We start from the raw sequence: 72,089 nt of genomic DNA, 5'->3' as shown, positions 1-72,089 counted from the left end.
AAATGTGGATTACCTCACTCACAGGATAGAGAAGAATTGAAAACAGACACTTCTCTCAGTTACCCCATTGAATTTCAGGACAGAGGGAGCAATGTATCTAGGTAAAGAATTGTACCTAATCCTATGCACACAAATGGAAGCATTCTTCATACATGACCATCCTCTCTTGTGGGCATTGGTACCAGACAGAATCTTGAGATACCTTGGCCTAGATTTTAAGATAACAGACCCATGCTTACATGCCAAGCAGCTAACCTGATCATGCAGAGTGCTGGGGTTTGAATTTACAGATCTGACGGTGTTATTTAGATGTATTTTGACAGCTCCCAGGAACTCTGAACAGATTGTGCTTCATCTGGTGGAGTCCGTCATAATTGCAAATGGAAGTTTTCAGGGCTCCGATCACCACAGGCTGCGGTTGCTCAAGAAGAGATTCATACTTTACCCAGGAACTGGAGTGAGACCCCTCACACTGGGACTGAGCCCCATGGTGAGAAGCAGGTGTTTGGAGGGTGCCTGCTTTGTGTCAGGCATTGCTCTATGTGCTGTTAAGATCTTTGTATCCTAAAGCGTATTTCAGTGGGATGTGATAAACAACATGCAATAAGTATAATAAAAGGGAATTTGTGCTGTGGTAAAAAAGGAATAGCATAAGGGTGAGGGTCTGGGAGCAGTTTACAGTGCTGAATTGTGGGCAGGCTTCAAATAGAAAGTTACGTTCATACAATGATCAAAGGAACCAGGGGTTTAGCCTTTGAGGGAGGTCTTGTTCAGTGTGAGCCTTCAAGACATATGTGATTAGGATGTTAGAGAAACACAAGAAGCCACTGCCACAGGATCAGAGTGAGGCAGGGAGGCACAGGAGAAAATGAGATCAGAAAGATATTGAGAAATATTATACACAACTTTAAGATTTCTTAAATTTCGTTTTAATAACATGGGGGAAAAAGAGGGATCTGAGTGAAGGGATGACACGTTTTGACTTATTTTATTGATAAGTCATATTTTTACACATTTAAAGAGTACAATGTTATGATGTTTGAAGTCTAACAAATTCATGAACTCATCCTCTAAAAGGTGCTATATGCCTCATTGCTGAATATCACTATAGTCACATTTGAAGCACTCCCCTTGGGGGGAGCTATGCACTAATACCATCACCTCGTCCCTGCTTCAAAGCACTTTGGAACTCTTTTTCTGGATTGACCATGAGAACTATTGTTGTACTAGGTCAGACAACTAAGTTTGAGAACCTGACACTGTGCACTTTTGTTGGCAGCACTGTACAAACAACTCAGTAAGGATTCATAACCTTGGTATATCGGCTTCTCACAGCTGTGTTCATGTGGATGTATGGCAGTGTCTTGCTGAGTGGCGTTCATTACTTTGCATACATTTGTGTGCCATACAATGAGAGTGGTGATGGTCATTCGAGATAAAGAGCTCCAAAAATGCTTTGAAGGGTGGACTAGGTGCTGGTGTTGATGCATAGCTTCCCAAGGGGAGCACTTCAAAGGTGACTATAGTGGTATGCAACAAAGAGTATGTACTACTTTTTCTAGAAGGAGTTCTGTAACTTGTCAGACCCCATATGTATGCAATGTATATGATTAAATCAAGCTAATTAACATACCAATCACCCGGCTTATGTATCTTTTTTTTTTTATGGTGAGACATTTGAAAATTTGAAATTTACTTTCTTAGTTATTTTGCAATATGTAATACATTACTATTAACTATAGTCACTCTGGTGTGCAATAAATCTCAAAATTTAGCTTTCCTTTCTGTCTGAAACTTTGTACTTTTTGACTAACAACTTCTTCAAAATAAAACTATCATGTAGGCCTATAGTGTTAATGTACCAGTTTCAACTTAGTTTTGAGTTTGGGTGTATGGCACACTTCCTGGGTGAAGGAACTAAGACTAAAACTTCACTTAAAATTCCAAATAATATGACCTAATTGTATGTGCACTCTTATTAACCCCAAATTAAAATGAATAAAACTATCACATGACTCAGTAATCCCACTACTGGGTATATATCCAAAGAAATTAAATCAATATTTTAAGGGATATCTGAATGCCATGGTCATTGCAGCTTATTTACAACAGCCAAGGTATGGAAACAAACTGTATGTCCATCAACAGATGAGTGGGTAAAGAAAATGTGGGAATTACACACAGTGGAAAACTATTCAGTTTTAAGAAAAGGGAGACATTCTCTCATTTGCAATAACATGGATTAATCTGGAAGGTAATATTCTAAGTGGAATAAGCCAGGAACAAAAAGACAAATACTGCATGATTCCACTTATATGTGGGATCTACCAATGTTGAACTCATAGAAGTAGAGAGTAGTGTGGTAGTAACCAGAGCCTAGAGTGGGTGACGGTGGGCAGGGGGTGGATGGGTAGCTGCTGGTCAAAGCTTAAATATCTTTTAAAAGAATAATTTTTGAGTTTGTGTGCAGAGTAGACAACAGGGAAGCAACGGGGTAGAAGGATCTATCTAGCGTAATAGCTGCGGGGATGGGGAGAAGTGGCTGGGTTTTGGATATGATGCGCATTGTGAGAAAAAGTCTGGAATGCAGGGTTTTTGTGTGAGCAACTAGAAGGGAGAAATAATCATTGACCTGGGTGGGGAAGGACGTGGGTACAGCAGGTATGGAGTAGGAGAAGGTCAAGAATTCAGGTGTGTAGATGTTACTTATGAGATGCTTTTCCCATTTCCAACATTTACTTATATTTGTGGGAACTGAGCAAAAAAAATTCATTTTATTGGAAATTAATTTCTACATAAGAACAAGAGAGCAATTAGAAAAAGGGGGAGGGTTTGTTGTATCCTAAGATGAGGGACCTTTGGCATATTTTATAGAAATATTGTTGTATTGTTCAGATTATGGTATCACCTCATAGGTACCTAGCTTAAAAAACTTGATCTGATCAAAACCCGAGGTAGAAATTAACAAAGGAAACTTGGTTTTGAAGATCAGGAAGAGCAGGGAGAGCTTGAGAAGCAGATTAAGCATTTTCTTTTAAGAAATATGTCTAAAAATTTTGGGGACTGAACTTTTTATCTTCTTTGTCACAGGAATGGTGGGGGTAATTAGAACAGCAACCTTGCGCAATGCTGAAAAAGTTTTCATCATGTGATGCCCATCTTTGACCCTTTAAAACCATTCAGCTGAGTAAAAAGTGCAAGTGACAGAGGCGTGTCCATGGCACAGTCTGAACCAGGTTTTAAAGACCAAGACTCTTCTTTCGTTGTACTTCTCCAATAAAAACATACAAAAACTAAAATCTTGGTTATAATACAAATGAGTGGAGCTTTCTATCGGATCAGAAAAGCTAGTATGATCCCTGACATCAGGTTGAAATGTCTTTCTGGTGACTGACATACTTGCTCTTGAACTCCTGGGCACTTGATATGACACAATGTCCTGGATTTCCTCCTACTGGGAGAAGTTCAGCAGGTAGCAAAGAATGACACCGGCAAAAGGAGGCCGTGGCCAGCTGTGGTTTAGGGAGGTTCATCTCCACATCTTCTCTTCCTGCCAAAATGCAGGCTGAGGAATCAGACCTAAGTACCGTCCAGCCTTAATCACTTGGTGCGTTGTTCAGATCCTAGTCCTACGTCTGCTTTCATAGGTACTCTAAGGATGAATTGATATACCTTTAGTATTAGTCTGAATTTCCAGAAATGTAATAGGATAAAGGATTAAAAATCTATATGCATTAAGAAAATAATTTATTGTATTCAAATTGCATATTGTAGAATGTATAAGTATGTTAATCTATCTGTTTTTAAGAGAATGGATGTACCCTTGGACCCCAAACACATACCCTTGGACCCCAAACACATCGTCTCAGATTAGCTATACTGTAACAAAAGCCCCTTCAATTTTAAAGCAGATATAATCTCTTATTAAGCATGTAGTGGTCAGTATGTTTCTTCTTGAACATTTTTATCTGCTTTTTTTCTCACATTATCATCTTGAAGACAATAACACACATAACTCTAGCTATAGGACTCTTGCTATCAAGTTTTAAAGGGGCACAGTTTAAAAAAATTATATAGATTTGATGTCCTAATATTAAATATATTTGAGGGCTACATAAGCAGTTACCCATAGATAGTTAAATATGGTTCACTTGGTGACTATTGCTATATTTTAAACTATTGGGGAGACTCAAAGTCTACTGTTTTTAAAAGTAGGATGATTTACATTTCAAAAACCAAAGCTTCATGGAGGACCCCACAGGTAGTGTGTCACCCACTAGTTTGCACACGTGACTCTGTAAAAATAACTTTCTGAGAGTAAAAAATCAATGGCTTTCCTTAAGGGAGGACATAGGACTCAATAACTAATTAGCTTATGTCTCTGTTCCTGTAATTAACAACCATGCTGGAATCAACTTTCCGAAAGTGTGAAATAGCTATTACGGTACACGGCTTGTTTCTATTGCCACACTCTATTTTTATACTTGGGATGTTTCTTTTCTATGGACCTAGTTCAGCCAGAAATTTACATAAGAATTCTCTCTCATGTCCAAAATATAAATATAACATCTTTCTTTAGGGTGAAATTAACATTTTTAAGAGGAATACCAGGAAAATGTTTAGGTTAATAAGCTGGATGTTAGAAGTCAAAAGCTCTAGACTCTTCTTTTTATCTTCAAAACCAACCTTCTGCCAATTTTTATTCTGGCATAGGCATCTCATTGTTTTTTTGACCTCAAAATGTGGCACAATGCGATAGACATCTATATGCTTTATCAAGTCGAGCTTCTTGTAAGGATTCATGTGAGCAATTGGTCTGGGGATTGAGCCTGTTGTTACTGTAACATTTGCAAATGGACATCTGAGTAGAAAGTGATAGAGTGACATAAAGATAGACTTGTGTTTTCACAAAAATTTATAACAACTAGTTGAAAAATGAAAGAAAATAAAATTATTTGATCTATTCAATTCAAAATATTTTTCAATAAATTGACCAATTGCATTGCTTATAGCAACAAAAGCATCGTCTTCCCCTGGCATATTCACTATTGGCTGGCAGTGTATAAAAGTGAGCTCAAATTTGGTTTGTAGTTATCACCCTAGAATCTTTTAGACTTATAGCGATTTGTGATAACTCCACCTAGATAACTCTATCTCATTCTTAAGTCTTACCGATCCTACCCTCAGAAAGGTCTTTGTTGACATCACCCTAAGAAAGTCCTCTCTCTAAGTGCTTTCTCTTTTACACACACTTTGTTTAATTACTTTAGAACACTTATCTCTTTTTTTTTTTTTTTTTTTTGTAGAGACAGAGTTTCACTTTATGGCCCTTGGTAGAGTGCCGTGGCGTCACACAGCTCACAGCAACCTCCAACTCCTGGGCTTAAGCAATTCTCTTGCCTCAGCCTCCCTGGTAGCTGGGACTACAGGCGCCCGCCACAACACCCGGCTATTTTTTTTTTGTTGTTGTTGCAGTTCGGCCGGGGCTGGGTTTGAACCCGCCACCCTCGGTATATGGGGCCGGCGCCCTACCCACTGAGCCACAGGTGCCGCTCTAGAACACTTATCTTAACTTTTAACTATCTTGTTTATTAAGTGATCTTGGGATTACTGTCTAGTTTTCTTTGCCAGACTGGAAATCCTTTGAAGGCAGGGGCCTTGCTTACCTGATCTGTCAAAACCCATCTCAATGTTAGGTACATAGAAAACAGTAAATACTTGCTAAGTGTGTGGATTAATAAGAGGAGAAGACAGAGCAAATTCATCAATATTGTCAATAATTAATTATATGCTGATGTGATAGGCGAATATTATCTTTTTTTTAAGTATTAGAGATTAGGCATTTAAAGCACAGTTGGCTGTACAAATGCCATCCTATAAACTAGAGATACAAGAAAAATAACTTCATCATACTAAACATAATTTCTATTTCGAACATTAATTTAGCTTGTAGAAACTTAAAGTAATTTGATGTCATCCCTACTGAGTTATGATTTCAGGTGGCTGACATACTGACAAAGTGTCAGTAGTTACATTTGTATAATGGTCGTTATTTAGGTACAATGGCCCCACTGAGATGTCCACCTTCCATTATTAGACCCATCTGGTCTGGATAAAACATCCTTTATGTTTGCCCTACAGCTTTTCTTCAATGCTATCCTTGTCCACATAATTGAACCTTGAGCAACAGTACCACACCCTTAATTTTACTCACAGGAATAAAGAAAGATGGAGTGGAGGCCAAACATATTCAATGGCTTAAAACAACAATTATTTATTTGCCTTCAATTCTGCAGGTCAGCCATTTGGTAAAGGCTCAGTGGGGATGATTCACTGTTCCATGTGGTGTTAGCCTGACTCAGTTATGTGTTTGTGGACATCTATCAGGTAGGCAGGCCCTGGCTTGCTCTGCACAGCCTCACTCTTGTCCAGCAGGTATTTGGTGCTATCGGCCAGGGAACCTCAATTGTTCTTCATGTGTTTTCTCTACTTGAAGGCAAATCCCAGTGCACAATCCATTATGACGATTGTTTGTCTTGTGGTTCCTAATGTGTTATTGGCCAAAGAAAGTCACACAGCCAATCCTGAAATCATTGAGGGAGGGAATTACACAAAGGTGTGGACAAAGGGAATGGGGAGTCATTTAAGGGAATAAGCTAGATGATAATTGTAGTCAACAGTAGACCAGAAGCTATATCTTTAACAAAACCATTGTTATGTTCTCAAATGTGTTTAAGAAAAACCAGCCTAGAGATCACATAATTAGAATGAAGAGATACAAGGAGTCCTGGTTTTCTGCCAATGCTTTCATGTCTGAGTTAGCATTTTCGGATAATTCATTGTTAGATGCATCAGTATGAAATCGAAGGCAGAGTTAAAAGGCTTGTTAAGTAACTATGAAAAAGTGAAGCTAACAAATATTGAAAAAAACCTCATATGCATTCTGAGGAACAAAAAAGAACACATCAGGAATTAAAGAAGCGTTGTGGCTACTAAGAAAATCATTAGCTTAGCAAATCTTTCTTATGTAATTGGTATTTGAGGCAGCTTAGTGGAAAGAGATGTTATTTTGCTTTTATTAATCATCAAATATTTAATGCTTTCATATAATACATTTTGAGGAAAATCACCCTTATCTAAAAGCCAATCTCAACTGTGCCGTGCCATCAAACTTTATTGCTCATTTTGTAGTCATGAGGAAGAGTTCATAGTTCTAATGAAAAAGGAAATATTTTGATTAGCATAGCAATTTTTATTGAAACATTCAGGGTATTTGGAAATGATTAAGCGACAATAATTAGTGCCATGTTCATTTATTATTGTAAAGCAAAGATGGTTATCATCATGCAGTCCGAGAGAAAATAGGTCGTTTTATTTAGAATCAAGTCACGAAGTAGAACTTACAGATTGTACCGAGCCTCCCTGGCTCATCGTCAGCGTCCCAGTGTTATCTGGGAGTGTAAACATCATAATATAAAGCCCAGGTGTTTCCTATATGGTACTGGAGGTCTTGGAGGAGACTAAGTTGTTAAATAGCAAAATGAGACAAGCCTTCAGAGGCAGAACGTGTCAACAGCTTGCTGAGTACATCCATACCTCAGTGACTCCAGTGAAACAGGGTTAGATACCAATACAACCCTCAATTATAGCCATCTAAGAGTCATTATTTCAGCACTATCTTAGAGTAAGAAAGAAAAGAGAAAAAATGTTTAAGGTGAATATTTGCCAGGGAGGTGGTCTGATTTCATCGTGTGCAGTATTTCCATTAGACATAGGAAGAGTCCATGTCTGCCAATTGATCCATATTATCTTGATTAGCTGATAACAAGTTCTTGGAATCGCTCTGTTGTGCTATATGTTGAAAAGAAAGCAAAAAGAGGAAAATAAATGGAAAATGAATGTTCATGGTCTTTTCTCCTAGAGCCCATTACTATTATTTATTAACATATTACTGGATTGTTTTTTCAATGAACCTGTCTGCTAGGTAACTATATTCACATAAGCAGGCCATATGATGAAATAGTACTTCACATTTTCATTTTGCTTCTTTATCATCAAATCACTTATATTTAAAAAAATGCATGCAGGGGTGTCTAAGCTTCTTTTTCTTCTGCTACACATTGAAAAACTAAGAGTTGTCTTGGGCCTCACATTAAATACACAAATGCTAAGGAAAACTGATGAGCAATAAAAAGGTCCATGCATACTTTTCATGATGCCCAACACCACAGACAAGCAAAAAACAGTCCTCACAAAACCAGCCTGTGCCCATGGGCCTTAGGTAGGAAACCCGTGATATAGCTTCATCACAGATTTCATTGTGAACTCTGCCATATCCTTGGCTAATGGACATTTGGATGGTTTCCAATTTGGGGATTTTGTAACAGTGCTTCTCTGAATATTCTAGTGTGTGTTTTTGGAAGAGTAGACATTTTGGTTGAACATATGCTGGATCAGAAGATGTACAGATGATCAGCTTTGGTACATCAAATAGTTTTCTAAAGTGGTTGCGCCAACTATATTTCCATCACTATGTAAGAGTATTCAGATTGCTTAACATCCTCAAATACATTGATGATATTTTCCTCTTTTTCATTTTAGCAATTCTTCTGTTCATGCAATGGCAACGTATTATGTTTTTAATTTCCCCTTCCCTTGTGGCCAATGCAGCAATCACTTCTTCATACTTTTTATTGGTCATTTGTCCATACCCGGTTGGAATTTATAAAAAGCACTTTGCTTTGGGTGGCACCTGTGGCTCAGTGAGTAGGGCACCGGCCCCATATACTGAGGGTGGCAGGTTCAAACCCAGCCCCAGCTGAACTGCAACCAAAAACTAGCTGGGCATTGTGGCCGGCGCCTGTAGTCCCAGCTGCTCGGGAGGCTAGGCAGGAGAATTGCGGAAGCCCAAGAAATGGAGGTTGCTGTGAGTCCTGTGACATCATGGCACTCTACCGAGGGCTGTAAAGTGAGACTCTGTCTCTACCAAAAAAAAAAATAAAGCACTTTGCTTTGCATAAAGAACGGTATTTGGAAGAACAATAATGTTTCCTGGCAGCCTTAGCTAGAAAAACAAACAAACCCAGGGAGTATCTTTCTTGGTCTAGCCTGGCAATTTGTCTATATTTGGCAAATTTACTTGTCCAGAAGGATTAGGTCCTGTGATTGGCCAGTCTGGTTCACCCCCACTCTGCTGTGACTGGCAGCTCCCACCAGAGCAATCAGATTGCAGAGGGGAAAGACTAGTTGTTTGAAGTACATGGTGTAATGTACAGTAGTATCTGCTGCACTTAGGAAAGGGTCTGAGTGCCTCTTTTAGTAACACAGATAGAAAATTATACCCATTACCTTGAGTTAAATGCTGTAATAGGATCTTTTATGGCCTAATAAAAGATGAGATGTGCCACTTCCAACCTATTGGTATGCTGAGCTGGTCACTGGCTCAATGTCATTAGAACTTCTCAGATGAATTGAATTGTCCCAATTGAGTTTTAGCAGGAAATAACTCCAAGAGCCCCAAAGGGAAGTAAAGGCATATGGATTAGCAAGAACATTATGACAATAGTGAGAAAGGCTGTGTCTGAATTGGCAGTGTCACTTTTTAGTAGACATACGCTATCTCAACTAAAAAGCAATAGGAACCCAAACCAGGACTTGCTATTGAACTAATCCCTCTCCAGTATTCCATTTACAAAGTGTTTATAATGAAATTGTCTATCTTTTTTTATAAGGTAAGATTGTACCATATGCATTTTTCTAAAACTTTTTCCATGACAATAATATAAATCTATTTAATTCTATTTAATGATTAAATAGTACTCAAAGTATTTCATGTCATAGAATTTGTCTAAACAATTCCTCCTTGATGAATGTTAAAGTTATTTCCATTTTTCTACTAACATAAAAAAATGCTTCTATTATTATCATTGCAAACTTGTTTGTTCCCTGTGAATAAATACCTCAAAGTCACTGTTGTCAAAAATCATGCACATTTAAGTACTGACCAGATGTCCTCCAAGCATGGTACCAGTATAACAAACTAAAGAATCCCTCACTTTAATGATGCTGCCAAGACCATTCTTAAAGACATATCTCTGAATATATATGAATATTTCTAAAGGAAATATTTCTAGAAATGTAATTGCTTGATCATATGTATGCATATTTTAAAATTTGAATTAATAATACTGAATAGTTCTCCAAAAATCTTATCTATCCAAGTGTTCACCCTCTCCAAATGTTAATGCCTGATTTCCCATAAAATTTTCAACAGTAATTATTGTCTATCTTTATAATTTTTACAGTGAAAAATTCCATCTTGTTTTGTTTCACTTTTGCCTGATTGCCAGTAAGATTGAGAATTCTTTCATACTTTTATCATCCAATTGCGTATATTCTGTAAATTGCCTATGCAAATCACTTAGTTGGACTGTTCTTTCCCTCAGTAAAATAATTGTACATTAACTTTACAGTTATAAAAATATAGTTTTACATTTCTTCTGAGAATATTTCTTTTTTTTTAAATTCTACATATAGTACAGGTGACCTAGATGGTGATATTTTTGCTTCTCTAACTCTTGTTTATGTTAACATTTACAGGCTACCTTACAGTTGCTTTGTAAATGAATACATTAGTTTTTAGATCATTGAGATAAATTTTGGCAGGAATTTGTTTTGTGGTCACTACCTTCTCCAGGGCTTATGCCATTTAAGGAGCCTCCTTTTTCTGAGAGACAAACAAAAAATACATTTCACCAAATTTATTGAAACAATACTGCATATTCTTATTTTGCTTTCTAAGATTGATATTAACTGTTTCGGCAAAAGTCTTTCACAAAACATGGCATGGAATCACATTTCTGAATTCTAGGTTTGTATAAATAATATAAATATTTTTATTCACTTTAAAAGAGATACTACATGAATGGATTAGTAAAATGTGACACATGCATACCATGGGGTAGTACTCAGCCATTAAAAAAAAATGGCATGGCTCGGTGCCCATAGTGTGGTGGTTACAGCGCTGGCCAGATACACTGAGGCTGGTGGGTTTGAGTCCGGCCTGGGCCTGCTAAACAACAATGATAACTGCAACAAAAAAGAGCCGGGCATTGTGGCAGATGCGTGCAGTGGGGGAAGCTGTGGCAAGAGAATTGCTTAAGCCCAAGAGTTTGAGGTTTCTGTGAGCTGTGATGCCACAGCACTCTACTGAGGGTGACATAGTGAGACTCTCAAAAAAAAAAAAAATGGGGATCTGGTATCTTTCATGACACCCTGGATGCAACTGGAAGCCATTCTTTTAAGTGAAACTTCACAAGAATGGAGAAACAGACACATGTACTCAATACAGATTGGAACTAATTGATCAACATGTAAGTGCACATGTGGAAGGAAATCTGAGGGGAAGTCAACCTGGAGGGAGAGAAAAGGAGGGGCTGGATAAAGTCACACCTATTGGGTGCAGTGCACCCTAACTGGGCGAAGGACACACAGGTAACTGTGACTATATCTGTACAAAAACAAAATATGTATACAAAACATGTGTATCCCCCTCATATTCTGAAATTTAAAAACTGAAAAAAAGCAATAAAATAGAGATTGCAATTCTTAAGGCTAAAAAGAAAAAATAAAATCACATTTCTGAGGCTGTGATATTACTTTAACTGTTAGAGTCCTAGAACATTTATAGAGAAGGAAAATAGCATAAAGTATTGGCAATAGTGATGTGCTTGTTTAGGTCTTTCACTGAAAACTCTGACACCAAAAATGCTACCTAAAAACATTTCAGATCTGAGAAATAAATGAATAAGCTTTTATAAACAAACACAAACCAAAAGAGAGACAGAGAGAGAGATAAAAAAGAAACCATTAAATTATTAAAGAAGGGATACACTGAAAACTTTAAAGAAATTGTTGTTATATGAGGGTGTGAATGTGAAAAAGAAGATGTGGGTACCGGCATAGGAGAGAATCAGGACACCTGGGTGTGGCCCCTGTCCTGGCACTAACTAGTGATGAGTCTGCTTCCTTGTCTTGCAATGTGTGGGGGTTGTGTATGGTAGTTTCTACGGTTCCTTTCGTATTTTACCTTCTATGCTACACAAGACAATTTTATACCCTGTACTTTCTGGCAATATTGGTTTGAAGTCATTGAAAGCGTGGTCAGTTGTCCTCATGAAAGGTCAAGGGGACGAGAATACAGAGGGAAATTTGAAGTATTATCATCATCATTACCAACCATATGACATTTTTTTTATTTTCTGCTCAAAACAGCATTTTTTCATAGAATTGAAGTATATATCAAACATTCCAACTGGCAGTCAGATTTATAGAAAATTTAAAGTTTAATTCAGCCGTGAAATTTGTCAGTCACAATGACTGACATCCTAATAACTCCAAACCTACATCTTAATTCGTCCTGTGAAGACCAACCATCCCTTGTCAGTTTTTAACTGACTGGATATAAACTTTTAAAAGTCAAAAAAAATGTAAAAATATAAATATTTAAAGAAGGGCTCTCTTCTGAAATTAGTAACTCAGATTTAAAAATGTGTCTTAAGGGCGGCGCCTGTGGCTCAGTGAGTAGGGCGCCGGCCCCATGTGCCGAGGGTGGCGGGTTCGAACCCAGCCCCAGCCAAACTGCAACAGAAAAGTAGCTGGGCGTTGTGGCGCGCACCTGTAGTCCCAGCTGCTCGGGAGGCTGAGGCAAGGGAATCGTGTAAGCCCAAGAGTTAGAGGTTCTGTGAGCCGTGTGACGCCACGGCACTCTACCTGAGGGTGGTACAGTGAGACTCTGTCTCTACAAAAAAAAAAAAAAATGAGTCTTAAACCCTTCAAAAGAAGGACTCATCCCGTTGACAGTCGAACATTTCTCATCTTACGATCTCTAACCACATTCACTATAGCAAAGTAGAACGTATACATCAACGGCCTGCGCGAAATAACCAGACCTATAGATGAGTGTCTTAACCAGTAGGCCACAAAAAGTTCAATTTTAAACAATTAGAAAAAACTCTACTTCTGCAGTTTACTTCACTAAAATTCTTGTTTTCATGATTGAGGCTAATTCAATAAAGAGGAACAGAAGATGCCCCTAAGTGTATAACTTAATGTGTATAACTTAAGTGTATAACTTAAACACAGCAGGCTACATACTAGTGTTTATAAAAACCCTATGTTGCTCAAAGACATATATATCACACATTTTTACATATTACCCCGAACACTTATGAGTTTCCCATATCTACCAAATCTTTGTGGAATAAACAAGAACCCTAAAACCTGAATATGTCTCTTTAATAATCTATATCATAAGTCCTTTGAAGAAAGGTGACAACCTTTCAGGAAAGGAGGATTAATGCTATAATAATAAGCTCACCAATTGTGTGTGAGAGGAAGTCATTGTGAATGAATAGATATGTCAACATTTGACATCTTTTAAAGGAAATACATTGTACTTTGCACGAAGAGAGACGGCATAGTGTAGGTCAAAAGGATCTGACAGATCATTGGGAGATATAAATTCTGGCGCTGTCACCTTAAAAAAGTAATCTTTGTGGGCCGAGCTTTTCTTATTTGTCAGGCATTGGGTGATTCAAATCCCTTCTGTCTCTAATATTCTGACTCCAAGAGTCACATTCGTAGTGAGAAATTCTCCAGTGTACGAAGTACTGGCTTGAAGTAGTTGAAGTGCTTTGGGGAGCAACTATGATATTCCCTCCCATTCATTTATTCATCAAATATTATTAATTATTTAATGTATTCCTGGTACACTCTGGGCATTGGGAATAGAAGATGAATAAAATACAGTCCCTAGTCCCAGGAAACGTATACTAGTCTGTTAGGAGGCAGCCCCATAACAAAAATGTGCTGTAAAGTGTTAACCAATACCGAAGTCTGTCAGCATACAAAGCACAGGGACACACAGGGGCAAGAAATCAGTGCTTCTATTTGGTGAGCTGAAGGGAAAGTCTTTGCAGAGAAATTATTGAATAATCTCTTAAAATACCAGTTCACTAGAGAGATGGTAGATGGTTAGGAGTGGGTGAGGGTGGGGAACTGACGACTTCCTGAACCAAGAGGATTATTTACTTACAATGTATTAGAGTTTTAGGCCCAAGGGAAACATAAGCATTTGATGAATTAAATTCCACTTTGTATATCAACACCAGGGAATTATTATTACCAATTAATGTGCTGATCACCTCCTAGGGGAAGGAAGGCATTCAGAAAAAAAGCAGGACTTTGTTCATTTGGGGGAATCTAAAGGCTTTACAATTTATAGTAAATGGCTTTTATTTTTTTCTTCTCTTGTGCATGGAACAGATCAAAATGTAAAACAGATTGGATATATTTTTGAAAATTGAGGAATGAGGAAAATAGATTGCTTATTGCTGAGCTGCACCTTTGTACCTAATTACTCATACACCAAAAAAGTATGCTTTCTCCGTGTACTACAACACCAAGAAAACAGATTATAACTAGCAGGTTAATGTTCGTTATTTAACAACCCAAAGTAAAAAGTGTGTACTAAAGCTACAGTCAGCTGGTCATTAACCAGTGTAATTTCTTTGGGTTGCTGGTATTATATCAGGCACAGCTCCCATGGCTTAGCAGCTTTACATGCTGGTACATTGTATTTGTCTCACCTACCGCTCACACAGATGTCCCTTGTACACATGCAGGGACCGTGCTTTCACAGAAAATATTATTATATTACTCTTTGTTACTTGTGTCAATTATTATGCCAAGGGGTTATTTGGATGTGACAGGGACTCTAATGCCAGGGCTCCTGTGTACCCTTTGCTTTGCTCATTTCTCAACTCTGCATGATGCAAACATATCTTGTCTAGACCAGATTGTAAGTTGCTATGAGAGGAATGACCTTGTTTCACTGATTCTTTCTTTGTTGACTTTTGCCCTCTTTCTTACCTCAGAATTTGATGGAAGTTTTCAGATACACACAATACTCTAGTCTTAGCTAAAGTAATAGCATGAATAAGGAACATGGAATACCTCTGTGTGACATGAATAAGTATTTCCTATTTTTGTCATGGGGGCATGCATTTTATTAACTAGCATGTTATCTTAAATTTAGTCAACCCTGCATTTGAATCTGTCTCTTCCCTGGGAGGGTGGTAAAGTAGAGCTCTGGTTTGTTGAGGGCCCTGTTTTTTGTCCATGTACCGTATTCCAAAAACTTTGTGTATTGAGTCCTTATGAAAATCATGACCGTTATGCCCAATATTTCCTTTTACAGGTTGGAGAAGTAAGGCCCCACCATGTTAATTCCCCAGGTTCCCATAGAGGTACAGCTGGGGTTCAGACGTAGACGTTTTCCAAAGCTTGTACACTGCTCCTTTCCCGTAAGCTGCAATTCCTATGTGCCCCCGCATAATGTGCTGATCACCTCCTATGGGAAGGAAGGCATTCAGAAAAAAGCAGGACTTTGTTCATTTGGGGGAATCTAAAGGCTTTGCAATTTATAGTAAATGGCTTCAATTTTCTGGTTTCTAAAAATGAGGGTAAGATGGTTAATTTTATGTGTCAACTTTGATAGGCCATGGTGCCCAGTTGTTTAGTCAAATTTCAGTAAGATGTTGAAGGAATGGTGAGGGCGTGGTGGGCATCCAGGGGTCCTCAAATTTTTTAAACAGGGCACCAGTTCACTGTCCCTCAGATCGTTGGAGGGCTGGACTATAGTTTTAAAAAAAAACTATGAACAAATTCCTATGCACACTGCACATATCTTATTTTGAAGTAAAAAAACAAAACGGGAACAATTATAATCAAACCGCCTCATGTGGCCTGCAGGCTGTAGTTTGAGGACCCATGCGAGACCTTGAGTAAAGCAAATTATCCTCCACAATGTGGGTGTGGCTCATTCAATCTGTTGAGATCTCGAGAAATGACCAAGATCTTGAGAAAAGAAAGAAATTTTGTCTCCTGACTGCAACATAAAAATTCTGCCTGATTTTACAGCCTTCAGACTTGAGACACCACATCAGCTTCTGCTATTATTTCCGGCCTGCCCACCTGTCCTCAACATTTCATACTTGCCAGTCCTCACAATTGCATGAGCCAGTTCCTTAAAATAAATCTCTCTGTCTTTCTCTCTGTCCGTGTGAGTCTCTCTCTCACTCTGTATATATACATACACACAGGCGCACACACATTCGATTGATTCTGCTTTTTCTGGAGTGCACTGACTAATAACACAGAAGTTATTTCATGGGTATAAAAATTAATGTGATAATTCATGTAGAAACAGCCAACATTACCAACCACTCTGTAGAATTTTATTATGTTTCTCTCCTACCTTTTTTTCTCTTTCTCTACCATCCTCTTTAATTTTGTTTTGATGTTTTTCTCTCTTTTTACCCTTTTCTTTGCAATAAAACAAGTTCTTTAGTGCGCACGAATAACATCTTCTCCAATTTGCTAACTATATCAGCACAAATATTCTATTAAAGTAGAGCGGTATTGCCTGACTGGTAGTGGCCACAGTGACATTTACACATTTACTTTCACAAGTGAGTAATGATAATTCACACGCACCACGTGGCCAAGAGTAATTGCTCCCTTCTGCAGATAAAGGTTAGAATGGGCTGTAGTCATCATAAGTTATTCGCCGGGTGTGTACGATTTCAAAATATATTTCCCACAATGTTATTCTGTCTTCCTATTTTCATCTAGATATTTCTCATCTTTATGTGACACAAATTTTGCATTGAAAACGTATTTTATTATTGATTTCTTCATGGGGTAAGTAGTGTGGCAAATTTGACACTCAATTCACTTTTTCCTTTATAGAAAATGAGAAAACATTGGGGTCATGAAGGCCTATATTAAGAATGTGTCTAGGGATATAAGATGGGAGAAAGAGAGAGAGAGCACGCAAGAGAAAGGGGGGGTGGAGGAGGGAGGGGTGAGAAGGCAACAGGAAAGCACTTCCTTCTTTAAACTGTCATATTGTCAGTTTCTAATTACAGATCCCTACAATTAATTTACAAGAATTTACACAGAATAAGCTTTTTATTTCTTGGAAAGGCAGCACATAGATAGAATTCACACTAAGATGTTGATTATGAGCTCCTTCATGGAAGAAACTGTCCTGATCATTATTACAGACTCAACTGGCACCTAATAGGTGCTTAATACATTTTTTTATTGAATGGATGCTGGTAGAATCAATTCAATTCTGGAGACTGAATTTTATGAGATAGGTAGGAGTGTTAATATAGCAGGAGTTTGTTGGCACAGGTAGGGAGGTTAACAGCACAGGAAGGGGCAGAGGAAGCAGCATGGGAAACTTTGCAGTAGAATAAGCAAAGTTTACATATTTTATTATCTTTCCAAGAACTAACCAGGATCTCTCAAGCTCGAGGATCCCCATTTAGGTCTTAGGGACCATGATGGTTAATTTTATGTGTCCACTTGGCTGGTCCTAGGGCACCCAGATTAAACATTATCCCCGTGTGTGTTTGTAAAGGTGTTTCCAGATGAGTTTAACATTCAAATCAGGTGCTTGGGTATTATCCTATCCTTTCAGAGTGTGGATAGAAGGAGAGAAGGGAAGAGAAATTCTTGGTTTTTCTGCCTCACTGCATGAACTGGAGTATCTCATCTCATCTTCTCTTGTCCTTGGGTTGGGATTTATACCTTTGGTTCCCCCAGTTCTCAAGCCTTTGGAATCAAACTGAATTATACCACCAGCTTTCCTGGATCTACAGCTTCCAGCAGGCAGATCGTGGGGCTTCTCAGCCTCCGTAACTATGTTAGGCAATTTCTCATAATAAATCTCTCTCTGTGTGTGTCTCTCTCCCCCAAACACACACACACCCCACTATTCACCACTTAAGGAGGGAGTACATGTTTTGAAATGCCTCGTTAGATAATTTAGTCACTGTGTGACCATGATAGAGTACGCTTACACTAACCTAGACTGCGTGGCTTACTGCACACCTACTCTGTATGATAGTTTATTCTTCCTAGACTATAAACCTGTATAACATATTACTGTACTGCATGGTGTAGGCAATTGTACCACAATGGTAATTATTTGTACATTTAAACACAGAAAAGGCACAGTAAAAATATGATATGAAAGATAAGAAATGGTGCACCTGTGTAGGACACTTACCCTAAATAGAGCTGGCAGGACTGGAAGTTGCTCTGGATGAGTCAGTGAGTGAGTAGTGAGTGAATGTGAAAACCTAGGACGTTATTGTACACTGCTGTAGACTTTATAAATATGGCATACTTAGTTTATAAAAAATAAAATCGTTGCACTATGACACTATGACATCACTTGGTGATAAGAATTTTCCAGCTTCCTTGTAATCTTATGGGCTCCACCTTCATACCTGTGGTCTGTTGTTGCCTGAAACATCATTATGTGGCATATAACTATACATATGTATATGTATGTATACCCATACACACATATGCTATATAAATGCATACACGTATAAATGCTATTCTGTTGGTTTTGGTTCTGTTTTTCTGGAGAACTTTTATACAGGGATGTTCTGTGTTATTGAGTCCACAGGCCAATCAACCACTCTGCACATCACAGTTGACCTGAGAGCAGCACTGTATTCAGCCGAGGAGGCAGGCGACCAGTCATGATTGTTGTTTCCCTTGGCTGAGGTCTTGCCACGATAAGTAAATCCAACCCTGCCATTCCTAAAGCAATAGCTGTACTCGCGGCTGCACTGCTATCCTGAAATGTCGCTTCCAAAAGAGGTCTAATTTAGAACCTCACAGCAGCTTATCCACTGAAAGAAATATGGCTCATTGCATGCCAGGTGATATAAATTAAAGTTAATGTTATATATGATGAAATGTCCTTTTAGATATTCTGTGTAACGTTGAGTATTAGGAGGTCCCAGTAGGCTATTTTTTTTAAATTTTTTTTTAGAAACAGTCTACAACAGTTCCCCTTATAGTCCTTCTTTTAAACAAAGCACCAGGAAAAGGTTATATGAATAATCATATTTCTAGCATAGCAGGTCGACTAAACATATAAAAATTATTAATGATAGGCTGGGAAAATATCTATCACAAAAATAACAGGTAAAAGGTTAGCATATATTATACAAATCTCATACATTTTTGGTTAAAAAAAATACAAAACCCCCGTGAAACTCCCCAAAGGACTGCATAAGAGGAGAAATAATTTGTTAACATGCATAGGGGGAAATGTTTAATTAAACTTCCAACAAATTAAACCACCTATGAAATTGCCTCAGATTCTAACTGTATGACCCTGGAAAAATTATTTAATCTTTCTGCTTCAAGTTTTTCATCTGTTAAATGGGGTGAGAGTATTACACAGGTGTACTATGAAAATTTAATATGTTGTTATGCTTGGATTAACTACATGAAAAATGCTGAAAGACTAATTGACTCAGACTAATAGTTGCCACACTTATTATTACTGTTATACCAATATTTTAAAAAATGATAACACCACGTGCTAACATGTTGTAAAAATGTTCATATGCCCATATTTCAGCTATCAGTGTATGCGGAAGTAACTTTTTGGGAAATCAACATGAAATTCTGGTTTAAGAATTGTAAACTTTTATGCTCTTGACATAGTAATTCCAATTAAGTTTATTGACTCTGGGAAAATAAATCCAAAGAGAAAATAATAACATTATGTACAATTTACAAATTCCTCATGTTCCTAGAAAGCTTTAAGTTGTTTTTATGTGAAGAAATATGATATAGTCTTTACAGATAATAAATGGAAAGATTAATTACCCAACCAAAAAACCCCAAAACAACACATCATGATAAAGCAAGTACTCAAAGAAAATATAAAATGGTCCCTGTGACAAAGAATGTTTTGTGGTTTTACATTATTGGTGATTTTTTCTCTTTCCCTATTCCACACGCCATGTGGCTCAAGAAGAGAGAGCAGGGCAAAGGTCTCTTTGGGTCGGAATAGGAGGTAACATGAAAGACAGGAAAAGGAAGCTGATTCCTTGTCCCTCTTCCTGTGGAGACAGGAGTTGAGGGAAGTCTGGTGGTGAGGCACACCTGTCATTGCCTTTCTTCTGCACTGAATATTGGAGGGGGTGAATGTTATTAGATATAGTGAGGGGAAGATGGAAGCAAAGAGGCTTTTGTGACCTCTTCTCCTTCTTATTTTTATTCTCTCTCTCTCTTTTTTTTTTTTTTAGACAAAGTCTTGGTAGAGTGCCATGGCATCATCATAGCTCACAGTAACCTTAGTCTCTTGGGCTGAATCTATTCTCCTGCCTCAGCCTCCCAGCTAGCTTGGACTACAGGTGCTCTCCACCATGCCTGGAGGGTTTCTCCATTTTTAGTAGAGAAAGAGGTCTCATTCTTGCTCAGGTTGGTCTCAAATGCATGAGCTCAAGCAATCCACCTGCCGTGACCTCCCAGAGTGCTAGGATTAAAGGTGGGAGCCACCACACCTGGCTTGTGTCCTGCTCTCTATTCAGAACTTGGAAGGGTGGGGAAAAGGGAGATGTGCCCTATTAAGCAACCTCATGGCAGCCTGGGGTAGCCGGAAGAAAGGAGTGGCATGGTAAGCTTACTGTGACTCAGAGCCCTGAAGCCACCCTCAGCTCTCATTGGCAGTAAATGGGTCTAAGAGGGAGAGAATTTTCAATGTGAGCTGTGAGAGTACAAGAAAGTATTTGAGATGAGCGCTGTGATATTTAATGGCTTGACCTTGTCACAGGCTTCTCAGATTAAACATTATATCTAAATGTGTTGTAGAGGGTATTTCCAGATGAGATTATTATTTGATCCAGTGGGCTCAGTACAATAGATGCCCCTTCTCAATGTGGGTGGATGTCATTCAATCCATTGATTGGATAGAACAAAGAGTGGAGGAGGTAGGAGGTCATCCCTTTGTTTTCTGTCTGCCTGTCTGAGCTGGACCTCAGTCTTCTCCTGCCCATAAACTGATTTATACCATTACCACCCCTGGTGCTCAGATCTTCAGGCTTGAACTAAATTACATAACTGGCTGTCTCAGGTCTCCAGGTTGCAAATGACAGGTCTTGGGATTTAGCTTGCATAATCACATGAGAATATACTATATTACTATATTCCTCATAGTAAGTATTACCTATATCTATATATCATATTGCTTCTGCTTCTCTAGAGAACCTTGACTAATGTAAGAACATTTCATGAAGAGTTGGCCTTGAGGTAAAAATACCTTGGCATATCATCCATTTCAACTAGGAGCTACTTAAAAACTGTGACTGAGACTTAGGAAAGCAAGAGCGAAGGTGGTGTCAAAAATTTCTGTCTCAGGCAAAACAACAAATCACATATGTACCACCACTTGCTTGGTAGACACAAATGTAAGGACATTTGGTGAGCAGAATAATGACATCCCTCACTGAAAGACTATTTCCCAGTTTCTTGAACTGTGAATATGTTACCTTAGATGACTAAGGGATTTCACAGATGTGTTGAAGTTAAAGACTTTGGGATGAAGGTTATTCTAGACTATCCTTATGGGACCAGTGAAATCACAAGGCCTTTTCATTGCAAAAAAGGGAAGCAAGATGAATCCAGCTACTTACTGTTATTTGATCTGTGACAAGCCAATTAAGAACATTCAGTGGGGAAAAGATTACCTATTTAACAAATGGTGCTGGGTGAACTGGCTGGCAACCTGTAGAAGACTGAAACTGGACCCACACCTTTCACTATTAACTAAGATAGACTCTCACTGGATTAAAGATTTAAACTTAAGACATGAAACTATAAAAATACTAGAAGAGAGTGCGGGGAAAACCCTTGAAGAAATCGGTCTGGACAAGTATTTTATGAGGAGGACCCCCTCCCCCCCGGACAATTGAAGCAGCTTCAAAAATACACTACTGGGACCTGATCAAACTAAAAAGCTTCTGCACAGCCAAGAACACAGTAAGTAAAGCAAGCAGACAGCCCTCAGAATGGGAGAAGATATTTGCAGGTTATGTCTCTGACAAAGGTTTAATTACCAGAATCCACAGAGAACTCAAACATACGAGCAAGAAAAGAACAAGTGATCCTATCGCAGGCTGGGCAAGGGATTTGAAGAGAAATTTCTCTGAAGAAGACAGGCACACGGCCTTCAGACATATGAAAAAATGCTCATCATCTTTAATCATCAGAGAAATGCAAATCAAAACTACTTTGAGATATCATCTAACTCCAATAAGATTAGCCCATAGCACAAAATCCCAAGACCAGAGATGTTGGCGTGGATGTGGAGAAAAGGGAACACTTCTACACTGCTGGTGGGAATGGAAATTAATACATTCCTTTTGGAAAGATGTTTGGAGAACACTTAGAGATCTAAAAATAGATCTGCCATTCAATCCTGTAATTCCTCTACTAGGCATATACCCAGAAGACCAAAAATCACATCATAACAAAGATATTTGTACCAGAATGTTTATTGCAGCCCTATTCATAATTGCTAAGTCATGGAAAAAGCCCAAGTGCCCATCGATCCATGAATGGATTAATAAATTGTGGTATATGTACACCATGGAATATTATGCAGCCTTAAAGAAACATGGAGACTTTACCTCTTTCATGTTTACATGGATGGAGCTGGAACATATTCTTCTTAGCAAAGTATCTCAAGAATGGAAGAAAAAGTATCCAATGTACTCAGCCCTACTATGAAACTAATTTAGGGTTTTCACATGAAAGTTATAACCCAGTTATAACCTAAGAATAGGGGGAAGGGGCAAGGGAGGGGAGGGAGGGGGGAAGTGGGCAGAGGGAGGGTGATTGTTGGGATTACACCTATGGTGCATCTTACAAGGGTATATGTGAAACTTAGTAAATGTAGAATGTAAATGTCTTACCACAATAACTAAGAAAATGCCAGGAAGGCTATGTTAACCAGTGTGATGAAAATGTGTCAAACGGTCTATAAAACCAGTGTATGGTTCCCCATGATTGCATTAATGTACACAGCTATGATTTAATAATAATAATAATAATAAAAGAATCAGAGAGAGTTGTGATAATGGGAGCAGAAGTCAGAGTGATGTGGCCATGAGCCAAGGAACATGAGAAGCTTCTAGAATCTAGCAAACACAGGGAAACAAATTCTCCTCTGGGGCTTCCAGAAGGCACACAGCCTTTCTGCCATCTTTTTCTTCTTCTTCTTTTTCTTTTCTTTTCTTTCTTTTTCCTTATTTTGATTTTGTTCTTGTTTTGAGACAGAATCCCACTCTGTTTCCAGGTTAAGGGTCATGGCATCAGCCTAGCTCACAGCAACCTCACACTCCTGGGTTCAGGAAATCCTCTCACTTCAGCCCCTGGAAGATCTGGGTCTACAGGTGCCAGCAAAATGCAGGGCTAAGTTTTTCTATTTTTAGTAGAGACAAGATCATGCTTTTGCTTAGGCTTATCTTGAACTCCTGAGCTGAAGGGATTCTCTTGCCTTGGCCTCCTAGAATTCTAGGATTATAGATGTGAGCTACTGAGCCCAGCCAACCCTTCTGCCATCTTGATTTTAGGACTTCTGACCAACTGAACAGTTCAATGATATAATAGCATTGTTTTAAGGACCTACGTTTTTTGCTAATTTGTTAAAACAGCAATAGCAAATTAATACAGGACCCAAGGAATTGGTCTCTGCTGAAGGGAGGCCCAGGTCAGCCTCTCCTCAGCAGAGACCAGCAGGGATCCAGAAGGAACCTTGTGGACTTCATGTCCAGCGTTCACATAGCTGCAGGAGCTCCTGGGCACTCTCACACTCCAGGCGCTGTCTGGGTGAGCAGTGGAGTGGCAGAGGTGTAAGTGGGTTGAGTCTAAAAGTCAGATGCTTTTTATCTAAAAGATGCTGAATTACATTAATGAGGCAGTTTCAACCCAAATGGGCCTTAGCTCCTTATAATGATTGTTTCAATTTTTTCTCCTACAAATTATTTGGAGGAGGCTCACAGGAACATAGATCAGTCGTAGAATTAAACTGAGGAAGGGTAGGAAGCTACACTGCTGTGAACCGAAGCCATAATCACAAGTAATGGTGGTGTTAGCACTAAGTTTCTGTCATATGTCCGGCACCATCCCAAGCACTTTGTATTTATTGTCCAATTAAATGCTCACGACAGTACGATGAGGAAGCTACTAATATTATCTTCATTTTAGCAGATGTAGAAACTAAGGTATCAAGACACAAACTGCGTGCCAGAGGGTTTGCGATTTTTCAGTGGCCGAGCCAAAATATGAACATAAACAAGGCTGAAGGGAACTAGAGAAAAAACTGAAAACAGTTTGATTTATTCTGTTGGCAGGATTACAGGTTTGTGCTTTTTGTTTTAATTTTTGTTAATGGCAAAATAAACCCACAATTGCTCTTTAAAAAGTTTAATATTGGCAATTTCCAATCTGCAAACAAATTGTATTCCAAAATTATCAGCCGAGGGAGTTAGAAAAGCATGTGGTTTGTAGAGAGACACTACTATATTTGATTTCTCAATGTCATCATTTTTTAGAGCTGTTAAATTGAGCAACTTACTTAGCCATTATGAAGTTCAATTTTTTTATTTATGAAGTGAAGATAATAATATCTATATTAAGGGCATTGCGTGAGTATATGCCTGAAATGTAGTCTCTCAACACATGCTCTTTCCTTGTCCCTCAAAAAAAACTTTATATTGGAACTCTTCAAAGCTAACAACCCAGTTTCCTATTTTAAACAATAAAATCCTTGGTGGTGTATCTGGGTATCAAAACGTCATGTTGCTTACTTTAAACACAGGCCATAAAAAAGCCCGTAGCTTAGGCGGGCGTTCTTCCTGCTGTCTTTGGGCTGCCTGGTCATTCCCCTGCTGCCTTTCTCACTCTTTCCACCACCCCCCCCCCCGTCTTCCCCTCTCTCACCCCCTGTTCTCTGCTCTCATCTCTCTTTCTCTCTCCTCTTGTACCCTCACTCTCTGCCCTCTCTCTAACATAAAATGAATTTACATTTTTATATCCTAAAAAAAAACCACCTGCCGATCAGTCAACACATCTGTGTCAAGTTGCAATTCACCAGTGGTATTGCAGGCGTTCTCAAACTTTTTAAACAGGGGGCCAGTTCACTGTCCCTCAGACCGTTGGAGGGCCGGACTATAGCTTAAAAAAAAAAAAAAAAAAACTATGAACAAATTCCTATGCACACTGCACATATCTTACTTTGAAGTAAAAAACAAAATGGAAACAAATACAATTCATACCGCCTCATCTGGCCTGCGGGCCGCAGTTTGAGGACCCCCGTACTAGAGTGTCATTTCAACTATTCATATCTAACAGTCCTAAGATTGCTTTTCTGGGGAAATGGAATTTGAGCTGCAACTCGGTGCAGCCAGGATATGTGTTATAGGGCCCCAGAGGTGAGAACTGCCCTCTGCTGTACTGTTCTCACTGTCTTTCAGCCTCTGCAGTGAGTCCCCTGTTAATGTTGTTGAAATCCGCTATCTTTGGTGAGAAGAGAAATGGGGATTCTGGAGGGATGTTGGAAGAAGTATTTTCAATAAGAGTTTGGGGAGACGTTACTGGGAAATTTGAGTCAACTCTGCAGTTGTAGCTACTCTAGAGAAGATATATATTCTTCTTGTGGTCTCACTGTGATCATAAGATTGCTGGCTCTGAGTGTAGTGGATCCTCAGGCCCCAGAGTTGACTCTATTTTCCATTGACACATAAGTCATTCATAAAATACAGCACATAGAGTGGATTCTCGTGTACAGTGCAATGTACACAGCCTTTCCTCCAGCTTATATGCATTACCTGTGGGAGCATACACTGTGGCTCCATACACTTCGCTTTTACAACATGGATACAATCACTAACTAAGACATTGTTTGCTGAAGAGTGCTTTATGCATGTTACACCCCAAAGCTGTTCTGTTTTATTATTTATTTATTTATTTATTTATTTATTTATTTATTTATTTATTGAGACAGAGCCTCAAGCTGTTGCCCTGGGTAGAGTGCCGTGGCATCACAGCTCACAGCAACCTCCAACTCCTGGGCTCAAGCGATTCTCCTACCTCTGCCTCCCAAGTAGCTGGGATGACAGGCGCCTACCACAACGTCTGGCTATTTTTTGCTTACAGCCATCATTGTTGTTTGGCGGGTCTGGGCTGTATCTGAACCCACCAGCTCAGGTGTATGTGGCTGGCGCCTTAGCTGCTTGAGCCAGTTGTTCTGGTTTAAATGATGTACGAAAGGTCTGTTGGATTGAGAGGACATGAGGAAAAAAGACGAAATTATCTAGTAAATGCATTCAGTCATAAGGCTGGTCATGAAAACTGAGCAAAATTAAAAGGCTTGAAAAAGGGAAGAAGCAGGCTGTTAGATGTGATTTGAAAAGACAGAGAGAGTGGAGGGAGTGCTGACCAATCATGCTATCTCAAACAGTCCTCCAGCAAAGAATTCTAATATTTTTGCCCTAATGTCATCATGATGATGTTTATAAAAGAAAGGAAGTAAACCAAGCATTTTGTTTACATTAAAAGAGAAAAAGAAAAAGATGAGAATGTTTTCACTTCTTTGCTACCAACTAAGCCATAAGAGTCTGTTTCTTCTCAGAAATCTTAGGTTGACATCATCAAATTATTATTTTTTTCTTTATTTTTTTCCTTACTTAAGAACGAAATTCGTGTGTTTGTACTGTTTATCACTGTGATGACATTCCATCAGTGGAACAGCTTTTTCAGCAAATCCATAAGGCATAAAATGAAGATCATCCCACTTGTCATGTTTCTTACCTTCAGCAAAGCCATGACCTAAAATAACGAAGACAAGACTAATGTAAAATACCAGTTGAAAGCTAGTGTTAATCATCTGAGAAATCAGTGCTCTCTACCATTTTTTGCTCAAAGCATCTTTTTGGACTATGGCTTTAGTAAATCCTGGACAGCAGGGATTTGGGTTGATTACATAATGCTCTGAGGGACACAGCTCTGGGATTATAGCGTTAGAACTTAGCAGGCTTACCACACAGAAGTGGTCATCAGCAAGGGTCCAGGAGCTGTGGATGGAACTTGTTCTGTGCACACATTTAGGTCTCGAATGTTGGAGGGGAAGGAGCAATCTCGTATCAAGAAGATTGGCACCTAGAGGTTATATAAAAATTTTCATGAGGGTGGCGCCTGTGGCTCAAGGAGTAGGGCGCCAGCCCCATATGCCGGAGGTGGTAGGTTCAAACCCAGCCCCAGCCAAAAACTGCACCACCACCACCAACAACAAAATTTCATTGAGCCCCGGATTAACACTAAGCCTCTGTGTTAACCGCTTGATGTAATGCAACAATTTCCCACCTGTGTCACCAGCCCAGCCCCAACTTCACAGCTGACAAATAAGCACAAGGAATCTTTCGTCCGCATCCAGATCCTCTCAAGAATCTTGGCCGTCACAGACTTGCTTTGTGTGGGGCGCCTGCGAGGATGTACAAGTGAAAAAGGAAGACAAACGTAAGAAACAAGGACGGGGAAGAAGTCCAAGGTATTCAGGAAATATTTAGTCCTCTTTTATGGCTTTTCCATTAAAGGATCATTTTTACACTAGAAATATTTTCATGAACGATATACTGATTTCAGGAGAAATTACCTTCAGAACATTGGATATGTGTTTTAATTAACTCTGAATTCCTTTATCTCAAAGAATTATATCCCCAGCACCTGAACACGGGAGTCAGGAATGAGCGCACGTAATGTAAAGGCGTCTCGCTGGGACCCAGCAACCACCTCCCTGTCCAGTCTGCATGGCATCAAGCACGCAGATATTTAGAAGTGTTGGTTATTGTTTCAGTTTTTTCTTCTTCCTTTTTTTGGCAGATATTTTGAGGTTTCTAAGCATAGTCGTTGAATCTAGTTCTCAGAAATTATAGGATGAAATAGGTTAATATTGATGGTGCCTATGGGATTTTTTAACTTAAAGGAAAATTAATGATACTAAATTTAGGGTCTGGGGTAGAAAGATCATGGTGGCATCTTCATATCTTTTATTCTTAGTGACTTTGGTATTCTTATGAGGTCAGAGAATTCTTCCACCAAGTGACTTGGAGGTGATGTTTGTTGAGTAGGCACATAGGGAAAGAAGGGCTCAAAATACCAGTCGGCCGTTTTAAAGGGGTCTCTAATTTTTCAAAGCTACATAGGCATTGGAAATAGAATATTTTTCTCAAACGGGGCTTTTGCTGTCCCTGCCTCCCTACTGTACTCATGCGTGTTAGCACCAAAAAGATGAGAGAAATGACAACATGACCATCAGAAAATTAGTCTTACTAGGTTGAGTGTGATGGTTCATGGTCACAATGCCAGAGCTTTGAGAGGCCAAAGGTGGGAGGATCACTTGAGGCCGGGAGTTTGAGAGGAGCCTAAGCAACACAGCCATCTCTAGAAAAAAGATGAAAGGAAGGAGAGTAGAAGGAAGAAGGAAGGAAGGAAGGAAAGAAAGAGGGAGGGAGGGAAGGAAGGAAAGAGGGAATGAAGGAGGGAAGGAAGGAAGGAAGGAAATAAAGAGAAGGAAAGAAGAAAGGAAAGAGAAAGAGAGTGATGGATGGATGGAGGGGGGAGGGAGGGAAGGAGGGAGGAAAATAGATTATTGAAGCATGATGGTGCTTGCTTGTGTTCCCAGCTGCTTGGGAAGCTGAGGCAGGAGGATTGCTTTGTTGCACCTCTGCCCTCCTTCCTTGGGGATGAAAGAAAAGAAACATGTCTGACCAGGGATATAATAACCAAGATATAACAGCAGCAAAGCTTTTATATTTGAGTGTCATCGCAGAATGAGTAGGATTCCTGTAAACGCAAGTACTTTCCTGGAGTACTAGGGTAGCCCCTTGGTGCCAGGCTCCATGCTGGAGCAGTAAGGCTGTGAATTCTCCACAGCGCCAGGCAGCAGGTGGAGGTTGCCCATGTGTCTAGAAGAGCCTGGGATTGGGAAGTGGATGTTAGGAGGGGCATGAGCCCATGGCATAGGGCACTGAGTGCTCCATCACTGATGCTTCCAACAGGAAAAGTGGTGAAGGTTGGTTTGGGGAACAAGCCAACGTGAAAGGATTGAGTTGAAGGAAGGGTAGTAAAAATCACACTGTGTTTCTTACTCCACTACGACCACGTTTATCTCCTGATTCTGCCTTTATCCCATAGGGTAAGGGTTAGATGATATTTCCTCTTTAATAATCAGAACAAAGTAGGCAATGAATGATATGGACCTTGAAAACCTCACAAAAGAAACTTGTTAAAAGCTCCCCTGAGTCAAGAAAGGAACTCAAGTCACGCCAAAGCATTCATTAGGGGAACAAGTCAGAAGAAAATGCAGAGTTATTAAATATCCCTTCATACAGGTGCTCTTGGAATTCTACTTGGGAGCCAGCCCTGAGCAGGCTTGGTCGCTGGCCTAATGATGTGGGAAAAAAAGAAAGACTACAGATCTGGAAGCCATGGAGGTGGCATTAATAAGTGCAAGCAGGACTGTTAAAAATGTGTAGGCAGGTGCAAACTTTGGTTTGTATTGTACATGCTTCAGCATCTGTTGTTTGAAGATGCATTTAGGAATTAAGATTTAAAGCAGTCAAGAAAAAACACCTCCAAAAGATCCATAAGGATAGATTAAATTTCAAAATTCAGCAACAAAATGCTCTGATCATTAATGTTACCAAGCCACAACAACTTTAATTTCTAAAGCAGAGAGGTGAGCAAAACCTGCAGCTCCAGTGTCCCCAACTGTGCCAAAAGAGCAATAGATTCAGCATCGCCACTGTCATCGCCTCCCCACATCAGTTCTCCAGGTAATTCATCTCAGGGAAATCATATCCACGTAATTTCCTCTCCCCAAATCTCTAGGAATATCTTCAATGTTTTAGAGTAGGTCCATTTTTACCACAGATTCTTATTAATATGTATGATTAATGGAAAAACGTTCATTTATTTGAGTTTTATTAGGAAGGAAAACACCATCTTTTTCCCTTATGACTTCGAACGTTTGATCTTGTGATATCAAACCAAGGTGATGAGTTGAATTTGTGGGGACTTGTTTGTGACACAGGAAAAGAAGATGTTATTTATTGTTGTTTTAAGTTTTTTTTCTCTTAAACAAGGAGATTTTTTTCTAGTAGCATCCACTATTTCTTAAGCATCTCTTTTGCCTAGCTCTCAATGTATGTTAGTGTTAAGCTTTATTTCTAATTTCAGATTAACATGAGTGTACAACTGATTAGATTACATAATTTGCATTTGTTAGGTAAAGTCCAAGTTGTAGTTGAGCCCTTCACTCAGGGGGTGTGCCATATACCCTTACATTGTGTCTGTTAGATGAGAGTTTACCAATGCCTTGCCTTGAATTTAATTGAGTTTTTATCTTGTGTGGGCATGTAGTTGTTTCATTATTGGTTTCATATTAGTATCGAGTACATTGGATACTTGCTTTTCCATTTTTAGGATACTTTACTAAGGAGAATGTTCTTCAGCTCCATCCAGGTTAATACAAAAGATGTACAGTCTCCATTTTTTTAAATGGCTGGATAGTATTCTATGATATACATGCATATATATATCTGATATACATGTACTACAGTTTATTAATCCTTTCATGTGTTGATGAATAAACATTCTAGTGAAATGTCCTTATGGTAGAATGATCTTTCTTTTTAAGTGGAAGTGATTTCTTCCTCCATTAAAGCCAGTATCAGACACAGCCTTCAGAGGGAGAATTTACAAATTAATTTATAGAGAACTTGTTCTATCATTCTTGGATATTGGATCACTTAATCAGACAGAATGTGATGAAGCGGTCAGAGGGGAAAGAGGAAAGGATTCGGCAAGAGAGTGTTTTTTTTTTTTTTTTTTTGGTATGGAGACAGTGCTCTGACGTCAGCCTAGTCTCAGTTTCCCAAATCGAAGAAGAAGGTGCCCTTGAGAACATCTCATGGCATTCCAACTGGTTTGGACTCTTGCAGGGCCAGGATGTTGCTCCTGTGTTTGCAGGAAAGGAAGTGATGGCTCTGATGCCACACTCTCCTGGAGTCTGTCCAGGCAAGGAGTGAGTGGGCATTGTTTTTTTTTTTTTTTTTTTGAGCAGTCATCTTTCATGGGTTAGGAGAAAAGAGAGATGGGTGTGTTTGCCTTGAGTCCTGTAAAATTATGTCAGTTGGAGGGACGGAGGGCCCCCAACAGCGAAAATCAAGAAATAAGTGCTAGATCCTTTGAGGCTAAGGACGAGTCACAAGTTGGCTATCCACATCCATCTAAGGCAGTGGTTCTCAACCTGTGAGTCGCAACCCCTTTTGGGGGTCTCCTGCATATCAGATATTTACTTTACGATTCATAACAGTAGCAAAACTACAGTTAGGAAGTAGCAACAAAAGTAATTTTATGGTTGTGGGTCACCACAACATGAGAAACTATAGTAAATGGTTGCAACATTAAGAAGGTTGAGAACCACTGATCTAGGGCAAGGGACTTTGTCAGTCATGCCGAGCAGGGGCATCAGAAGAGCTTGCACAAAGGACTGTAAGAGTGCTCCTGGGACAGCTGCAGGCACTGAGTATCAACAGTGCTCCCGTGACAGCTGCAAAGCACTGAGTATCAAGAGTGTTCCCATGACAGCTGCAAAGCACTGAGTATCAAGAGTGTTCCCGTGACAGCTGCAGGCACTGAGTATCAACAGTGCTCCCGTGACAGCTGCAAAGCACTGGGTATCAAGAGTGCTCCCGTGACAGCTGCAAAGCACTGAGTATCAAGAGTGTTCCCATGACAGCTGCAAAGCACTGAGTATCAAGAGTGCTCCTGTGACAGCTGCAGGCACTGAGTATCAAGAGTGTTCCCATGACAGCTGCAAAGCACTGAGTATCAAGAGTGCTCCCGTGACAGCTGCAGGCACTGAGTATCAAGAGTGTTCCCGTGACAGCTGCAGGCACTGAGTATCAAGAGTGCTCCCGTGACAGCTGCAGGCACTGAGTATCAAGAGTGCTCCCGTGACAGCTGCAGGCACTGAGTATCAAGAGTGTTCCTGTGACAGCTGCAAAGCACTGAGTATCAAGAGTGTTCCCGTGACAACTGCAGGCACTGAGTATCAAGAGTGCTCCCGTGACAGCTGCAGGCACTGAGTATCAAGAGTGCTCCCGTGACAGCTGCAGGCACTGAGTATCAAGAGTGCTCCCGTGACAGCTGCAGGCACTGAGTATCAAGAGTGCTCCCAGGACAACTGCAGGCACTGAGTATCAAGAGTGTTCCCATGACAGCTGCAAGGCACTGAGTATCACACAGAGTCTGTGTTTAATGGTGTCAAGATCTTTCCGGCCCTTCTCATTCCTTGGTCTACCTACTGCTAGGGAGAAGAAACTGATAAACAAGCTGGGATGGGTTTGCGGGGAGGGATGATTTCAGAATCACAAAACAGAGTAATCCAGAAGAAGGAAATTCCTTACTTATTTATTTTATTTATTTGTTTTGTTCTTTTTTTATTGTTGGGGATTCATTGAAGGTACAATAAACCAGATTACACTGAATGCATTTGTTAGGCAAAGTCCCTCTTGCAATCGTGTTTTGCCCCCTAAAAGTGTGGCGCACACCAAGGCTCCTCCCCCCCGCTTCCTTCTCTCTGCTCTTCCTTTCTCCACCCCTCCCTCCTTCTTTCTCTCTCTGCTCTCTTCTTCTCCCACCCCTTATTTATTTATTTTTGAGACAGGGTCTCTTTCTGTTGTTCTGGTAGAGTTGCCATGGCATCATCATAACTCACAGTTACCTCAGACTCCTGGGCTCAAAAGATCCTCCTGCCTTAGTCTCCCAAGTAGCTGAGACTACAAGTGCGTGCCACTGGCTAATTTTTCTTTTTACTTTTTATAGAGAAGAGGAGCTCGCTATTGCCTGTGCTGGTCTGAAATTCCAGGGCTCAAGTGATCCTCCTGCCTCAGCCTCCCAATGTGCGAGGTTTACAGGTGTGAGTCACCAGGCCCGGGAGAAATTTCTTTATAGAAAAAAAAAAAAAGAAGAAGAAATTTCTTTATAGCTCAGGCTTCCACCCTGAGGCAGGAGCAAATTGCCAAGTGAGGGTGGTTGCTCTTACTTAGTTTTGTGTGTGTGTGCTTTATATATAAAGCAGCCCTTTATATATATTTATATATAGGGCTGATCACTCTGATTTCTGAATAATATTGTATTTGCAGTGGGCCTTGGGGATATGTTACTTAAGAAAAAGCAGAACTTCATGAGCCTGCAGGGACTTGCATCCAGGGCAGCTGAGGTTACCCACACTGACTAACATTTATGAGATGGTGAGAGATAAAAGTGAAGTTGTGTTTTGTCACGTCCAGAGGAGTTGTACTGGTTGCATTATCTAAATGCCTTTTATCAAAATGTCTCTGCTTGTTTTTCTGCTCGTGCTGTCTGGACCCCGCTTTAGAAGGCAGGGGCTGGCTTAGCTACAAGTGGACTAAGGTGGGCCAGTGCCACATGGCACCATATTTCGAATCTGGAGCAAAAGAGAAAAAATTGGTAATGCTGATCTTGCCTTTGCTTAAAATTTTGATACTTTATCATCATGGATTTATTTGCATTCACTTTGTTTTTTAAAAATATTACATAAAATGTTATCTATCTTGATTCTGGCTTTTGACATTCTCTTAAATTTCATGTTCAAGGTGAATATTTTTGGTATCCTCCCTAATCCTGGCCCCATTTGCATCTGTTTATTTTTCCAGAGGAAGAAAAGTTCGTTTCCATCATTCATTGTAACAATCCTCGTCTCTCTCTTCCCCTCACGATACCCTTGTATTGATAGATTTTTGTCTTCTCTAGATGTCTCTGGAAACCTTTACATCCGAACCCACCCATGGATGTCTTTCTGAAGTCATCAACCCCAATGAGTGACTACAGTGTTGCTACTTGGGATAATGTTTCCATTGTAAATGTGTCCAAAAGTTACCAGAAGTTTTTTACTTAATAATAGCAGGGTTTTATTTCTATGTTCTGAACCAGGTGTTAGTAAGATTTTTATCTATAAAGGCCCAGAAAGGAAATAATTAAGGGTTTTCAGGCTATATGGCTTCTGTTGCAGCTGGACTTTGCCCCTGTAGCACTAAAGCAGCCACAGACTGTACAGGAAGAAATTGGTGTGTCTATTTCGATACAACTTTATTAACAAAACAAGTGCAGGCTAGAATTGCTCTGTAGGTAGTAGTTTGCAAACCCCTGTAATTTAAAAAGGAATAAGAATGTGCGGGGATCATTACTTTAGAGACCTTTATGTTACTAAGATATATATAAAACCTCTACAAATACATCACTACAAAAGTTTTGAGACAGACTAGGTCACGGTCTGTTGTTTCACTTCCAAGAAACGCAGTCGACAGTGGCCTTACATCCACCTGTGCAAGTTTCAACTTGCTTGATTTATCAGTGTTTCTGGGGGGTGGGGGGGTTCATTCGTTCCTGCCTGCATGGATTTTACATTTCTTGATTTTTGTGTATCTCAAATCTTTTGTAATGACCTATGTATAAAACTATGGAAGCATTAGTTTAGCTTGGTTTTTAAAATTCACCTATTTCTGATCTTCAAACACCCATCAGGTAATGAATTGGCAGCTTATTTTTATAATAATAAATTACTGACCATGTGTGTAGATTGTATAAATTAATCCTTAAAACAACTATGCAGTTGTTATTATTTCTATTTTCAGGATTTGATAATCAGGGTTGGAAGTCAGGCAACTTGTTTAAACCATAGAGTCAGGCTTTAAAAGATTTGACGTATGAGACAAGTCTGCCCAATTCCGTGGCCCATGTGTAGGCCACCTGTGGCCTTGTGCTGGTTCCCTGGAGTTCTGCTGCTGGAAAAAAACACACAGGGTAGCTTAGCTACAGAACGGTTTAGACTAACCAGGAAAAAGAAAACAAGAAAATGATGGCCTTAAACACCAACAAACCATGAGATCAGCAACCCAGAGGCAATTATTTTGATGAACATGAATTGAAGATTGACTAATGAAGGACTTTTTAGTTTAATTTTTCCTTTTTTAGACACAGGGTCTCACTATCTTTCCCAGGCTGGCCTTGAACTCCTGGGCTGAAGCAATTGTCCTCCCACCTCAGCCTCTTTAGTAGCTGGGAGTACAGGTCTATGCCACCATGCCTGGCTAAGGGTGAGCTCAAGTTGGGACTCAGACCCTGTTGAAATGGTTACCTTGTTTCATGCTTAGCTGTGAGGTGATGGACCCTGAGTACTTATATGGTGTGCCCTTAGGTGACTCCCTCTTACCTTTTCTTACTTTAGTGGAGAATGACCTGAATATACCACTTGGACTTAGGTCTGGGCTGGCCACCTTATGCACTAGTGGAGTGGTAAAAACTCAGGGAAAACTAAAAAAGATATATTTAATCTTTGTATTTGGAACTATACATACACATACTTATACATGTACACACATGTGTGTGCTTGTGTGTGTGTGTATGAGTAAAGTACAAGCACTTGCTCTTTGGTAAATATTCTCCTTTTCTTGAAAACATAGACCCACCCTTTACGAATTCATTGTTATAAGATTTTCAAAAATTAGATATATTCAACTCTAACCGCTTCATTTAAAAATGTCTTGATGATATGGTGAATTATTAATTATTAGGATGACATTAGTTTCAACTGAAATAAAAATAGCAGCAGTGACCAGGCAGCAGGGAGTAAGGTGTGTGTTCCCTGCCTTTGGAGTGTCTCATTAACACAGGCACTGTTTCCAATTTCCATAAAGAGTGAAACTACCTGCTTTGTGTTTGTAGAAAAACGACGAAAAATTCTCACTTTTTTAACAGGCTGCTGAGATATTAAAGTGCTATCTATATGTCTACTTGCAGATCATTCAGGAGAATAAAAATTTTGGCCTAAAATAAGTTTTAAAAAAAAGAGAAAAGCCAGCGGAACAGTGAATATTCAAGTGGGAAGGTGGGGGGCAGGAGGGGAGGTGACCTTTCTAGCTCGTTGGTGCTGTGATGCGCCATCTAAACTTTTAAAGCTCTCCAGTGGTGGGGAAGGGCCCACACAAATGGATCATTGGTTGTTATAAAATGAATATCTTTTTTTTTTTGCAGTTTTTGGCCGGGGCTGGGTTTGAACCTGCCACCTCTGGCACATGGGGCCAGTGCCCTACTCCTTTGAGCCACAGGTGCTGCCCTGAAATGAATATCTTAAAATGTAGGACTACTCCATTAAATGCCATCTTACAATTAGTTTTTGTGAGCATGCTTCACCCAGGTTGTGTGATCCTTGCAAAGCAGTCTATTGTTTTAATTTTTTTCCCTTATTTAAATAGTTTGCTTTGATTTGAACTTTTCATCTCTGGTGTCTACCTCCTTTGTATACATTCTCCCTTAAGAATATTTTAACTAGTAGGAAAAAAGCTTTCAAAGAAAGCTGAGAAAATTAAAAATGCTAACGTCCTGTCTGCATAGTTAGCAAAATTAAATCCAGCTTTTCCAGTTGCAAATACTTGCCTTTTCTTGTATCTCACCACCGATTAGAACAGATAGCAAACATGTGGGAGTTAAGACCTCATTACCGTAATCCTTTCATCAGCTTCTCTCAGGAAAAAAGATTTTGCAGATTAGTAAGAAATGGTCAAGTTTTATTTTATCTTAGATTTCCTGAAATCATGGCAGTATTCTAATAGTCTAAGAAAATGTTCTTAATTTTCATGTATTCATTTCTAAAGAGCAAGAGGCAACTTCATCAGTCTGTGTCTTTGAAATGCGCCACCTTCCTGCCCCAGGCTGCTTCTTACCTCTTACTGTAAAGTTCTCCAAGTTCCTGTGATAGGATTCTCCCAAGTCTCTCTGTGACCAGTGACCTCATTTACCCTAAATACTTAAAGAGGCTATCATGGGGGTATGGGTTTATTCAGAGGCCAAGACCCCTGGCAGGCAAACTCACTGGAAGCCATTACCAACCCGATATGGTAAGGGATGAAACTGAAAGTGCTTCCAACCTTCACACTCCCCCCTTAGGCCAAGACTCTCAGGCTACACCCTATTGCTAAGCTTCTCCTCAACCCTCTACTATCCATCCTCTTCCTCTCTCCAGAAAACCTACCTCATTCCACCCACTCAGGAACTACATTTGCTAGAAATGATACATGGAAGACAGTGTTCCAGGTGCTGGGAAGGATATTCACAATCCAGCCTTAAAAACAAAAAAACAAACAAACAAAAAATGATAGTCTTGAACTTAATACCTAACAGTTCGTCCTCAGCTAGCTCTGACTTCCCCCAACAACCATTCTCAAGATTCTTCCTGAGACCTAAATTTGTTGAAAGAACAGTGGACACCCGAGTCTGTACTTCTTCATCTGGTAGCTGTGTCTAAATTCAATCCATTGCTCCAGTTTCACTGTTGATACTGATATGGTCAATCACCAGCGAGATGCGAAATTTAATGAGCATTTTTTAGCCGCTGCCCAGTGGGTTCCTCACTGACTTTGACCTTATTAGATACTTTTTCCTTCCTGAAACTGGGAGTTCTCTCTTATCACCACTGATTTTTTTTCTCTTTCTTCTTTGATTTAGTCTTTTCTAAATCTCACCTGCTTGTTGACTCGGTTGTTTGTACCCTCACATTAACCTGAAATAAATTTACTTTTTTTATTAAAAAAAAGAATAGTGATTTATTACATCAGTATTTACCGATATTATATCAGTAGTTATCAAATTATACTTAATCCTAGGTCGTTGATATATTACCACATTTCTGTATATTAATTTAGCTCCTTTTAAAAATTAATTTTTTTGAGAGATCTTCTCACTCTGTTGCCCAGATTAGAGTGCTGTGGCATCAGCCCAGCTCACAGCAACTTCACATTCCTGGGCTCAAGCAATCCTCCTGCCTCAGCCTGCTGAGTAGCTGGCACTAAAGCACCTGCCATCACCCCAGCTAATAATTTAGTTCTTTCAAGGCATTGAAAATTCAGTAATATCCTCTCCATTTCAAGCCACACAGCCAGTGAGTGGAAGAACTGGAAGTCAGGGTTGTGTCCTTCTGCGTGCAGAGCCCAGCCTCTTGCCATCATGAAATACAGATTATTTACTGTCGTCACCAGGGACTCTAAGCCTCCCAGTGCTGCACAAAAGAATCAGGCGGACATGGATTGAAGTGCTAGCTTGCAAGAGGTGGACTAACCAGAGGTGCAGGAGAGCCCCGAGCCCCCTTCTCAGTGGCTGTTTATTAAGGTGATACACAACAGGTGTGGAAAGTTAAAGTAATGCCATGAGGGCTGCATGCGTAAGGATTGCCTCGTGCTTTTCCCCACATGCTCTTCCGTCACGTGTTCTTTCCCCACAATCCCCATGAAGAAGCACCAAGCATCAATGTTTAACACCTGCTTACTAACGAGTGACCGATCTTATCTCATTCTGGAACACTGAGTTACTTGGGGGTTTGCTCCTAAGTCACAAAACATCTCTGGGCTTGCCAGGAGACTGTCCTGTTCTCAGCATTTCCTTTTAATGTCGTAAGGATCAGTAACTGGGCTTGCAAGCATGGTGTTCATTCCTCTACACTTTAAAATCTGCTCCTCTGCTTTTATTTGCCTACTGATTATCCATTCAACTAAGCCAGCACTTCTGAGATGCCCTTGTGCCAGTCACGGGGCAAGGCACTGAACATGCAAGCAATCAACAGTTCCTCTTCAGGGCATTTGCTTCCACAAGTAACTAAACAGTGTTCTGATACAAAAGGCAGTAACAACAACAAAAATACATCATTTTTCTCCTTCACAGCCAAATCAGTGGTTCTCCTCTGTTCTCCGTCTCAGTGCTTCCAGGTCCTGGATCCTTAGCCATGTCCTCTTGGAGGATTGAGGAGAAAGATCAAGGTCCTAGCTTTGGCCCAAGTCCTTTTATTTCCTACTATCTAGGGATGGGTTAGGGGCAGCTGTACTTTTATAAAACTGTATAAGTGATTTTGACATACAACCAAGAAAGCCATTTTTTTATGTCTTAAAGCACAGTGTTCTGTGATACCTTGGAATTACTCTAAAAACTTCTCTTGAACCCCTTCCCCTATTCAATTTGTCACACATTCTACAGATGCCATTTGTCAAGTGTCATGTGAAGACATTCTGTCCTGTTTACTTTTGTTGACACTACTATATTTCATATCCTCATCATTTTTTCTAGACATTGAAATAGCTTTTTAACAAATCTTTCTGTCTTCCCTCTCAAGTAGATTTACGCTTCCACCAGAGTCATATTTTGAGAACATATATTTAACAGTACCATTATCTAGCTTACATGGGACCTGTTACTTGTAGGAAAATTTCCAAACCCCGCAGGCTGGTGTATAAGGCCTTCACTAATGTATTTATCCCTAGTTCATTTTTGCAACATGGTCTCATTTCCTACCATGGTTCTTATTCTACTTTAATATAAGGATTTGCTTATTTAATACATTTTTAAAAAGAATGAATTTTAGTTCTAGCCCACAAGCTATTTCACTGTTTTCTGCATATGCAAGATAATATAAGATGAATCACACAAGTACACACCCTCTTCTGGAAAGACTGTGAAGTAGGTAGCTTTCTAGGTGAAAGTATTTCCTTGATATCCAGTATTATTCTCCCCCCAGCTTTGTTGAGGTGTAATTGAGAAATGGAGATTGTAGGTGGTATACTTTGAGGTGCGCCATGTAATGATTTGATGTATGTATACGTTATGAAATGATTGTCACAATCAAACACATTCATCACTCCTTATAGTTACCATTTGAGTGTCTGTGTGTGGGGGGTGAGGGCACTTAGTATCAACTGTCTTAGCAGATTTCAAGTATACAATACAGTATTATTAACCCTAGTCACCAAGCTAAACACTAGATCCCCAGAACATAGCCATTCTATAACCAAAAGTTTGTACTCATTGACCAACATTTCCCTATTTCCCCAAACTTACAGTCCCCGCCAACCACCATTCTACCCTTTGCTTATGTAAGTTCAAATTTCTAGATTCCACCTATAAGTGAGAGACCATGCAGTATTTGTCTTTCTGTGTCTGGCTTATTTTAATTAGCACAATGTTCAAGATTCATCCACGTTGCTTCATAAGGCAGAAGTTCTTCCCTTTTTATAGCTGAATAATTATATCGCCTTCTATAGATGTACCACATCTTATTTATCCATTCGTATGATCTTATAATCCCTCTTCTGGGTACACACATGTATGTGAAGGAACTGACATCAGTATGCAGAGAGCCATCTGCACTCTGTTGTTTATTGCAGCATTATTCGTAACTGCCAAGATATGGAAACATCTTAAAGATAGTATTATTCTTGATGTTTAGAGTAATAAACTCATGTTCTAACAGAGACAGGGTGATGAGACTCATTATCCCTTCCACTGTTACCAAGAAGACTGGGTTAATCTTGAATTTGTTTGAATTATTCAATGACATCTCTAAGACGAGAATAAAGAAACTGCATTTAGCAAAATATCTGCCTTCTCCTTTATGGGGACACTTCCTGAGGACAGGGCTTGTGCCACTTTATTTGCCATGGAAACTGAATTCTACCTATAAACAGGACCCAGGGCACAAGTGAATGTTTAGAAAATGTTTTTAACTGCCTGTCTTATTTGCATTTATAGAAAATAATTTTAGACAGTTAGTGCCCCCAACTTGTTCATAGCAATGCTGAAGCAGATAAAGGAGGCTAATTTTATCTTTGGATTTTTGGCTGAAGGACTTGTACAAAGTTTCCAGCTATTATTCCATTTCCCTGTTCCCAGCAGTGGAAGGCAGATGATAAATGAAAAAAAGATTCCCATTGATTTTTAGACAGTTTAATAAATGTGTATTTTACATCATTTACTGGTAAGTCCCAAGTTTGTGGACTCTAAACATTTGAATATTGAGTCATTGGACCTAGACTCTTCTTTCTAGGAATGACTTAAAACTCCATGGCTTCTAGGAATATCAAGTATTTTATAAAGGAGGGAAGTAGTTTCTTCTAATGCTGACGGAAGCACAAGGTCTACAGCCTGATGCAAGGGATCCGATCACCTTTCACATTATCTTTGCTTGCCAAACTCAGGAGATTATTAATGGACACAAAATAATCCAGTCCTTTTAGAAATCCAGCCACTGTACTCATCTCCTGACCTCTTGCTGCAGAGAATTCCATATACCCAACTAATAAAGTATCACCTATTATTAGATCTAACTTTACTGCCTACTAATGTCATTAAGTGTCTCTCTGCTCTCTTATTATGGAATAGAATAAAAGGGAAAAGCTCATTCATTTTCACTGTGCCCTTCTTTGGAATCCCTCATATAGTTTTCTTTCTTTTCTCATTATTTTGCTTAAAAATTTGTTGGTTTGCATTTCAAAGAGGAAGGATTATTAGGTGTTCCTTTAAAGTAGAAATGTAATAACAAAATGCTTTCCCATTATTTTTTTCTAGAAAAAAAGAAACTCACCAGAAAACAGCAATTATGTGTTAATACAGATTTATTTCTGGGAGGCTTGAACAGTTATGAGCAGTTACTGTGGTGGGGCAGTGGCCTATTTGCTGGTTTTCCTTTCTGTCTTGGATGACGCTGCTTCTGTCTTTTGGAAGGTTGTCAGATACCATCAGGGTTCTCTCGGTGATACTTCATTGTTCATTCCATGACCTTCATTTCTCTAGTAAAATTTTGGTTGTCATAAGATGACTATAGTGCTTCTCCCCCCGCCTCCAACATATAGAAAGATCTATAACTTTGTACAGTATGAAATGTCAAAGAAAGATTAGTGATAAAAAATACAATTGAATCTTAACCACAGCATCTAAAGCCTCTATTATGGGGGATGCTATAGAATAAAGACTGGGTATTTTGTTACTTTCCCAGGATATGCAGAGACCCAGGCTGTATATAGTTCTATGGTGGAATACTACTGTCACTTTTAAAAAGTACTTTTTAAAAAGTAGGGGAGGGACTAGGTCACCAGCTCTGTCTCTCTATTCTATTAATGAATTCCCCATCCCCAGAAAGTGCTGGTCTTTCTGAAGAGATTTCTGCAACCTCCAAACAGCCACCATCTGGCAAAGATCAGATTGGCCATGAAATAAATAATTAATTTTGTTGAAGTTTTTTTTTTTTTTTTTGTAGAGACAGAGTCTCACTGTACCGCCCTCGGGTAGAGTGCCGTGGAGTCACACGGCTCACAGCAACCTCCAACTCCTGGGCTTAAGCGATTCTCTTGCCTCAGCCTCCTGAGTAGCTGGGACTACAGGCGCCCGCCACAACGCCCGGCTATTTTTTTTTGTTGCAGTTTGGCCAGGGCTGGGTTTGAACCTGCCACCCTCGGCATATGGGGCTGGCGCCCTACTCACTGAGCCACAGGCGCCGCCAATTTTGTTGAAGTTTTAATTTCTTTGTATCATCAGTGAACTTATCTTTCCTCATCTACCTCATCTCTGAAATTGTAACTTATATAATATTGACCATTGGCAATGGGCCTTACTACTGCTGTCTAGAGGACAAGCCATGGTGCTGCTTAAATGGTTGGGGTCCCTTCTCAGGACAAGAAGTCACCAGTTCAGACAGTGTTGAGCTTGCAGAGTGACTACAGATGAGAGAAGATGAGAGAGAGCACGTGTATTGCACTCTCATCCAGCACTAACCAATCCCATTTCTGGGTATTTAAAATCAAGATGTCAAAACTGTACTAACTATATTAGCACTCAGATGCTCATTCATTGCAGCACTGTTGACAATAGCTAAGATGTGGAAGCAACCTAAATGCCTATTTAGATGAATGGATAAAGAAAATATGGTGTATGTGTTTATATGTGGAATATTACTCAGCCTTAGGAAAGCAGATTCTGCCATTTGACACAACATGGATAAACTTGGAAGACATTATGTAAATGAGATAAGTCTGTCATATAAAGACAAATACTGCAAAATCCCACTTGCATGAGGTGTCTAAAATAGTCCAATTTATGTAATCAAATATCTAATGGTAGTTGCCAGAGGCTGGCAGGGGTAGGGAATGAGGAATTACTAATTAATGAGCATGACATTTTATTTAAGTGATGAATACGTTCTAGGGGTCTGCTGTTATACAGCATTGTACCTAAAGTCAACAACAAAATTAATAAAGAAAAAAAAGAGACATAACTGCAGCATTAAGTAGTCTTGCCAGAACTAATGAGAATGAATGGATTACGATGCATCTGTAAGTAAGGGCATTGAAGGGCAGATGGATGTTTCAGCAGAGAGCAGATGCCGTGGGCAAAGGCAGGTTAGATTATAGCAGGATAAGTTCCAGCTCAGGCCTGTCAAGGATATAGTCATAGTTGGTGGAAACTTGGCAGGTACCTTAAGGATTTGCTGCAAGTGGCCTACTAATTCATTTCCCCAGCTTTCCAAAGTTGTGCTAGAACTATTCCTACCTGAAATTCCTAGAAAGGTTTCTGTGAATTTGATCAAACTCCAACTGATAACTTATTTAGTACCGGAAGTGAGGTACCACACTAACAACCACCTGAAATATTTGCCATCTGCTTAGCATTTGGGTGACAAGCAGCAAAGAAACTGATTTGGAAGGCTAAAAAAATAGCCTATGTTATGCAAAATATTTTTTAAAATATCACCATCTACTATATCTTGAAAGATAAGACTTTGCATCTTCACAGCTTGTAACTCTCGGGAAGAGGCTAGAAAACAAAACTGTAGTAGTGTGTATTCACAACCATTAGCTAAATTGGAAATGTATTATAAAAAAAAAATGAAAGAATTACCTAGTTTGCAAGCAGACATGAACAGATAGACAACATCTTGAGATTCAAGGCCTTGAAAACTTAGAAAATTTACTGCTTCTAGAGATTTTTCTCTAAAGGCTTTGAATAACAAAGATTCAGGAAAGGATCTCAGCTGAATCCAGGGGCTCAGAGAGAAGATCGGATTAAGGATATGGCTCTCGCTGTCACTTTTATAACCTCAAGACTGTCATCATCCATTTAGAACTATGTTTAAAAAGAATTTTGATGGTAGTTACTAGCACACGCAACTGGCTGAAAGCAAATGGATTAGAAGCCTACTGAATTATTGAGAGAATTATATTGACAAAGAACATGGGAGCCTTTATTAAGAAGACCTTTGTCCAACCCTTCAACCCACTGGGCCCCTAGCCTTCCATAAACGTGAGATAGATTTCAAAGGCTATGAATGGCCTTCAAGTAAAGTATGTTTCCCATCCCTGACTCCAGATATTGCCAAGGAGGATAATGAATAAGGAAGAGTCTCTTGGACTATAAGCCAAGAGCCATTATGAACAGTGAACCAGTCTGTTCCTCCTAGAAAGCAGAATCATGGCCTATGTAGAAACCTCACCTGTTTCTATTTGGGGGGGGGGGGGAACTGCAGAGGGATATAAAAATTGCTATGAAACAATGACCATCTTTTGCTTGCATTATTCTTTGGATATGTTCTCTGTCACAGGGTTATATATTGGGAGAATATGTACAAGGGGCAATACCTTCCATTTTAACCCAAAGGTCGGCAGGAACTGTTTGTAGATAATGTGGAGGTGAATATGCATTGTGTCAGCACCCTGGACTCTATGCTGGATGTAGTGACTAGAGGGGTTGTCTCTCTTAGGGAAGGCAGAGCACGTTACATATGGGAAATCAAATGAAAATATCTTGGATTTTCTACGTGGACACGCTGTGGAAAAGATAATATGATAGAGCATCATGAACATTTCCCCTTAACAGCCAGAAAGAAAAACTAGATTTCCAGGTTTCCTTGTACATAGCATGGTGGCCATGGGGCTGAGTTGTGGATAATGGGATGTGCTTAAAAGTTCCATGAGCCAAGATGTCCTCTGGTTCTCTCGTGCAGCCAGTGATGGCCCCAGATTGCAGTAACGGGGTCACATGCTGGGTGAAGCTGAGTCTCAGAGTCACTGTGAGAACCTTGGATTAAACTGTTCTGTGTTTGTGTTACTGAGCTTGTCCTGTCTTGACTTGAATGCCATGAAATTGAAGCTATATAGGAGGGTGGATGAGTATTGCCATTTTCATTTTCCCACCAATTTAAGTAAAATATGAGGGTAAAAATTAGTCGAAGATGACAATGATGTTTCAACCAGCTGTAGATACAGAGGCAACCTCTTAGCAAGTAAATCGTTGGCTGGCTGGAAAAGCTCATAAATACTCACTAGCCAGTGCACATGTAAAGAGCAATTCAACCCATGAAGGACAGTGAAACATCATTACTGTGGAGAGTGAAAGGTCATCACTGTATAAGGTGGTTTTTCTCAAAAACAAGAAATACCTTAAAATAAGTCACATATTAATTACATCGCAGAGTTGTACTTCAAAACAGTATGTTTTATTTTTTGGAAGACATGATTTACAAACCTCTGTAGACATGCTTATCCATAGAAATTCAACTATATAAAGCACTGCAGAACTTTCTAGTGATAAAAACGTTCTAGTTCTGGGCTGTGAAGTATAATAACCACCAACCACACACGTGGCTACTGCACAAGGGCAATGTGGCTAGGGCAACTGAGGAATTAAATTTTAAATTTGAGTTCATTTTTATTAGTTAAATCAAGATTGCCTCATGTGGCAAGTGGCTACTGAAATGGAAAGCATTAATATAGGGCTTATCTTCCCATTAGAGTCACGATTCTCTGTCAGAAGCAGGAAAAAACAGGTAAAATACCTATCACATCCTATTGAGGCTTATTTCTTTCTGAGTACGTACACATCATGCAAGGTCAATGTTAGCAGCGATTTTACAAATGGTGTTATGAACTAACACAAGAGAACAATACTGGAGATGTTTTTAAAAATAAAATAGAAGTTGGTAGATAAACATACTCCCCCCACACACACATATCATTTATAGAATAACAAAAAACAAATATTTTTAAATTTTAAGAACCAAACAGTAATAACCTAGAATAGTCAGAATAATTCCCACTAGGGGGAAAAGAATATAAATATGACTACGGTAAATGCAGACAAGTCATCTGGTTATTGACTAATTTTGTAGAGAGGCATGCAGCTTTTTCTTGATCACACCTATGGAGCATATTGCAAGGGTACAAGTCAAATCTATCAAGTATAGAACGTAAGTGTCTTAACACAATAAGTAAGTGAGGTAAAAGCTATGTTGATTAGTTTGATATAAGCATTCAAATTATATTAAAAAATCAACACATTGTACCCACAAATGCATAAATCTATTCATGATGTATGTGTATAAAAAAAATAAAAAGGACAGGAATAGCAGCACTCCCGTGAGAACAGGAACATTAAGTGTTGCAGGATCAAGGCTACTGAAAAGAGCTGCTGGTCTTGTTGATTTATGCCCTCCTTCATCTTCATCTTCATCTTCCCCAGGAGGGGCCATTTGAGATAGATTACGCGAGACTCAACCAGTAAGAAGAGAGTGGTAAATGACCACTGTGGCCACACCGCTTTTTATAGGCACCTGAGACGTAGTCAGCCTTGTTAGGGGCAGACTAGCAGCTCTGTCTAATCCTAAGTGCCCTGGTGTTTTTTATGAGCTATAAGGAGAGGCAAGAATACACACATTCTTAAAGAGCACAGGAAAATTACATGGAGGAGAAGGCAGGGCAGAATCAATGCTCCTTCTACTCAGAACCTAACAATTTCCTTTAAATGATTTTTCTTCCCCATAAGCAGAAGTTCAGCAGATGGAAAACCAGGAAAAACCATTTCCTTTCCCTACAATTCTTTTCCCTCCTGCCTGGAAAATCTCTAACAGGTTTTTTTTTTTTTTTTTTAGCTAATGGGGAAGCAAATTTGCCTTCTGCTGTGAGTAGGCCTTTCTGTACTCAGCTTGGCTTTGGGGTTCTTTCCACTTCCTCTGATTACTCAGGAGTATCTGCCGCTGTTCCTCCCCTCCAGGGGCCCTTTTGTGTCTTTGTGCAAAGATGGCCTTTTCCCTGAATATGAAAGTCCCACTGGAAGGACAGTCTTTTGGTAAGATGTATCTTCTGTAGATCTTTGATAATTTGATTGAGATGCATGAACTTTTACTTTGGGAAAATAAAACAAGTGGCGAATTTGTTATTAAATTTGAATCTTAATTTAAGGTTTTTCAGAGAACAGCTCAGACAAGAGGCTGTCATAAAAACCAAATATTATAGAGAAGCTCTGAACCATAAAATTAAAACATCAAGTTTATTTGTTTCTAACCTTTTATGGATGGTAAAACTGAGACCCAGAATAGTTAAAGACCCCAGGCCAAACGTGCAAGGGGAATACTTGTAAAACCAGTTTTGTGAAAAAGGCTCCGTGTTCCTTATTTTTCAGCCTCTGTTATGGACACTGAGGATTCTTTTTGGAGAGTCTTTATGGTTACATCTGTGCTTAGACTAACTATGGTCAATGTTATCCCATATCTGAGTATCCTGGCAGCAATCGATGCTCAAGAAATCAATAATATTGTCGCTTGCACAGAAAATTTTATATAAGAGAATATTGACACCTTCATAGTGGAAGGCTTTCTGGGGCATCTTATTTTCTATTAAAGTTCACTACACAGATTGATGAATATGCATTTGTTAATCTTACCTGTAGTCTCTGCTCAAATTTTGTTTATAGATTAAGCATTAAGACTACAATTACAAACAAACAAAGCAAATTGCTACCACTGAAGGTTATATTTCTTTCTTTCCTTTTTTTTTCCTTGACAGGTCAAGGCCCTATCTTCTATTCATTTAAACTCTTTCCTTGCCTGAGGGAAGTGTTTTATTACATTCAGAGCCACAAGGTATGATAGACTATTTTCTGAATTTCTCTAATTTGAAGAATTTCCAGAATTGACCAACTCTTAGGTGGGCTGGTATGCATTGCTAAACCTCAGGAGGGTTTGTTTTCACGGATGGAACCCTCAGAATATTTTAAGCAAGGAATGGAAACAGTGAAAGAATCATATTAACAAGTCAAAAAGGAAAAAGCAACTGAATGGCCCCATCTATGAATGTCTCCTAAGAAGATGAATTTATAGAATCCATTTAAATACTTAACTAGTTGAGCTGGAAGCTAGAGGGCTGAGCTGTGTTCTGAGCTGTAAAATTGTCACATATATTTTCTTACGGCATTATGGGAATGGGTCTGGCAGACAATCTAAGGACTTCAGCAAGTGCCAATAGCCCAGATACCCACAGAGCTACACCTCAAAGTGCCAAGAGAAAATCCATTCATCCAGCAATCGCTGTATCTGTTTGCAAATTAATTTACTTGAATAAATTCCCATTCTCCAAAAACAAATTCGAAGGGGACACATACCCTGCTGATAATCCAAGTAAAGTGTGTTTTACAGATGGGAGATTAATACGGCCAAATGTTTGATGGCACTTTCTTAAAAAAGAAGAGGGAGGGTGTTCTTTCCCACTAATAAAAAGCAACTGTGAAAAAGAAAATCTAACAGCAGACTGTTGTTCTAGTGAGGAAATGGTATTTTAGAAACAGAATGATGATATATCCTAACTCCTGACTTGGGAGTGTGTGTTTTTCTTGTTGATGGGAGTAGATAATGAAGATAAAAATGATTCTAGCTGAGAGTAGCTGAGGCTCTTCCTCACAGCCTCCTCACTTAAAATACATACATAGTTTTTATTTTGTAGAAGTATATTTAAGTTAACAAGCTTTTTTTTTTCTTTTCATGAATGTGCCCAGTTTCACTTTTGACTTGATCGTTACTTGTAGCAAATTACTCTGTTAGGTTTCTCCAAATAGCTAACTGAGATCATTTTGTTGAGGAGGAAGAGTTTGGGAAATCGAGCAGACAGAAGGGCTGACTTTGAGGCGTAGGGAGCCACAGAAATATGCAGCCCCAGGCAGGCAATATGTGCGCAGAGGATCCCAGGGAGGCAGGAACTAAGGAAGGAGCCTGGAAAAAGGTGCAAGGACACCCAAGAATCTGCAGCCTTCTGGCAAACGTGGTGTGAACCCTTTGCCTGAACACCACCTGTGCCTTACTTTAATTGCTGATATCCAATCAAATAGATACGGTTGATAGTTGTATGAAAAGAATACATTTATAAAATGTAAAATATAAGTACAAAAGAGTATGCAGTAAATGGCATATCCTTTTTATTAAAAAGGTATGTTTAAACTGATTGGAGGCAAAGTTACTTCGAAAGAATGGTAGTTCCCAGGGTTCATGTTTAGAATAAATGTAGTAAATGGTGCTGTTTTATTGCTTTCAAGGGTAGAGAAGAACTAAAATAGGTTTGTAATCAGCACAACGCGTGCTCATGTGTGGTTAACCCACCCTTCTGGAATCAGGCCCATTGTGTGTCCTTGCCCTGGTAATGTTCCTTACCCTCCCATATTGTCCCAACCATGGATCTATCTGGGCACTATGAGCTTATGAGCTAAGCAATCTTACTGCTGGTTCATTCTGAGCGTTTCCGCCCCCCTGCAGTCATTCCTATTATGTGAGGCCCACCTAACTGCACCAGTTCTCCTGACTCCATCTCCCATTATTCTCCACTTCTGAACCCCCCTTTGACTATCGCCTCTGAAAAGCCCCAGTATCCTTAGCCTCTGCTGTGATTGTTTCTCTCACCTTGTTTTAATAGAAACTTGCCTTTTCCTTGACGCTTTATCATGAAGCTTTTTCAGTGGTTTTTTTCTCCCAAATATCCCACATGCTCTTTATCCGAAGGTGCAGTTGGTATTGCCTTTGACTGCCACTGACGCTCTCAGACTGAATTCTCCCTATAAATGTCCAAATCTGATTCTCATGGCAGGTGAGCCTTCTTTAAGGCATCTACTCCTATCTTCATTCCATCTATCCTGTGTCTGTTTCAGAATCCTTCACCCAACTCTTTCTTTAATTCCTTCTTTACCCAGTTTAAAGTCTATGCTCAATCATCACAACCACTTCCGTGCAACACTGTCATCTCACTTGCCCTACTTTTGCCTTGTACCTGTCTGGCCAACTACCTTGGTTGATTCTGGCTCTTTCTCTATTCTGACCCTGCACATGAGCAGCTGACGATTGCTGAAGAAAATTACACAGCATGTTCATTACAACACCTACCTTGGCCCGAATGTTTCCAGGAAGTCAGGCTATTTCCTGACTTTGTTTACAGACTCTGCTGCGTGTATCTGACCTTGTCTACTCTTCCTCTCTTTGCCTCTGTTTTTACTCTATAAGAATGTACATATACTCTACGTTCCCTGCTATTCCTATGACAGTAAACTGGTCATATTCCCACCTATGGATTGGACTTCCTCTTTTGCACTGAATACCATAGTCCCTTGTCTTGTCAGCTCAAAGACACCCTTGAGCGGCGCCTATGGCTCAAAGGAGTAAGGGCTCCGGCCCCATATGGTGGAGCTGGCGGGTTCAAGCCCTGCCCCAGCCAAAAACTGCAAAAAAATAAAATTAAAAGACACCCTTCCTCCATTCTCATTTCTCTCTCCTGCAGCATTAATCCTCTCCTCTCTATTGAATAATCCCTGTCAGTCTGCAACAGGCTTTTATTTCTCCCATCTTAACAAAAATAAATAAAACCCACCTTTGACTCCACTTTTCTTCTCCTGCTACTTAACTCATTTCACTTCTTCCTTTTATGTAAAAAAAAAAATCTTGAATGGGATTTCTGTGCTTCCAAACTTTGATAATTCTCTTTTCTTTCTCCCTTGAAACCATTCTAATAAAGCCATCATTATTCCGTCTCATCTACACCACTCTTATCAAGAGTTTGAAAATCATCATTGTACCGTCCTCACTTTTCCTACATCCAACAATAGACGCTGTCTCTGCCCTGACCTGTCAGAAACATTTAACATGGAACGTTACTCTCTTCTTGGAATACCGTCTTCACTTGGCTTCCAAGAAATCAGTCTCCTGATTGTTCTCTTCCTCTTTAGCTCTTCTTTTTCTTTCCCTTTAAAAAAATTTCTCCTTGTCTCTCTGATCCCTACTAATGGAGTACATCTCGACTTGGTCCTGGGACTCCTTCTTTTTCTGTCTTTACTTGCAAAAAACCCATTTCTTTAGGTCTTATGTCCACTTGGATACAGAACAGGCATATGAAATTCAGTCTCTCTAAACTGCTCTTGACATTTTACTTTCTCCTGACCCCAACTTGTTCTTTCCACAGTATCGGTTAATGACTTCCTTATTTTGCCACTTAGACCAAAATTCTTGAAGTTTTATCTTTGCCTTCTGTTTTTCTCTCACTCTCATTATTGAATCCATCAGCAAATTCTATCTGCTCTGTCTTCAAGTACATCCAGTAAGCACTTCTCGCCACAGTTACTTCTCTAACTCATGCCCAAACTCTCACTCACCTGTATGGTTGCAGCAGTCTCCTAATTGGTTTTCCTGCTCCTCTGCAGGCCTAATTGGCAGGTCCTGCTGAGGAATAAAGCAGAACATGCCCCTCCCCTGCTGGAATTCTTCTGAGGTCGCAGCTCTTGCACAGGACACAAGTTGAAGGTCACTGTGGCCTGCAGGTGTGAGACGGTCTCCTCTGCTTCAGCTCCCTGACCTCTCCCCTCTTGCCTATTCATCTTCACCTGCACTGACCTTCTGGCTCTTCATTTCTTTTGCACAAAACCCTGGAAATGCTAAAAAGTTAGCATTTTTTTATATTTATAAACCACCAGTTGAATTAATCAGATAGAGCTCAAAAGATATTGGTGCTTTCCCAGACACATACAACAAAGCTATCATTAGGGCTTGCATATGGAGTCACAACGCTCTAAAGTGCAAACCTGGGCTCTTTCCATTCTGTGAGTAACCCTGCTTCTGTTAGGGTGTATTTTCAGGCTACTTTGGAGGATGGCTTTGAGCTGGTCACTTTAATTACCAAAACCTGACTTTCATATTTTAGGGGTTTAAAATAGCATTCTTCCCTGAGTTTACATACAAACCATAAACAGAAATTTCAGATATTTTTATTCTTGAAAATGTGTGTTGAACATTTTGAGCTTTTAAGACATGGTTGGCTATTTTGTTTTTATTTCTCATATGTGAGCCTCGAACTGTAGCTTATCTACTGCAAACACAGCCAGCAATTGTATTGTTTATTATAACTTTTTTCTTCTTAGAAAAGAATATAGGTTTTCTACCATTATTGAACCTCTTACAGATTTTGGCTCAAAGAAAACCTTTTGAACTTACAAGAGGTTTTAAATTCATGAATACGGAAATACATTTATGGTTCCTGGGCACCTTTTTCTCAAGGTGGAGGAAGGAAAGTGTGCTCCCAACACAGATAAACACATTAACCACAGTTTCAATAAATAAATAAACAGTGATTCTTCCACTTGCTTCCAGCTCAGACAAGATTAGTCAGAGGGCTGCTTCCTAATATTCAGATATAGAAATTCTCTTTGGAGTTATAGGGAAAAGGCCCTCTTTCAGATTGAAACACGTTACAAAACAAGCGGTTGCATATCACACAGATATGAGTAGGTCCTGCCAAGAGAAGATATATTGTCTTGTGGATCTAATTCTCCTTTCTTCTCATCTCTTTCTTTCCATCTGCAATGGCTTCCTAGCAAATGCAGTCTCCTTGCAGAGGCTGCTCTGGGGTTCCTAGCTGCTGTTGTGACTCTGGGCACACCAGGAGCCACTTTTCTCTCCCAGCAGATAATTTTGTAGGGAGACCTGGTGAGAAAAAGCATTCCTTGGCGCCAAGCCCCTGCGGCTGAAGGCCCCAGTCTCTGAGATGAACAACCTGTTATTTTGTTCTCCTGGAGTACTTGTTGGCTCATGTGGCATCTTTCTTTAGAGAAGCGACTGTCTTCGTTTTAAACAATACAAAAACACAGGGGCCAGTGAGAAAATTTATTTGTGGGGAAACAATTTATTATTTTAAGTGGTATTGTTAGGAGAGATAATTGGGCTTTTTCTAATCTTTCTTGGGGAAACTGCATTTACATTTCTCCCACAGACTAATTCAAGACAAATGAATTTGTGAGTTCAGGGCAACTCATTCATTCCCTCTGGAAGCTTCCTTGCTTTAAAGTTGTCTATTGTGTGAAAACCGCAGACCTCAAGAGTTCTAGAGGGTATAATCAGTAAAAATGATGGCAGCGTGGTGACATGAGGCACAAAAGTAGATTTCTAGATCTCTAAACCACACAACAACTTCTGGGGCACTTCCCAGACTTCATTTGGAAGATTGTTTGGAATTACGTGTGATATTTCCTTTTTCCTTGGGGTTTGGGCAGAGGCAGAAAGGTGGCGTGAGTGGCTTCATTTTTCCTTTATGTGTCTAATAGAATTAGATAATCAGGTTTACCGCTTGCTTTGTAAACACAGCCTGGTCTTCCCAGAGGTATGTTGATTGGCATTGACCTCAGAGGCTAAAGAAAAGGAGAAGGGAAAAAAAAATGAGAAAGATATCATGCATATCGAAGGGCAATACAACTTTACAAATTAAAATAATGTAAAAACCATTGTAAAGTAAGCCTTTGGGGGGAAAAGATATTTTTCTATTGTATGGCTGCATTCTTAATGTTATGAGTCATTATCTAATCCAGTGATCTCAAGGTGAGAGGGTGTCAGAAGCACCCGGCATAGGAGGGTTCTTGTGACATAGCCTGTGCCTCCCCACCCAAACCTGGCAGAGTTTCCCAAGCCACAGGTCTGGAATGGAGCCTAGGAATGTGGGTTTCCAGCAGGGTCCCAGGAGATGCGGATGCGGTTCCTCTTGGTACCACCATATGGAATCACTGATTTGATCCACTGTGCCAACTTTCTCTCTCCTAGAGTGTTCATCATAAAATTCTTACAGGATGACATATTTAACACTTTGAGACCAAAAATGGTCCTTCTAGTCAATTTATATGCTGTATACTTTAATCACAATTCATATTTAATATTTTATTGAAAACTAATTAAATCCAAAGGATATTTTAAGGACGTAAGGTGGGGGACAGCATGGAAAAAGCGGTGATTTGTGGACTTGAATAAGGCGTGGATCCCTCTAAGTTATTAGTGCAATAATACTACTTTGTATTATAAGAAACTGGATGGCAGTTCATCATGCTTATGCAAATTTTTATAAACATACCACATTTATAAATAACATAAAACTATGTAAATAAATATGTACACTATGTACTACACTATATAATAAGCATAATTTATGTAAAATATGAAATCATATTTTAATATAATAAAATTAGAATTCAAATTGAATTTAAATAAAAGTATACAAGCGAATTTAAGTTAGCAACTTTAAGTTAATGTGAATAATAATGCTATTTTGATGAAATTAAACTAATGTTTGCATTGGCAGGCTCTTTGTTCAGCATATCATACTACTATGGGGATGTGGGAATACCACATTTTCCACACCTTTCTATCTAAACTCCTGAGAAATGTTCTTCAGTGAGACAAGACCACAATTTGGCCTTTCCTTGACACTGAATCATTTATTTGGTAGGTCTGCCTGTGTTTTTTTGTTTGTTTGTTCTGTTTTTCTTTCCCTAAGCTCTTAACACTTAGAATAGCATTATCCTAGTGCCACTGGAAGCATCCATTCATTTAGAAGGATTTCGTCTTTGAGTGCCTGCTCTGTTTTTTTGAGGCACTATTATAGGTCTGGTAGACAAAAAAATCTAGATCAAGAATTTGCCCTCGTGAAACTCACTGAGTAGGGATGTGGTGACTGGCAGAGAGCAGAGATGGGACAGAGCCGATTGGACCAATATCCTGGGCAAGGTCATATGTGATCTCGGAAAAAGCAAGGTGAGGTGTCTTTATCGTCTTTGAATGAGAGTATGAAGTCATTGGAGGATTTTTGGGGGGAGGAGAGGTTACATTATTTGGAAAAAATCTGGCTGCTCCCAAAAGAATATTGGAATGTAGATGCAGACTCTGAAACTGAAGCAATTCTTTAACACGATTATTTCATGTCACTCAATATGACAACTCTGAAGTCCCTATGTAACCTCAAGGTTTTGTGTAGCAGACTTTGTTTTGCAAGAACCTGTGCAGGCTTTGAAGTCAGATTTGGTTCCAGTGCGTGGGCCACTCACCTGAGCGGCTTAACCTTGCAGGGCCTCTGTTTCCTCTGAAGTGGGACTAATGATACTTGTAACTCATGGCTGTTGTGGGTTGGGAGGGTCAGGCACAGAGACATTGCACTGGGCATTGGGACAATCACTTTACATATATTTACATGTATTTAAATACGAGTGTCAAGAGACTAATGTAACATAAAACGAAAGCAGGTTAAACACTTCACTATCCAGAAGAGCAGGGCAGATATAATTATCATAGGTGAGAAAAGACAACCAGGAAATTGAGGCCGGGTCAGGAGGAAGGTGCCTTTCTCTGGGTTTTGGCTTCTTCCTGCTTGTTAAATAGGAAACTCTCACCAAGGAACAATAAAAGCCTTTCCTAACTCTCTGAGAGGAATCAGTTCACTTCTCTGTAGTTACTCTTGCTTTGTAGATAAGGAAAATTTTCATTCATGTGAGTAACCCATTGTCACAATTTTAATATTGAACTTCAGGTCAACTCCAAACTTGCATCCTTAGTTTGAACTCTGCCTCTTGTTGGAAATATGACGATAATAGTTTCATAACCAATTGTTAAAACCTGCACAACTGACTTCCATTTATGCAACAGTTGTAATGACTATAATAGCACACTTTGAGGAATGCTTAGAAGAGATTTCTTCAGTTAGCCCTGTAAGATGGGAGCACCCTAGTCAAACTTCAGAGATAAAGGATGGAATGTGGGGTGAGAGAGAAGGTGAAATGGAAACTATATTTTAATCTTCCTTAAAACTTTGTCTATGATAAAAATTTTAATAAAAATTCTTCATCACAAATACTATTGTAGAACATATGTTTATAAAGAGAAAAACAAAGAATTCTTACTTTGTCTAAAGGAGACCAGGTCTGTTCAGTGCCACGCTGTCCTTGCAATTACTTTTGTGATAACAATGAATAAACTTAACTTCTCCACCAAATATGCTTAAGTATCATTTCACACCCCAGTGAAATGCAGCTGCTTCTTCCATGGTTAGTGTTGAACAACTCAAAGGAGGAGCACACAGGCATATCTGAAAGGAAGGATATTAGGCTATTTCTATTCAAAACTACAGCATGAAGCATGTGGCCTGCTATCATTGCATTTAGATTCTTTTTCCTCCCACCGAACAATTTCAAGAGGACAAGTCCTAGTTGTGATGTGTTTAGCAAAATGTCTTTCATAACTTTCTCAATGAGCTGGGTTTGGTAAGATCATGATGCATTTGTCTGGAGTCTTTTTCTCTTTTAACTTTTAAATCCAGGTATGTTTTGAGGGTGCTTCCATTTCATTTCCACTTAGCCTACCAAGCTGTAGCGTTCTAAGAGTTATTTGATGTTGGAGAAGTTCTATACATTTTTTATAAGCCATGTTAAGTGTTTCTCTTTGAACCATAAAGTTGCATTTTTGCCAACTCTAAGTGAAAATCTGACTGAAAAATAACATAGATAAAGTTCCTTAATGCACAATCACTAAGAGGAAAAAAAAAATGTTTCTTAAGATCGTCTATCATCCAATAGAGGATATCCATCTACAAATAGCCGAAGTATGAATTATGTTTTATTCTTTAATAGCCTTCAGAAACAAATGGAATCTGTGTAAAGCTATCATCATACCACTAAAGCAAACAACCAAAACCTGATGGTTCCATCAAAGGCCAATGAAATGTATGAAAAAAAAGCTTAAAAGGTTATTCAATATCATGCAGCTCTTTCTTCCCACCCCCAACCAACATTGCTGATGGGATCTTTCACATCTAAGGTAGCTCAATCAGTGCTCCCCCCTTTTTTCTTGCATAAAGAATTGAAATGCAGGGGCTAATTCAAGAGTTTTTTGTCTCCTGTCCTTCTCTTCCCTTCTACTCAAGAAATAAGCCCCTATTTCTTACTAATGCATTTAGAAATTTTAATGCCCAGAGTAACCTGGACAAGAGCTACTCTTGTTATTTTCAAGGAACAAGTTTCTACCATTGGTGTCTAGACCCAGTAGTTTGAATGAAAGGCTTATGAGTTTCTACTCATGAACATACAGAAATAGACTTTATGATGGAAAAAGTGAATCTGTCTTATTTGATCTAGGACAAGTCCTGACGAATGAAACCTTGTAGAACTGTCGCCAGCGTAGGAATGAGGACAGAACAGAAAAGCTGGAGGGTAGGACCAGGCCAGAATCACAGAGGGCCTCGGTGGGGTTCAAATCTTATTTTCACTTTTGGTATTGCAGTCCATTCTTCAAAATGTCCTTTCAAATCAGATACAAGAATCAAGGTTCTGGCTGAAGAAGGCAGTTTGTGAGAAAGGCATAGATCTTCCCTGCTTGCTTCTTTCTTCTGCCTCTCATCTGCTCTCAGCCAGCTTCAGAGTCCCCGAGGAGCTAGTTTGAGAACCACTGTGACCAAGGCCAACTCTCTTATTTTACAGCTGAAGAAAAGTCATACCAATTAAAAATGGGGGGGGGGGAGGGGACAGAATCCAAGCTCTTTTTCATCGTAATATTTTAGGGGTTGACAAACTTCTGCAATAAATGGCCAGACGGGACATATTTCAGGCTTTATAAGCCACATGATCTCTGTTGGGGCTTCTAAACTGTGCTGTTATAGTGAAAAATCAGATACAGACAATGCATAAACTAATGGACGTGCTTGTATTCCAGTAGATGTTATTTATGGAAACAGATTTCAATTTTATGTAATTTTCCTTCGTGGTGAAATATATTTTTAAATTTTTCTTTGTTTTTCTTAAGCATTCAAAAAAGCAAAGATTGCTCCTAGCTTCTCGGGCTATATGAAATTAAGCCATATTCTGGGCCATACTTTGCAAAGCTCTGCACTATACCATCTCCTTTTCCGACCTAAATAGTACTTTTCTTTTCATTTGCTGCCTAAAAAATGCTTAGACCTGTTGTTGGATTCCTAAAAGTGTCATTTCTTTTTCACTGATATACCCCTTCCAACCCACCCTGCTGCCTGGGTCTGTATATTTGCATTTTCGAGCCAGCCACATCTTCTTTCTCTATAGTTTCAACTGAGGTCCAGGACAGTTTATTGAAAGGATAGAGTTAAAAGGATTTTCTTGATTGTTTCACACATGAACACACCCTCAAAGTCAGTGCTAAACTCAGTCTGATTTTTTGAACAAATGTAATTGTCCTGATTTCAGAGATGCTGTTGAAGAAGACGACTTGGGTCGAAGCCCTTTCAAAGCTCGTGATGGTGTTGAAAGGTATGAAATCCATCACTAATGAATTTTTATTCCCCTCACCTGAAATTTTCTAAGGGCAATAACAGAGGGAGTACATGATGTATGAGATGACTAATAAAATACTGGCTAACAGCATTCAGCAACATTTATTATGAAACAGATTCACTTAACAGATAAGGGCACAGAATTTATCTGTAGACCTGTGTTAACTCTAGTACTCCTCATTACCTGTGTGACACTGGGAAACTTATTAAAATTGCCTCTTCCTCAATTTCTCTATCTACAAAATGGCTACAGCAATAACATTATATGCCTTATGGAGTTATGAAAGCAAATCTTTTAATATATTAATACATGTAAAACTCTTTAAACAGTGCCTGGCAAGTGGCAAATGTGGTATGGATACAAGATGGCATTATTATTATTGACTAGACATCATCTAAAGTATATTCTTATTGTATTCCCTACCCTAGAAAGTAGGCACCATAAACTATTTAGAGAGTTAAAATCTAAACATAGTCTATGCATATAATAAAAATATGGTTAAGAATTATTGAATACTTACCTTATATAACAGGTGGTGTTCTAAAGGCTTTCTACATATCAACTAATTTAACATTTATAAAAACAATCTGAGATAGAGATTATTAAAACATACCTAAAGATGAAGGAACTGAGACACAGAGACATGACTGCAGCAAACCCAGGGTCACATAGCTGATAAAGCCCAGGGTCACATACCTGGTAAAACCCAGGGTCACATAGCTGGTAAAACCCAGGGTCACATAGCTGGTAAAGCCCAGAGTCACATAGCTGGTAAAACCCACATAGCTGGTAAAACCCAGGGTCCCATAGATGGTAAAACCCAGGGTCACATAGCTGGTAAAGCCCAGGGTCACATAGCTGGTAAAGCCCAGGGTCACATAGCTGGTAAACCCCACATAGCTGGTAAAACCCACATAGCTGGTAAAACCCAGGGTCCCATAGATGGTAAAACCCAGGGTCACATAGCTGGTAAAGCCCAGGGTCACATAGCTGGTAAAACCCACATAGCTGGTAAAACCCAGGGTCCCATAGATGGTAAAACCCAGGGTCCCATAGATGGTAAAGCCCAGGGTCACATAGCTGGTAAAACCCACATAGATGGTAAAACCCAGGGTCCTGTAAATGGTAAAACGCAGGGTCGCATAGCTGACAAAACCCAGGGTCACATAACCAGGTATTTTGCTTTCAGCTTCTGAAACAAAATAATGATGAGTCAAGCTTGGATAGTTGTCGGTCAGAAATTCATAAAGTTCATATGTCAGGTGAGTGCAGGTTTTGCTCATTCCTGGATTTTAAATCGAAGAGGTTATCTCTTGAAACATAGAAGTGTGAATTTTAGAGAATGACAAGACAGTACTGCTTTGTACAGTGGGCAAGAATGCCACAGAATTTATTGCCTCAAAAAAAAAAAAAAGTAAAGGGCTGGGCATGGTGGCTCAGAACTATAATCCTAGCACTCTGGGAGGCTGAGGTGGGTGGATTGCCTAAGCTCAAGATTTTAAGACCAGTCCGAAGAGCACTCCTCAAGAGGGAGACCTCATCTCTACTGAAAATAGAAAAACTAGCTGGGTGTTGTGATAGGTGCCTGTAGTCCCAGCTACTCAAGAGGCTGAGGTAGGGGCATCGCTGGAACCCAAGATTTTGAGGTTACTGTGAGCTATGATGCCACAGCACTTTACCCAGGGTGACAGAGTGAGACTCTGTCTCAAAAGAAAAAAGCTGTAAAGACTTCTTGAATAATCAAGATATAGACTCAACCTAAGAGTCCATCAATAAATGAATGGATGGATAAAGGGAATGTGATATATATCCACAATGCAATACCCTTCAGTCTTTGAAAAGAAAGAAAGTCTGTCATTTGTGGCAATGTGGATGAATCTGGAGGACATTGTTAAATGAGACAAGTCTGTCACAGATAGACAAGTACAACAGGATCTCACTTGCATGTGGAATCTAAAAAAAAAAAAAATTGAACTCATGTAAGGAGAGAACACAATGGTGGCTACCAGGACTGGAGGAGGGCGGCGCTAAGGAGATGTTGGTCAAGCATACAAAGTTTTAGTTAGATACGAGGAATGAGTTCAAAAGACCTCTTGTGTAACATCGTGACTATAGTTAATAACAGCATATTGTATTCTGAAAATCTCTAAGGGATTAGATTTTAAGTGTTCTCACTCGAAAAGTTAAATATGCAAGGAATGCATATGTTAATTGGGTCAACAGAGCCATTTCAGAATGCGTATATATTTCAAAACATCAAGTTATATGTGATACGTATGTATAATATTTGTCAATAAAGAATATATATATTTTTGAGACAATTTTTCACTCTGATGCCTTGGAGAGAGTGCTGGGGCTTCATAGCTCACACCAACCTCAAACTCCTGGCCTCAAACAACTCTTCTGCCACGGTCTCCTGAGTAGCTCAGACTACAGGTGGATAACACAGTGTCCAATAAATTTTTCTATTTTTTTGGAGAGATGAGATCTTATTTTGCTCAGGCTGGTCTCAAACTCCTGATCTCAAGCCATCCTACCAGAGGGCTAGGATTATAAGCATGAACCACTATGTTTAACAAAAAACAAACAATTTTTTTTGTTTGTTTTGTTTTAAAGCCAGAGGCTTCTTGAGGACTCAGACAAAATACAAATGTTTAGACTCTAACCCTAACCTGACCTCAGAAGGTTGCTCTTTTGTGGGGAGAGCAATAATATATTCCTCCAAACATTCCTTGATACCTCTCTCTAGGTTAAAATAGTTAAAATGTGAAACTGACTCAGAATGGTAATTTTATATTATTTTTGCCTTATTGAGTTTTACTTTAAAAAAAAAATTATCCCTTTTTAAAATTCTATTTTGATGGGAGGTCCTCAGGAGAACACCTGTAACTCTAAGGGATAACTGCTTAGCAGACTCTGGGGTATTAACCCCATCGAGAGCCTCTGTTCCCATATCACTTACCTTCATCCTGGCAAGAGCCAGACTCAAAAGATTGGCAATCAACTCAGGGGCAGAAGACCTGCTCTGGGGAGCATCTTCAAATCTTTAAACTCCCCACTGTGACAACTGCAGGCACTTCAAACCACGTGAGTTTAAACTCTAGGGCCTCAGGAATGTGTTGGCTCACAGTGTTTCCTACCACCTTGTCTAGCAGTTCCTAAAGACTGTAACTTCCAAAAAAAATTAATTCTGACAGTTTTATCAGCATGTAGTGGGAAAAATGAACAAAGAAAAACTGAAACAATTTTGGTCAAATAATTGTGTTGTTGAAAAGTACTTTTTTTGTCACCTCTAGGTATAAAACATTTCATTACAGAGTTTTCAGATATTCCCGAGAGTTTACCCATATCACAGTCTCCAAAAACATAATTTTCTTTTCTTCTCTTGTGCTCAATTATCCTCTCTTTTTACCATTAGAGTCAGGTAAAGATAATATCATAATATACTAATTGGTTGTAAATTAGCCATTGCAGTGTTTTATTTTGCTCCACAAATCTGTTTTCCATTTTGTGCTTCCTACTTTGATGAATGATATCACTGAAGCCAGATAATTTGGGATTATCCGGCACCCACCACATCGGCACTGGCAAGTGGATCCTCTCTCAGGAGTATGTATCCATTGTCTCCACAGTGACTGACGTTACTGGGAGCTCAATTGCTACTGGCCTGCGTTATTGCCTCACTGAACCTTGTTCTGATCCATGAGAACATAGAAATGGCAAATCATCAGCTTCCTCATTTTTTAAAAGTATTGGTTTCTACTTAAAGCGGAAAAGATGCTATCCTAATTCCCAACAGAAACAACCCCATCCATACCACTACAGAGCCATGTTCCACCATTATTTTTATTGTTACTGCTACCAATTCCTATCTATCAATACTGCTCCTCAGCTGCCACCAGACACAGTGCTCACTTGTGACAATCCTGCCCATAGCAGCAACTTTGCACACGCAGCTTTTCCTGCTGAAATGCCACCCTCCTCATTCACTGGTGAAATGATGATACTTTTGTTAAAAACAAGCCCCTTCATCAGTTCTTTTGGAAATCCCTGTGTAAGTAGAATTAATAACTCCTTCATCTGTACTTTTATGTCATATCTTTTAAAACAATAAACATATAAACAGGTAGTGGGAATAGATAGGGGTCCGAATCTCAGCTCTGCCACTATGTAACCATGAGCAAGTTGTTTCACCTCTGTGAGCTTCAAAATACTTCTATAAAATACAACATCATGAGGTTTTTGTAAAGTCAAAGTGAGCTAACACAGTGGTAAGCACATTATAGGTAATCCATAAAATACTAGCTTTCTCTCAATCTCTACTGCAAACTCTGCCAGCTATGATACCATTTATCATAATAGCATGTGTGATTGTGGTTGTGTATATTGTGTGAGATATTTGAAGACAGGAACCATCCAGCACATATTAAGTATCAATAAGTATTTGCTGAATTCAGCCAAGTCCAAAGTCCTATGTGTTTCATTCAAAAGAATATTAAGACTATGATCTCAAGAGGATCATATTTTCATTTAAATAGATAAGGTGAATGACTCATTTTGCACCATTTTTTTCTGCAAGAAGTGGATATGAAATTGTTGCATGAAATCATCAGAGTCCTGGGCGGCGCCTGTGGCTCAGTGAGTAGGGCACCGGCCCCATATACCGAGGGTGGCGGGTTCAAACCCAGCCCCGGCCAAACTGCAACAAAAAAATAGCCGGGCGTTGTGGCGGGCACCTGTAGTCCCAGCTGCTCGGGAGGCTGAGGCAAGAGAATCACGTAAGCCCAAGAGCTGGAGGTTGCTGTGAGCCGTGTGATGCCACGGCACTCTACCGAGGGTGGTACAATGAGACTCTGTCTCTACAAAAAAAACAAACAAACAAACAAAAAAAAACGAAATCATCAGAGTCCTATCTAGTAAAATAATTAAAGTGAAAACAAAAAATAAAAACATTTGAAAACAATAGCAGAATTTGCATTCTTAAGTCAGATGTTTGACATTATGAAAATTATTACGTTTACATTTGAGTGTGTGTGTCTCCGTGTGTGTTACTTTAAGTTTTTTCAAGGTTATATATTTCATACTGAAAAATAGAGCTTTAATGTTAAAATTATAACTGAAAGTGTCTAAAAGCCCAGATCCATTAATATTAGAAATGAGTGGTAGAATCTTATGTCAGGAACTAATGGCTCCATCATGTAAGAAACATATTTTAATTAATAGTAAAATCCACAGCCAATTTGCAATCAGAGCTTTAATGGTCAGCACCCAGGAATGATAAGAGGAATGAGGTAAGAGAGCCCCTTTCAGCATAACAGGACTCCACCGTCTAAGCCTGTTCCCATCGGCAGGGCAGAGCTAACCTTATGTGCACTTTAAAGACAGCCTGGCTGTCTTCATTATCCCAGGACCTGGGTTTTTCTCCTGAGACTATATTTCTAGGTGCCTAACACTGCTTGCATCTCCTCATCTTTTTCTCTAGCCAACCTCAACAGAAACATAAAAGGCCCATGTAGTATGAATGTCGGATACTGCCCTGCTGCATACGGTTCCCTGCTCAGACTGCACATTTCCTGAGCCTGAGTAGCCGCCTTCAAACAAATACATTGCTGCTCTCTTGTGTCTTTGGTGACATTATCTTTCCTGCACCATCAGCCTATTTCTTCTGAGGCCTGGCTTTTACTAAATTAGTGTTTCTCTCCCTCTTTCTCTCCACCTGGCACAGAAGAGCAGACAGATGACTGGATTCCCTTATGGCTTTGGATTCTCAAGGAAAGCACTCCCAATGTGTGCCTCTTGTAAGCAAAAGCACGTTGTAATACTTCAGTATCTCTGATCGATTTTGGTAAATTTTTGTTTATAATATTTTAAACTTGCAGGGAAAGTTTCAAGAGTAGTGGAAGAAATTCCCAAACACCATTCACTCACGTTTAGCAGCAATCCTTTATTTCTGCTCCATTTGTCGTATTTCCTTGTGTGGGAACGTGGTTCTGCGGTTGGTTCGTGTTCATGTAGCTGTGTTACATACGTGAATACTGAACCATTGCTCGTACAGGAAACAGAGTTAGGTTCCTTGGTCAGAGTTAGGGTTTTTGGTCAGAACCTTTTTTTTTTAATCAACTGAGCAATACATAACCTTATTTTTTGTGTGTTTGTGTTTTGATGCCTTATGTAATATACATGTATGATGATGGTTCATTAACATGGGACATATGACTAACAGCATTGTAAGTGAGGCCTGAAGTAAGTTTATTTAATGCATGTGTTTTCTCCTTAAGACACTTCACGGCCTCCTTGAGTTTACCAACACTAGACAGCACTGCACTACAATTGAGGGCCTTTGTAAACAACAGAATTGCAACCAAAAGCACAAAAACGTGAAAAGCATGTCACTAAATGGGCTGCAAAAGGGGCATTTACAATACAGCAGCTAAAACAGGAAGGCAGACCCTATCCTTGTTTGACCTCAGCTGAAAATGGGCAACTCGAATTTTTGCCTGCTCTGCCTGTATCCACGATTGATGACTGAAGCGCTATGAGCATTTTGGGTTACAAGTACATTTTAGTGAGTAGGCAAATCCAAAAATTTGGAATCGATGAATAAGGACTGGGATCGATGAATAAGGGCTCTGTATGTATTTGGATTGGAATCGATGAATAAGGGCTCCGTATGTATTTGACTCATTCAGTTCATATCTTTAATCATCCATCCCTTTTTCTGAACCATTTGATGGTAAATTGGAAACATTGTCTCTATTTACTCTTGGAAACTGCAGCATATTGTTTACTAAGAGCAAAGATGTTTTCTTACATGACCACAGTACAATGACCAAAGCCAGAAAATTTAACAGTGATGTGATTTTGTTTTCTAATCCATACTCCATATTGAGATTTCATCAATTGTCCCCATAATGTCCTCTGTTTTTCACTCTTTTGGAATTGCACGAGGGCTAAAGCATTTACTCTACCCTGTTTCCCTAAAAATAAGACAGTGTCTTATTTTAAGGTGTGCTCCCAAAGATGCGCTAGGTCTTATTTTCAGGAGACGTCTTATCTTTCCTGTAAGTAGGTCTTATTTTCGGAGGATGTCTTATTTTCAGGGAAACAGGGTAGTTGTCTTATCTCTTGTCTCCTTCAGTCTGGACAGGTTCTTACTCTTTGTCTCTTGGGACCTTGATGTTTTATTTTATTCAGTAGCATGCAAGGCATTTTCATCAGTATTCCTTTTAATGTTGAAATTGTTGTTGAGATCACTTTCAAACTGGCTCCTGAACCCTTTTGCTACTTCTCTAGCATTCCTCCACCACCTCTTTTCTTTGTGATGCAGCAAGATGTGCTAGGTTTCCCCCCCTTAAAATCACAGTTTTCTTTCAGTGGAGAATGGTCTTTAGAAATGAAGACTTGGGTGCTAGGCATGCTCAGGACTACTGATAGGACTTGGGTCCACGTCCCTTCATCAGATTGCCCAGGGAATATATCTGTATGATACATCTGTAGGGGGACACATGCCCATAGACACAGGCGTGCCTGGGATGCACACATCCGTATAAATACACACATATATATGTATTGGGCACACACATTATAGATTTATATTTGATTCTATATCTGTCTTTGTATGTTATACTGGTATCTCTAATTCAGGTGCAGAACTGCAAAGTGCAGGTTAGCCTGTCTGTGTTTATACCGCCCTTCTCCAACCTAGCTTTGTAAAGAAACTGAGCTTCCATTACCTGCTATATAGTTACACTTTTGCTCAAGCTACAGTGTACATGTTGCAGTTAGAAAATTGCTAATCCATACCACTGTAAAAAGAAAAAAAAGCAGGAGGGGCGGAGCAAGATGGCAGCCGAGTAACAGCTTCCTTGCATCTGGGCACCGTGAGTCTGGGGAGATAGGACTCCAGGCATCTCTGGCTGGTGGGAACTGCCTATCATCACTCCTATGAGGATACAGGGAGTCAGCGAGAGACTTCTGGACCCCAAGAGGAGGACTAAAACAGTGGAAAACCGGCAAGTGGTCGCGTGTGTTCAATCCGTCTAAACCCGCCCACAACTGTAAGTTCAGTAGCAGCAAGACTGCAAACCAGAAAGGCCTTACCTGTGAACTGTTTTGATGTCCTTGGACTTGGCACTGAGTTGAACTGCCTTGGGGAAGGCCTGAGCGGGAGTGCGGAGAACTTTGGCCGTTGTCTAGGGCCCCAGTCTGAGCCGCTGAGCCAGACGGAGCTGATAGTGTTTGGCGGTGGGTCACACGGAACCATTGTCAGTGATCTGCCCCAGCAAGCTCCGCCCTCAGGGTCCCAGAGCTAGAAACGGGTGGGAGCTGGTAACCCAGCAACCAAGTAGCCTAAGGGTGGGGTCTGAGCCGCCTTGCAGCCCTAACCCTCAGGGGCAGAGTGAGACCGGTTTTGGCACACTGGGTAAGTGGATAGCCACTTCAGCAGTGATTCCAGAGAGAAAGCTGGGAAAGCTTCTGCTCAGCAAGTTTACAAGTTCAAAGTGCCTATTAAGTGGGCTGAAGAGAGATTTAGGGTGTCTACCTACTGGGGTTTGAGAAATCAGCAGCCTCCAGTCGTATCAGAACTGTGACTAACATCTCATACCCCAGAAGACCACATGTTGCCCAGACAATATTCAATAACATATACAAACTGCTTTGTTTTGGGTTGTGTAGTTTTTTCTTTTTTTTTTGTTTGGTTGGTTTTTTTTGTTTGTTTATTTTGACGTTGTTGATGTTCTTTTGTTTTTTTAATTTCAATCTTTTCCATACAGATCCCTTTTTCTTTCTCAATTTTTCTAGTTTAATTATAATTTCCCATTGCTGCCTTTTTTAATAACTACAACTTCATTTTTGCTAGCGTTTCTACCGCTATCATTTGGTTTTTCACCCAATTTTATCCCCGTAAAGTTTTCTGTTTGCTTGTTTTGGTTGGATTTATAGCATTTTTGTCTTTCCTCTCTACTTGGTGGAGGTGGGGTACTGTGTCTGATCAGGTTAGCAAAGAGCTGCTGACCTCAAGGAAACCACCCAACTGGGCACCCACAGAAGGTGGGGTTTTTTAAGCTTGTGTCAAAGTACCCTACTGTACACCTATATTGCCCTGTCTCCCTCTTTCTGTGCCTCTCTTCTTTTTGTCAATATTCCTTATCCCCACCCCTTCTCCTTTCTCTATCTTTCTTTTTTTTCTTATCACTCGGTCCTCCTTTCTTTCATCCCATTTTTGCTCTTCAACCTTCTCACCCTTCTGGTCCTGTAACCCTTAGTCCACAGGCACAAGAACTTAAAGAGCAAGAGGAAGTGAAAGGAAAATTAGGGCAAGGAAACAGATAAAAGAAATCACTCATGAGGAAGAATCAGCAGAAAACTCCAGGCAACATGAAGAACCAGTCCAGAACAACCCCGCCAAGGGACCATGAGGTAGCTACTGCAGAGGATTCCACCTATACAGAAATGTTAGGAATGACAAAAAGGGAATTTAGAATACGTATGTTGAAAACAATGAAAGAAATGATGGAAACAATGAAGGAAACTGCTAATAAAGTGGAAAATAACCAAAAGGAAATCCAAAAACAGAATCAAATCAGAGATGAATGATATGAAGAATATAAAAAGGATATAGCAGAGCTGAAGGAAATGAAACAGTCAATCAGGGAACTTAAAGATGCAATGGAAAGTATCAACAACAGGTTAGACCATGCAGAAGAAAGAATTTCAGAGGTAGAAGACAAAGTTTTTGAGATAGCTCAGATAGTAAAAGAAGCAGAAAAGAAGCGAGAGAAAGCAGAACGTTCACTGTCAGAATTATGGGACTTTATGAAGCGTTCCAACATACGAGTTACAGGAATTCCAGAAGGGGAAGAAGAATGCCCCAGAGGAATGGAAGCCATACTAGAGAATATTATAAAAGAAAATTTCCCAAACATCACCAAAGATTCTGACACACTGCTTTCAGAGGGATATCGGACCCCAGGTCGCCTCAACTCTAACCGAGCTTCTCCAAGATACATTGTGATGAACCTGTCCAAAGTCAAGACAAAAGAAAAGATTCTGCAAGCTGCCAGGAGTAAGCGCCAGTTGACCTACAGGGGCAAATCCATCAGAGTGACCGCAGACTTCTCTAATGAAACTTTCCAAGCAAGAAGACAATGGTCATCTACCTTTAATCTACTTAAACAGAACAATTTTCAGCCCAGAATTCTGTACCCTGCTAAGCTAAGCTTCAAAATTGACAGAGAAATCAAATCATTTACGGATATACAAACATTGAGGAAATTCGCCACAACAAGACCGGCTCTACAGGAAATACTTCAACCTGTTCTGCACACTGACCACCACAATGGATCAGCAGCAAAGTAAGAACTCAGAAATCAAAGGACAGAACCTAACCTCCACACTGATGCAAAAGATAAAACTAAGCAATGGACTCTCACCAAATAAGACGTATAGAATACTACCACACTTATCAATTATCTCAATAAATGTTAATGGCTTGAATTCCGCACTGAAGAGACATAGATTGGCTGACTGGATTAAAAAACACAAGCCATCCATTTGCTGTCTGCAAGAAACACACCTGGTTTCAAAAGACAAATTAAAGCTCCGAGTCAAGGGTTGGAAGACAATTTTTCACGCAAATGGAATTCAGAAGAAAAGAGGAGTTGCAATCTTATTTTCAGATACATGTGGATTTAAAGCAACTAAAGTCAAAAAAGACAAAGATGGTCACTTTATATTGGTCAAGGGAAAACTACAACAAGAAGACATTTCAATTCTAAATATTTATGCACCCAATTTAAATGCTCCCAGATTCTTGAAGCAGACCTTACTCAGTCTGAGCAATATGATATCTGATAATACCATCATAACAGGGGACTTTAACACACCTCTTACAGAGCTGGACAGATCCTCTAAACAGAAATTAAACAAAGATATAAGAGATTTAAATGAGACCCTAGAACAACTATGCTTGATAGATGCATATAGAACACTCCACCCCAAAGATAAAGAATATACGTTCTTCTCATCACCCCATGGAACATTCTCCAAAATTGATCCTGTCCTGGGACACAAAACAAATATCAACAGAATCAAAAGAATTGAAATTTTACCTTGTATCTTTTCAGACCATAAGGCACTAAAGGTGGAACTCAACTCTAACAAAAATGCTTGACCCCACCCAAAGGCATGGAAATTAAACAATCTTCTGTTGAATAACAGATGGGTGAAGGAAGAAATAAAACAGGAAATCATTAACTTCCTTGAGCATAATAACAATGAAGACACAAGCTACCAGAACCTGTGCGATACTGCAAAAGCAGTTTTGAGAGGAAAATTCATCACTTTAGATGCCTACATTCGAAAAACAGAAAGAGAGCACATCAACAATCTCACAAGAGATCTTATGGAATTGGAAAAAGAAGAACAATCTAAGCCTAAACTCAGTAGAAGAAAAGAAATATCCAAAATCAAATCAGAGATCAATGAAATTGAAAACAAAAGAATCATTCAGAAAATTAATGAAACAAGGAGTTGGTTTTTTGAAAAAATAAATAAAATAGATAAACCATTGGCCAGACTAACTAGAAATAGAAATGTAAAATCTCTAGTAACCTCAATCAGAAATGATAAAGGGGAAATAACAACTGATCCCACAGAGATACAAGAGATCATCTCTGAATACTACCAGAAACTTGACAATGCCCAGAAATTTGACAATGTGAAGGAAATGGATCAATATTTGGAATCACACCCTCTCCCTAGACTTAGCCAGGAAGAAATAGACCTCCTGAACAGACCAATTTCAAGCACTGAGATCAAAGAAACAATAAAAAACCTTCCAACTAAAAAATGCCCTGGTCCAGATGGCTTCACTCCAGAATTCTGTCAAACCTTCAAGGAAGAGCTTATTCCTGTACTGCAGAAATTATTCCAAAAAACTGAGGAAGAAGGAATCTTCCCCAACACATTCTATGAAGCAAACATCGCCCTGATACCAAAACCAGGAAAAGACCCAAACAAAAAGGAGAATTTCAGACCAATCTCACTCATGAATATAGATGGAAAAATTCTCAACAAAATCCTAGCCAATAGATTACAGCTTATCATCAAAAAAGTCATTCATCATGATCAAGTAGGCTTCATCCCAGGGATGCAAGGCTGGTTTAACATACGCAAGTCCATAAACGTTATCCACCATATTAACAGAGGCAAAAATAAAGATCACATGATCCTCTCAATAGATGCAGAAAAAGCATTTGATAAAATCCAGCATCCTTTTCTAATTAGAACGCTGAAGAGTATAGGCATAGGTGGCACATTTCTAAAACTGATTGAAGCTATCTATGACAAACCCACAGCCAATATTTTACTGAATGGCATAAAACTGAAAGCTTTTCCTCTTAGAACTGGAACCAGACAAGGTTGTCCTCTGTCACCTTTACTATTCAACATAGTGCTGGAAGTTCTAGCCAATATAATTAGGCAAGACAAGGAAATAAAGGGAATCCAAATGGGAGCAGAGGAGGTCAAACTCTCCCTCTTTGCTGACGACATGATCTTATACTTAGAGAACCCCAAAGACTCAACCACAAGACTCCTAGAAGTCATCAAAAAATACAATAATGTTTCAGGATATAAAATCAATGTCCACAAGTCAGTAGCCTTTGTATACACCAATAACAGTCAAGATGAGAAGCTAATTAAGGACACAACTCCCTTCACCATAGCTTCAAAGAAAATGAAATACCTAGGAATATACCTAACGAAGGAGGTGAAGGACCTCTGTAAAGAAAGGAGGCTTAACTCCTCAGAAAGGAAATAGCAGAGGATATTAACAAATGGAAGAACATACCATGCTCATGGATGGGAAGAATCAACATTGTTAAAATGTCTATACTTCCCAAAGCAATCTACCTATTCAATGCCATTCCTATCAAAGTACCTACATCGTACTTTCAAGATTTGGAAAAAATGATTCTGCGTTTTGTATGGAACCGGAACAAACCCCGTATAGCTAAGGCAGTTCTTAGTAACAAAAATAAACCTGGGGGCATCAGCATACCAGATTTTAGTCTGTACTACAAAGCCATAGTGTTCAAGACAGCATGGTACTGGCACAAAAACAGAGACATAGATATTTGGAATCGAATTGAACACCAAGAAATGAAACTAACATCTTACAACCACCTAATCTTCGATAAACCAAGCAAGAACTTACCTTGGGGGAAAGACTCCCTATTCAATAAATGGTGTTGGGAGAATTGGATGTCTACATGTAAAAGACTGAAACTGGACCCACACCTTTCCCCACTCACAAAAATTGATTCAAGGTGGATAAAGGACTTAAATTTAAGGCATGAAACAATAAAAATCCTCAAAGAAAGCATAGGAAAAACACTGGAAGATATTGGCCTGGGGGAAGACTTCATGAAGAAGACTGCCATGGCATTTGCAACAACAACAAAAATAAACAAATGGGACTTCATTAAACTGAAAAGCTTCTGTACAGCTAAGGAGACAATAACCAAAGCAAAGAGACAACCCACACAATGGGAAAGGATATTTGCATATTTTCAATCAGACAAAAGCTTGATAACCAGGATCTATAGAGAACTCAAATTAATCCACATGAAAAAAGCCAACAATCCCTTATATCAATGGGTAAGAGACATGAATAGAACTTTCTCTAAAGACGACAGACGAATGGCTAACAAACACATGAAAAAATGTTCATCATCTCTATATATTAGAGAAATGCAAATCAAAACAACCCTGAGATATCATCTAACCCCAGTGAGAATGGCCCACATCACAAAATCTCAAAACTGCAGATGTTGGCA

General features: G+C 39.4%; 1 long non-coding RNA gene across 1 annotated transcript; it reads left to right on the top strand.

Annotated features, from left to right (window-relative positions):
• Positions 1 to 47,687: 47,687 nt before the first annotated feature.
• On the top strand, positions 47,688 to 58,323 carry LOC128571773 (uncharacterized). Its single transcript, XR_008375965.1, has 3 exons — positions 47,688 to 47,758; positions 54,261 to 54,403; positions 58,162 to 58,323. It is a non-coding gene; the product is annotated as an uncharacterized LOC128571773 (long non-coding RNA).
• Positions 58,324 to 72,089: the final 13,766 nt, after the last annotated feature.

The sequence above is a fragment of the Nycticebus coucang genome, chromosome 19 (genome assembly GCF_027406575.1).
Source record: "Nycticebus coucang isolate mNycCou1 chromosome 19, mNycCou1.pri, whole genome shotgun sequence".
NCBI classification, from domain to species: Eukaryota; Metazoa; Chordata; class Mammalia; order Primates; family Lorisidae; genus Nycticebus; species Nycticebus coucang.
The sequence above is the reverse complement of the archived record's forward strand: the minus strand, read 5'-3'. Positions and strand labels throughout refer to the sequence as shown.